Source organism: Neomonachus schauinslandi, chromosome 4, assembly GCF_002201575.2.
Source record: "Neomonachus schauinslandi chromosome 4, ASM220157v2, whole genome shotgun sequence".
Lineage (NCBI taxonomy): Eukaryota > Metazoa > Chordata > Mammalia > Carnivora > Phocidae > Neomonachus > Neomonachus schauinslandi.
In genome coordinates, this window is record NC_058406.1 from 101,998,802 (window position 1) to 102,070,890 (window position 72,089).

Below are 72,089 nucleotides of genomic sequence, written 5' to 3' on the forward strand. Positions count from 1 at the left end.
CCATTCTCCATTTTCCCTCTCCCCACTACCCTTCATTCAAGAGCCTCATTCTATTCTTAATATTTTGAGGTATAGCAGCAGCAGAGGAATCCAAACTAGAGGAAAAAAAACATCAGGGGAATGGGGGGAGGTGAAAGGCAGAAAAAAGTGGGTGACTTGGCTGAGCACGAGAATGCAAAGGGGCAACAGCCAAGGGCTAAGTAAAAGGGTACCTCTCAGTACCCCCCACACCAGTGGAGGTTTTAGTGGATGAAAGGAAGGATGCAGAAGCAAGGGGCTGTATCAGATTTTTCCATTTTCAGAATCCTGGTCTGGTTGCAGGTTTGTGCCAAGAGTGAAGGCTGCTGGGAGGGGCAGCTGGAGGAGGGGGGTGGAGCTGAGTGACTCACAAGATGAGTCACAGATCCAGTTATAAGCAAAGAAAGAGGCCAACGTCCTCCCCACACCCCATTGCTCTCCGTTACCGTCAGCCAGCTTCCGTTCTTCTTTCCTAACCCCCCTAACCCACGTGGCCAGTGAAGGGCGGTGGCATGGATAAAGTCTACATGAGGACGTCATAATATTTTGTTAAGCTACTTAAAGTACAGGGGCAAAACAACCTGCTATCTGCAGGCTGGGTATCGACAAAGTGAAAGAGACAGGAGTGCCTGTCTGACTCACTGAATCTGCAGTTGAAGGGCCTGGAGGGAAAAAGAATTAGAAAAATCTGAGATGCAGGTGATTCCAGGCGGGGAAGGGGCTTCCAAGTCTGTCTTCTCATCTGTGCCTGGGGCACTGACTGCTTGGAGAAAGAAGACGACTGGTGTCTGAGGGGACAGTCATCACTGAAGCGCCTTAATGGGAAAGACAAATGTGACTGGAACCTTGGATGTGTGTGGCTTACAGTTTAGAAAGGAGACCATTCGGAACCAGTTCCATTTTTTCTGCCTCTGTATCACTTCCCAAATACACGATATGAAGTCATTGCTAACTTTTGTTTTATTGGTCTGTAAGCTTTAGTTGAGCTTGAGAAGAAACCGAGCCAAGAAGAGAGGGAGAGTACTTCCCTCCAGGCCCTGTGTAGCACCAAGTTTCACATCATCCCCACTCCATAAAGAGACTGAATCTTTAAAAAAAAAAAAAAGTTTTGATATAATCTTTTTATTTTGTTGACAGGATCCAGTATGAGGGAAAAACTTTTGATTAAATCTTGTAACTCCCAATAAAACGACACAGATTAAGGTAGGAATTTGGAGACCTATCCTATAGTATACTTGCTCCGTCAAGGCTGGGGTGGAGAATGTAGGGTGGAGGGGTAGCACTGTCTTAAGAGGGGAAAAATAAGAACCCCAAATATTTCCCCTCTCCAATAAAAACCTCAGTAGGTACCCCAATGCCCTGGATTAAAGGAACTAAGTGCACTTATTTAAGCCTGAGAGATCCCATCCCTCAGCCAGGGTGACAGGATCTGCCTCCCCCTTCAGCCACATACCCCTCCTTAACCAAGGAATTTTTGCTCATTTTGGGTGCACGTCATGTCCCCCTCTCCTCCCCTCTCCCAGCACAGTAACTGCATGGGCTTGCCTCTTCCACCCCCTCATCTTCCCAAAATACCACAAACCAACCAGAGTCTGTTTTCATTTCCCAGGCATTATTCCTTCACCCTCCATCCCACAAAACCCCCTCAAAGAATAAAGCAAAACAGTCTTTACTCATCCCTACTGAAAAACATCCATTGACTCAGGGCTCGTCATCCTTAGAATGGAGAATTTTTTTTTTTAATGCCTCAATATATAGTTACCTTCCCAAATTAAACAAAAATAATTTATTGCTGAATAAAAAGCTACAGGGCCTAAATAAAGCCCTATTTTATCATATTCACTCCTAAGCAACCCCCCAGAATTTCTACCTTTTTTATTTGAAAAGAGGTCAAATAAATTGGGATTGGTTAGTTTATAAATCAAAACAAAAACAAACGTGACACAAGGTTTCTGTTTTTGTTCATTTGTCCTCAGTTTTTAAAAACAAAAGTATTAGCTAGAATCTAATAACAAATCAAATCCAAACACAGCAGTCCAATGGAGAATTAAAACTTTCCTGGCTTTACTCTCTGGGAAAACCCCTGGTCTGTTCCCATTCCTATCGGTCCAGGCCAGAATCCTATGCGCCTCCGGGAAAGCTAGGTGAGCTGTGCGGGTGTGAGCTGGAGCCACCTGTTGCTTGGGCACACTTAGGGGATGGAAGCTCACGAGGTGATGGTCTCACCAGTGCTGTTCTAGCCCCAGAGACAGGGTGAGGTGAGCAAGGCACTCACTTCAGGCACAAAATTTAAGGGGTGCCCCAAAACTCAATAACCAACATACTATCTTAATGCAGTATTTTTTGAACATCAAAACCAATGTAAAATATCCACAATGAACTAAGTATCAAAATTGTAAGGACCGGATTCAACCCCATACTTGCTCAATTCAGCTTATTTCCCTCACCTTAATCTCAGTCCTATTGGATCCTTCTTTAAGATTTTGATATTTTATTCATCATGGAGTTTTCCCGTATTGTATTTTAAATACTGCATTAACATGGTATTTATCTTAATCACTGAGTTTTTCAGTACCCCTTAAAGTTCTGTACCGAGGGGAGTACTCATCTTGTACTAGTCCCAGCCCTGGCCAAAAATATGTACATCCCCTCCTTTGGAATCTATCTCCTTTGACCCCAGTGCTTCCTGAAAATCATTCTATTTTCAAATAAAAGCCTAAGAATTAATAGCCATATGAAATGATTAAATCGACTATCAGATTTGAAAAATGAGTGACTTTCAAGTCTGCTGAAGAAAGAGGAATCTTTCTAAACTCTGAGCAGTTCCAATGAAGAGGACAGTCTTGGGGGACATGGGATGACAACTTTCCTGATTGGGCAGAAGCAACATATGGCAATTACAGGTCCCCAACACACACACACACACACCCCCAGCCCACATCCGGTTTAGAGCAAATGTGGGGATGCCATTCCATGAGATGGGTTAGGAGTACATACCTCAAAAGAGAAATCCACATACAGAAAAACAGCCCCGATTAACACTCTGGACACTTAAGTACACTTATTCCCCTTCTTCATATGCACCCAGGAGTGTATACAATTGCATAGTTGATTTTTTTTTTCCCCAGAAAAAAAAAGAAAGAAAGAAAGAAAGAAAGAAAGAAAGAAAGAAAGAAAGAAAGAAAGAAAGAAAGAAAGAAAGAAAGAAAGAAAGAAAGAAAAAGGAAAATTGGCCCAGGATAGGTCCTCCAGTTTAAAGCTCTTAGAAATGGTGCTGGCCAGAGTAAAGGCTGTCCAGACTTGTGCTTTGTGCAAAATGCAAAGGAGCTCCCCCTTCTGTGTCCATAGGCCCACTCCCACCCTCTGGGGAAAAGGGCTGAGTCAGGGAAAGGGGGAAACCCAAAAACAGATCAGCTCATTGGGAGTAATCTGTGATCTGTGGTTACAGTTCACTAAAATATATTTCTCTAACTACCTTTTTATAAATTGCCCCTAACCCCTACCCCCGTGTTTCAACATCAATCCTATTATCAAAAATATGTCTTCTTACAAAGTATTTTTTTTTCTTATTTTAATAAACTAACCACAGATTAAGGTCAGCTATGGCTTAACAAAAGAAGCCGGGATGTTAAGTTCATTCTCCAAAAGTAGAGAGGAAGGAGAAAGAATCACTTACATAGGAAGAAAAAAAAAATCATTTTTTAAAATGTTTTTGCTCACTGGGGTCGTTTTGTTTCTTTTCCTTAAAAAAAAAAATAGTCAAAATAAGTTGCTTTCTACAGAAACACAGCAGCAGAGGATGGTTTTGGTTTTGTTTGAAACAGTCTGGCCAAAGGTATGTCCTGCTCCTGCCCCCCCAGGGTGCACTCACACCCCAATGTGTGGTTATTGCTAAGTAGTTACAAAAGATCACCTGGAGAAGATTCAGCCCACACAGCTGCTCTTCTCCTCACTCTTCCCTTCCCCTGAGGGAACTTTTTCTTTTTTTTTTAAATAAAATTAAAGTCGTTAAAAAAAATCACAATCTTAACTTAGCTGAGCTCAGCCCTCAAAAAGGATGAGGAAAAGATACGGGGCAATCAGCAATCTCCTCTCAAACCAGAACAGATGACAGATGGCTGTTTAGAAGAAATAAAACTTGAGAGGAAAAGGATTCCCCTTTTAAGTTCTTCCCTTTCCCATCTCAGTAAACGGATTTAAACTAACCCCCTCCTAATAAGCACCCGTGAGGGCACATTACTGCCTTGTCTTTCCAGATCCTTCAGGAGGAATTTGGCCAACCCTAATTTCTACCTTAATTCAAATCAACAGCAAATCTAATTCCCCAGTTTCCCTCCACACTCCCAACTCCACCATCATATGCTTTTTTCCAACCTACAAGAACTTTGGTCTGGTTTTTCTTTTATTGACTGAGAACCTCCTTTGCCTGCTCCTGCCCCAGACTTCTGCCCACCTCCCCACCCTCACACACTAAACCTTCCCCTCATTTCCCCTAGGTCCTGGGGTGTACCCAAGCAGTTATGAGACAGAATCACCATCTTTCCCCCTTGTACCTCCTCAGTCCCAGCAAGATTGACAAAGGGCTCGCGCAGCCCTCCAGGCACCACCCAGCCCTGACCTGCTCTTGCCAGCCTGGCAGCTCTCCAGCGCGCACACACACTTCAGAAGTTCCTGGCCAGGCTCCCACTGACATTACTGCATTTGCCCCATCCGCATGGGGGCTGGGTCTTGATGAGCCAGTGAGTTGAGCTTAACTCTCTTTGTTTAGCCCCCTTGCCCTCCAAGGCTCCCCACCCCCCTCAGAACCTGTGCACCAGCAGCTCCCCACCCGGTTCCCGCTCCCTCCTCCTCAGTTCTTCCCTGTAACAGCAGGAGCAGAAGTTGTTTGTCTCAGGGTGTCCATAGAAGCTGCAGTTCGGCTGTTTGCATTTGGTCTGGGTTGGAGGAAGCCCCCGGGGCCCTCCAGCCCATCCATCTGGCTCAGGGGGCTCTCTGTAGCCGTTGCTGTAGGAATCAGCCACGCGGAACGGGGGTGGTAACAATGCACCCCTGTGAAGGCCATCCTTGGGGTGACTGCCTGGCTCCAGAGACGGGATGCAGTCCCGATGGGGGTAGGGCCGCCCTGGAGGGCACTGTCTGGGGAAGGTGGCATAGGGTGGTAGGCCCCCACCCCAAGGCCCCCCTGCCAGCTGCCTCCGGGGTTCCTGGCAGTGGGCTCCAGCCCCAGCAGGCCGCGGGACAGTAAAGCCCCCAGGGTAGCCAGCAGGGAATGCCACTGCCTTGGACTCTGCTGGGGGGGCAGTCAGCAACTCCTCCCCGCCATCTGGCTCTGGCTTTTTGGCTGGAGGAGGCCCACTCCCCACCCCTCCATTCAGGATCTTCCTCTCTGCCTCCTTCTGCTTCTGCTCGGCCAGGAATCTCTCCTCAGCATCAGAAAGGTACCGCTGGATCATCTCCTCCTGATACTGATGACGGTGACCCATCTTCAGGGTTCCAACAAAAATAAACTTCCCCTCCCCTTGCATTGCAATCCTCATAATGCTCAAGCTCTGCATCACTTCCTGGCTATACTTGCTCCCTCCATTACCAACAGACTCAGATGTGGGCTTCTCAGACATGGGCCCATCCCCCGCTGCCTCCTCCTTGCCACCCTTCCAGCTCTTCAGTGAGTTCTTCTTCTTCTTCTCCAGGGTCTCGGTGCCGCTGCTTACCCCCGACCCCGTTCCCACCCCTCCAGGCTTCGAGCCCTTGCTGGGCATCAGGCCTCCCATGTTCTTCTTGAGCTTGCTGCCCAAAGTTTTGCCAAAGCTGCCCAGTTTGTTGGCCACAGAATCTGCTCTCTTCTTGTCTTTCTCCCGACCTCGCTTTGACTTCTCTTTCCGCTTGCTGCCCTCATTGCTTGTAGAACTGCTGCCAACCGACTCCTTGTCTGATTCCCCAGACTCAGGAGTGGACCGGGGCTCATCTCCAGCTGAGGCTGTGGGGGACTCAGGTTGTGCCAGGGGAGCCTGGAGGATATAAGAACAGGATTACTCGTTGTCCCACTGGGCTGAGGCGAGGGAAGTCCCCTCTGGCCCCTCCACCTGGCTCACAGGGTTCGCTGCAGCATTGCTACAGGAATTAGCCCCATGGAAAAGGGCTGATAACACACCTGTGCACTCCATCCCTGGAGTGCCTGCCTAGTTCCAGCAAAGGGCCGTTGTCACGGTGGGGAAGGATCACCCGGGAGGGCACTGTCCTTCCCCAGCTCCAGTCAGCTCTCCCATGGACCAGGGAAAGATGTATCTAAATATCTAACTTTTATCTCACCCCCTGCAATTTGACTCCCTTCTGTAATAAGGAGGTAACAAAATGAAGCCTGACGTTCTTCTAGAGCAATGAGCAACTATACAATACATGGCGTCTGGGTAAGGAGGAAGAATATTCCATAGATACTAAAATATCCTTTATCATCAATTTCTCTCTCTTAAGATTTTATTTATTTGACAGAAAGAGAGAGAGAGAGCACAAGCAGGGGGAGCGGCAGGCAGAGGGAGAGGGAGAAGCAGACTCCCCACTGAGCAGGGAGCCTGATGTGCTCGATCCCAGGATCATGACCTGAGCCTAAGGCAGACAGTTAACCAACTGAGCCACCCAGGCGCCTCTATTACAGATTTCTCTATGCCTAGGGTGCCTGGGTGGCTCAGATGGTTGGGTCCTGGGATTGAGCCCCATGTCACACTCCAAGCTCAGTGGGGAGTCTGCATCTCCCTCTCCCTCTGCCTCTCCCCCTGCTTGTGCTCCCTCTGTCTCTCTCTCTCTCTCAAATGAATAACATCTTTAAAAAACAAACAAATTTGTCTATGCCAGATTTTGCCCAAAATTAATCTCAAGGAAGTCTTAACTAACCACAACCAACTCTAACCATTCTGCATCCCCTCAACTTTTAGATATTCAGCACTAGAGTCTGTCAGTCTGCCCTTGTTCCTGTATTCTTGTTCTATGGAGAACGATGATATCCTCAGAACCTATTAGATCAGTCTCTTAAGGAGACTTAAGCGATTCTGTCTCCTCTGGTACCCTCCACAGGAGTCTATATATATAAGGCTTAGGGACAAAGTAATGACGATCTCAAGTTCACCAAGAAGTCTAGAAAACTTTTCTTGAATGTGTTTAGTATCACAAAGCAGAGCTGGAGAGGAGCTGTGGAAAATGGAGGTCACTAACAGGTAAGAAGGCAGGAAAAAGTGTCTTTTGGAACTCATCTGATATTTTCCAGTTATTACTAACCTTGAATCATCAGCTACCACTCAGAAGCAATTCACAAGGAGACCACTGCCCAGTCTCCTTGTTCCCCCCCCGTCGCTGAAAACAGAGGACGTACAAGGGTGTGGTCGGAGAAGTCCTCACCTGTGCATCAGAGGACACTGGGATCCACTTCACATTCATGTAGCCATGCAGCAGATGCAATTTGACCTCCAGGGACAGGATTACACTGTGAAGAAGAGAAAGGAAGAATTAAAAACATCCTGTGACCTTTAAAAAGCAAAGCGTGTGATCCAGTTGGGAGGCAGAATGGAAGAGGGCTACATGGCTTGGGACTCAGACAAGGTGGGGTCTGAATTATAGCTCCACCAATTAGTACTAAGCTTTATGACCTTGAGGCAAGTCACTTCACCCTCCCTGGAACTCAGCTGGGGTTGATAATGGGCATAGATAATATCTACCCTGTAGGGTTGTTGTGAAGATTAAAATAGTACTGGAAAGGACCCAGCATAATGTCTGGAAAACAGGAAATACTTACTGAACAGTAGCCATTATTGTTGCTGGTGTAAATATTATTAAGAGGGAGCTTTTGATATTTAGGTGAGAACTTATTTTAAGAGCCATAAATTCTGAGTTTTTAAATGAAACCCTCTCAATTAGATCCCAGTGTCAGGAGCCCAAAGAAGGAAACACTGGGTAAGAGGTAAGGAAGGAGCTTTTACATCCATACCCTCTTCGTAGGAAGCTGTGGAGGGCACAGGCTGAGGACTAAACCTGCTTTGGGAGGTGGCAGGGAGGGGGGCTGGCAGAAAGAACATTTTTCTTGCTATTTAAATTCAGAAAGGCAACAATCCAAAGCAAACTAACTACTTCGGTCAATTATTTAAAAACCCCTCTCATGGAGTGCCTGGTTGGCTTAGTTGGTAAAGCGTGCAACTCTTGATCTTCGGGTTGTGAGTTCGAGCCCCATGTTGGGTGTAGAGGTTACTTAAAAAATGAAATCTTAAAAAAAATTTTTAAATAAATAAAATAAAACACCTCTCACTTGGACTGGGAGAAAAAGTGTGACTTGATTATCCTGATTTTCTGATCACTGTTTTGGAGATTCTGGGATGTATCCCAGGAGAAGAACACTCCTCATCTCATAAGGAAAGAACAAGTTGTGATCCCAGGATTTCCCTCTCTTTCATGGGGAGAAAAAGCAGGTGCATGCTGTAAGAATCCTGGTGCCCAACCTATCCCCCACGTCTCCATCTTCCCCAAAACACTGGAGCTAGGATGTGACTGTCTTGCCTCTGAGCTGAGGAAGAGTCCCCGGGGAAATGGATGCTGTATGTGGAAGAGACACTTAGCAGGTGGGAAGGCTACACCTGCCTCACCTGGCCAATCGGACGTTGTCATTGTCATCTTTGCCCCACTCCCAGCCTTTTCCAGGGTCCACAGCAAAGTGCAAGGGCAGCAGCTTATGCTCTGAATCTGTAAGTGGGATCACAGCTGGGGAGGAAGAAACATGTCATCAAGGAGTCTCCTTAAGGAGACAGGAAGGCAACTGAACACAAACTGACTTCACTAAAGAGGAGGCTGGATCATATCAAAGGTCTTGAACTGAGCTCACTCAGTTTTCACATGTGAATTACACTGGCATCAAAAACAGACAGACTGGTTTTCCCTTACTAGCCAACACACAATTTAGGCCACTAATCTCCATGACTCCCCCCAGTCAGTCAACAAACACTCATGATGTTCTTGCCAGTTAATGTGGATTCAAAACATTCAAAGTCATTATTAAGACAAATACAGCAGGGGCGCCTGGGTGGCTCAGTCGCAAAGCATCACTTGGAAGGTTCTATGACCTTAATACACACACTCTACTCCAGAAGAGGGAGCAGCAAATACAGGCAGGCTACTGTGTTTTTCCCCAAAGCTCTTTGTCAAAATGTATTTATTTTTAATTTAAACACCCTGGCGTATCTTTAGCTTAGTAAAACAGTATCAGTGTGCACTGTCTGGGCTTGCATGTCACTTAGTTCTTCCCTCCTATACTCTCTCCTATTTAAGTTTTTCCAAGTGAAAATAAAGCAGACCAAAAGACACCAAAGACACCAACATCGCATTCAGCACCTTGTTCCTTGGCATTCTCCTTCTGCTCCATGGACACAAGTGCAGAAAAGTGGGCTTGATCGTAGGCGAGCACCAGAGGGGAGCGGTGACACTGGCTGGCTGGGACCTCCAAGGGCAGATAGATTCCCCCAAAGGGAATAGGGGCGAATGCTGCAGCAACCACAAAGACTGTTATTCAGGATGTGTTCTTGCCTAGACGGCAATCCCCACACCCCACTCTTCCAAGGGAGTTCCCCCTTTTACTCACTCTAACCCCTAATCATTCTATCTATCTATTTATTTATTTTAAAGATTTTATTTATTTATTTGACATAGAGAGACACAGCAAGAGAGGGAACACAGGCAGGGGGAGTGGGACAGGGAGAAGCAGGCTTTCTTAAGAAGCCTCATCAATTAACCCCAACTGCTTTGCTCTTGATCTCTTGAGAATTTTGCATTGTCCTAATGTATACCTTGTTTCTCCCCTTCCTTCCCTCCATATAGCCCCTTCCTTCCCTCCTCCCAGTGCTTAGCCCAAGGTTCTGCAAATAGAAGGTGCTCAGGACAGCGAGGACTGACTCACCTTCCCCACCAGAGTCCCTCAGCATGGTGTCGGCCACGACGACTATGGGCCTCCTAAGCACATGGGCAAGGACAAAGACGTGGAATTCTTCTAGGCTCTCATATACAGGCTCCTCTGAACTCTCCACCCTAGAGGTGCAGGAGGGGAGAGAGTGGAAGGGGTGCCGCAAAGGGGAGAGGGAAGAAACCCAAACAAGACACCCCTGAAGACCAGTTCCGCAAAGAGGAAAAAGAGGAATGCCCTTTCCTGGTTTTCTTTCTTTCTTTTTTTAAGATTTTATTTATTTATTTGACAGAGAGAGACACAGTGAGAGAGAGAACACAGCAGGGGGAGTGGGAGAGGGAGAAGCAGGCTTCCCGAGGAGCAGGGAGCCCGATGCGGGGCTCGATCCCAGGACCCTGGGATCATGACCTGAGCCGAAGGCAGATGCTCAATGACTGAGCCACCCAGGCACCCCCTTTTCCTGGTTTTCTAATCTTAAAGCTGCCATGGACATAGCTGATTATTTTATGCTACAGTGGCTGTTTCTACTCCCGTTTCAGAGATGAGGAAATCCAAGAAAAGAGATTTGAAGGCCCTAAGGCTAAAACAGTGTTAGGAATCTGGAGGTAATCCCTCCGTTAAAACCAATCTTGTTCAATAGCCTTCCCCTATTTGCTTTATCATGTAGCTCAGGACACAACTGTGTAGCCTCACTTTACCCACAACCACCCACATATCACATGCATCATGTCCTACAAAAAAAAAAAAAAAGAAAAATTCCTCTTCTTATCTTCCCTTACGTGAAGAACAGCATCTCACCCTCACCATATCTACCTAGTAGCCTAATCAGAAATCTGTGAAATAGTTACTCTTCTTTATCTTTCATCTTAATTAATCACCTGGCTTGACTGATTCCATCTCTTACGTGTCTCTCGTATCTATCTCCTCCAGCCTGTCTGCAACCCACCACTCTTGTTCACACCCATGGCCTCTCTCCCGGATTACTACAACTGCACCCAGTCTCAATGCCCTCCACCTCATCACCCGCTCTGCTAGCGGTGTGTTCAAATACACGAATTTGCTCCTGTCACCAGCATACACACAATTCAGTGGCTTCCTGACCCCAACAACAATGTTATTCAACACTGGGTACTTGGTACAAATGCAGATTTCTGCGCCATAGCTCAGTCCAACCCAACTGAACTTCCTTAGGGTGGAGGTCCCCAAATCTGCACTTTAACAAGCCTCCCAGATTATTCTTATGCACAATAAAATCTGGATAAGTTATAATTTTTAACTTTATGTTACAGAAAATTTCAAAATTTTAAACATTCAAAACTGGAATGAATATTATACCTAAACTCTCACGTATCCATCACCCTGCCTCAACAATTATAAAACACATGGTCAATGTTGTTTCACCTAGACCTTGATCTAGTTCCCTATTAGCCCCCACCCTCACCCCACCCCACCAGATTATTTTGAATCAAATCCTAGTATCATTTCATCCATAAATTTTTCAGTTTCTATCTCTAAAAGAATAAAAGACTCCTTTTAAAAACAACCACACAACCATTAATATCACACTTTTAAAAAAATTAACAATAATTAAACATGTAGACATTGTTCACGTTTCCCCAGCTGTCTTATAAATGTCCATACATTCCCACTGGTTGATTTGTCTAAGTGTCTTTAAACTTAGGTTCCCTCTCCCTTTTTATTTTCCTTGCAATATATTTATTGAGAAAACTGAGTCATGTCCTATAATTTCTCAAAGTCTGATTGGATATGATTTTAATTCTTCAGCATGGTACAACAGAAACCTCAGCATGGCACACAAAACTCTGGTTATCCAGCCTCATCTAGCACTCTATACCACGTACTCTGTATTCTGGCAATGCCCAGCTACTTGTAGTTCCTAGAACATAGCATGCTGTTACACCCTTCTGTGCCCTTGCACAGCCCCTCTCTTCCCTTCTAACGTCCTCTGAGCAAGAAGTTCTTTGGACACTGAGGACTCAGTAAAGATTCCTTCCTACCCCCAACCATGTTAGCCATACTTACCCACCACAGTTGGCTCCATTGGAACCTAGATGCATGCGGGGTTCACTCGAGGCAAGCTTGATCAGCTCATTCCATTCCTTCTGCCATTCATCCTCTGTGTACAGCAGGCCTGACTGTGTGAAAGACAGGCAGGGGAGACCAAGCAGTTAGGGGCTAGGTGCACGAGGCAGCAGCTATTCAACTCACTCACAGTGCCCCACTCCCTATTCTCTTAGCACTTGGCTTACACCGTGTACTACAAAGTCAAATCTCTTCTCCCTTTCCTAGTCAAGGTCCACAACAGAAGAGTCTATGATCTCTCTTACACTTATTTTTCTTCCATTCTTTTCCGGCCCATTTCAGTCCAGCCTACACCCCTTGCCCCATTTACACCACTTCACCTAACTGACTCTGGCAAAGGACAATGACCTTCTCTTTGGTTCTCATCTTTCTTAGTCTTCAGGTAGCATTTCAACTCATTAAACTTCCTTCTCCTTCAGCTTCTACAACACTATTTTCTCCTCTCTCTCTCAACTCTGTCTACCCTAGCAGTATGGGTGTTGTGTCAATAATATTAACAGCCTTGGTTCCTTCTGGGTGATCTCTTCTACTGCCATAATCTCATCTACTGCCATCTATATGCTCAAGATGCTAAAATCTCCCTCTCCATCCCAGACCTCCTCTTAATTTCTATATTCACATCCAGCTGCCTACTGAAGATTGCCACCTGCCCATGACTGCCTCAAACTCTATACAGTCAAAACCTGAACTCCTACCTCTTCCAAAACCCACTCTTCTTCCTATATTCCTGCCTTAGTGAACTGCACTGAATATCACCCAAACACCCAAGCTAGAAACGAGGGACTTACTGAAGACTCCTCTCCTTTTACCCACCCCACACCTGGATTCCTTAGTCAACAATTATTAAGCATGAACTACTGTAACGGACCCTTAACTGGTTTTACTACTTCCAGTCAAGCATTCCTCTGATCCATTTTCTACAATGTTACCAGAAAGATTTCTCTAAAATTAAAATCTGATCTTTGCTTCCTACTACAAATTATCTTAAGAACTATCATGACCTGGGGCACCTGTGTGGCTCAGTCAGTTAAGCGTCTGCCTTCAGCTCAGGTCATAATTTCAGGGTCCTGGGATCGAGCCCTGCACTGGGCTCTCTGCTCAGGGAGTCTGCTTCTCCCTCTGCCCACCCTGCCCCCGCCCTGCTCATGCTCGCCTGCTCTCTCAAATAAATAAAATCTATTAAAAAAAAAAAAAAAAAAGAAGAACCATCATGACCTTTTAGATATAGTTCAAAATCCTTAAGTGTAGCATACAAAGTCCACTTCCTGGCCCCTACCCACCTCTCTAACACATCATTTAATTAGCTGTAGTTCCTTGAATGCACTGCGTTGCTTTGTACTTCAGCTTTTGTCTAGCTTGTTCCTTCTGCTTGGAGCAGCCCACTCCCTATCCACCTGGTGAATAATTTCTCAACTGTCAGGAGAGAACTCAAGTATCTTCTTTATGAAGCCTTTCCTAAATCTTCCTGGAAGACCCACTCCTTCCTTTTTGCCCTCCCTCCTCAACTGCTGTACAGACTTTATCACAGTTGGTACAATTATGTATTTACATGTCCATCTCCGACTACTACTCTTAAGGGCTAGGACCATGTTTCAGGCAATATGCTAGTGCCTATGATATGATCAGTAATTAATAAATACATGCTGAGTGAAACTATAACTTTTATCAAGGGGATTGGAGAAGTGGTAAACAATTTAAAAATACCATTTGCCTTTAGGATGTATATGATAGTTTGGCAGACAAGTCTATGTTGTTAATTGTATTTGGCTTACATTAGTATTTAAATGAGTTTATACTGCTTAAACACACACTGACAGTAGAAGAATCACACTGAAAATATGAGGGGCATGAGGAGCAAATTTAAGAAGAATTAAAGAGCTGTTTTAGCACATTTTACTTTATTTTTTTTTAAGATTTTATTTATTTATTTGAGAGAGAGCGAGAGACAGCATGAGCAGGGGGGAGGAGCAGAGGGAGAGGGAGATCCCAGGACCCTGGGATCATGACCTGAGCTGAAGGCAGATGCTTTACCAACTGAGCCACCCAGGTGCCCACATTTTACTTTAATAATAACAAAATGACAAAGTTATGTTCTCTTTGTAAAATGCTGTAACGAAGCTTCTCAATTAAAAATAAAAAGAACAATGCACAGGCAGTAATGTACTGACTGGGTGCTCTGGTCACTCTTGTCTTCCTCTCACCTATTTCAGCTTCCTGTTTTCATACATGCAGCCACTAGGTGGCGTATCCTGCCAGCCTGAAAATGTCCTTACTGGTTTTGACTTTGTTGTTGTTGTTGTTTATTCATTTAAACAATCTCTATACCCAAGGTGGAACTCAAATTCATGACCCCCAGGTCAAGAGCCGCATGCTCTACCTACTGAGCCCCCAGGCGCCCCAACCTTATTGGGCTTGACCACTAATTTCAACAGAAAACAAGAAGGCCTGGGAAATCAAAACCAATTTAGTTCCTATGGAGTTTGGTCCTGATTTAAAGAAGCGTCCCAGTCCCTCATGCCTCCCTCCATTCCTATGCCTAAGGTGCAGCATAATGCTATAAATAGTCTCAACTAAAACAATTCTCTAGGCCACATTTCCAATATGGAACTTTTAATGTGCTGGGCAAAAGGAGTAAAATATTGCTCCTTTAATAGCCACTACTCTCTATGCATGTATTTCCACTGGGGACTCTGACGGGGAACAGGTGGCTGACCAAGAACAGAACTTGGGTATTTCTGGGTCTCCTGGCTAAAGCCATAATAATCTAGCCCCACCTTTAAAATAACTACAATAGCTTAATAGCTGGAATTGGGCATACCTATTCTCTGACTGTTGTTGTCACTTCTACTTAATAGCTGAATGCTCTAGTTCAGCCTTTTCTTGACTCTGGAGTGTCAGATGTAAGGTTCAGGGATGGTGTGAATTCAATAGTGAGGAAGGCAAACTTTAGGCTGGCTCTAGCTTAAGCAAAAGAAGCTCTCCACGAGGTCCAGCTCAGCTCACCAAGGAGCCATGGGACTTGGCAGTAATAAAGAATGCCATTTACTTGGCCTTGCCCCTGTGCATTTATTTCCCTCAGGAATCCTCTGGGGCAGATTGGCTGATCAAAGACTCCATTCTGAGCTTAATACCATCCTAATTTTAACAATTGGGCTCTTTGTTTTTAAGAGAGAAACATGACACATTCTACCTTCATATTTTAATCTTCGGGATATAAAATTCTAATAACTAAAAAAACCCTCTTAGTTCTATATAATGGCCAGTTATGACAGAGCAATAAAAGGCAACAAGAAAGAAGATGGAAAGAAAAAGGAAAGTTTCTGAAGAGACAGTCCCATATTTATGCCAGAGGACCTAGTCATATACATGGCAAAAAAAACAGATATTCACAAAGAGCACAAGATAAACACAGAAGACAGAGAACCAGGGGAAAAGGGAAGAGGGAGACCTGTTATCTTTATGTAAGTGTACAGTGTCATTATTAAAGTGAGGGGTCGGCAAACTCTTTTATTGCTCCATCGTAATTGCAGAGAGTAAATCTTTTAGGCTTTGTGGGCCATATGCAACTACTCTATTCTACACAAGGAAAGCACTTAACATAAACAAACATACGTAAATGAATGGGGAGGGCTGTGTTCCAATAACACTTTTTTTTTTTTTTTTACAAAACTGTTGGTGGGATTTGTCCCACAGGCCAGTTAGCTCAACCCCTGTTACGGGGATGGAAAGTACAAACAGTCCATTGTTACTTTCTTATACAAAAACAGTCTCAATATCTGCTGAACTCCTGAGAAGTACCATTCAAACTCAATTTAACAGGCATGTTTTTAAAATTTTTAAAAAACAAACCAAGTATATGAAAAGCAAATAGTACATACAGCCGACGAAATTTTTAAGCATTTACATTTCTGTAAGAATTGAAAACATAAGTCCTTAAAAACTGGTCTAAGCCTTATTATAAGCAAAAAACCCCAAAACAATACAAAAATCCTGTGGACTTATCATATCTTATTTTGCAAAGGATTTCTACTGAAGACTTGGCATCTATCAGGTAAGAAGCACAATGTTAGCTACCTCCTCTGTGGGTCTCAGCTTCCCCATACTAGTTCTCATGACTGTATCAGACAGGCATGGGCCCTGTGGTATCTTCTGCATTTTCTACAATTTCCAGGATTACAAGGGGAGTACCACCAATTAAGCACCAGGAGACACTGCCTACTGGTACACACTGAGCATTTCCTGTAGCTAACTCTGGGGGACAAGGTGCTCCCACCCAAACTCCCTCACCTCTTTATTCTGCTGTGTTTGCTGCCACCTCCAGCGCCGTTTTAATGCTTCCTTCTCGGCTCCTTTCTCCATCAGCGCATACAAAGCTTTCCGCAGCATCAAGTCCCGATCATGGAAACCCCACATGCCTGTGGCAAGAAAACATACCAGTAGGACACCTTACATTTATTAATTATGATGCACATACCCTAGCATCAAGGCAATCAGGCTGAAGGCCAGGTTCAAAGAAAACCCTGTGACTTAGGGGAGAGGTACTTAACAATGAGAGAAAAGATGTTCCTACTCTGGAGGTTCAGAAACTTCAAGAACTTAAAAGTGGGGGATCCACCACATCCTACAAACTCCTGACAGAAAGCCCCTTACTCATATGCAAGTCTAACAAACTAAAATATAGAGTAGCAGCAGAAAAGATGGGTCTGGCAAATGGCAATCAGCATTAAAGCTGGAGGGATGGTTGGAACATGAGGACTTTTTTAAAATCTAAGGCAACTACTGGGTATTTACCCCAAAGATACAAATGTCGTGATCCAAAGGGGCCCGTGCACCCCAATGTTTATAGCAGCAATGTCTATAATAGCCAAACTATGGAAAGAGCCTAGATGTCCATTGGCAGATGAATGGATAAAGAAGATGTGGTGTATATATATACAATGGAATATTATGCAGCCATCAAAAAAAAAAAGAAATCTTGCCATTTGCAACGACGTGGATGGAACTAGAGGGCATTATGCTAAGCGAAATAAGTCAATCAGAGAAACACAAGTATCATATGATCTCACTGATATGAGGAATTTGAGAAACAAGACAGAGGATCATAGCGGAAGGGAGGGAAAAATGAAACATTTTTCATTTTAGTCCTGAGTCTCTTAATCTAAGAGTCCTGAGACTCTTAATCTCAGGAAACAAACTGAGGGTTCTGGAGTGGTGGGGGGTGGGAGGGATGGGGTGGCTGGGTGGTAGACACTGGGGAGGGTATGTGCTATGGTGAGCGCTGTGAATTGTGTAAGACTGTTGAATCACAGACCTGTACCCCTGAAACAAATAATACATTATATGTTAATAAAAATAAAAAAATAAATAAAATCTAAGGCAAAAAACATACTGAATTATAAATAAGTTTTATAATTAAACAAATCTCATAAAAACTGATGAAAACATCTTTTCTACATACCAAAAGAGTAAATATTAAGTAGAATGATATACACACATAGCTTTATCTTGCTTACATACCTGCTGCTCAATACTTCTGGGGGATAGCTCTCAGAGTGGGACCCATGCTAAATCCTGTGTTCTCCATATTCTCTCTGAACAAGACTGAAAAGCCAGGGCAGGGCTCTCTTCCATCCCCTCTTGCATGCCCATGCCCCTGCACGCACGCGCACACACACACACACACACACACACACACACTGTACGATCACTTCTGCCTAAGATCAAGGTTAGTGGATTAAGTCCTGCACATGAGATCTAATTCTATTGCTTCCTTTCTGAGGGTGCAGAACACCATTTTCAAGACTTACCCAGAGAGGCTGCATGCAGGAGGCAGTTTCCATCCCCAGTAGTTGCCAAAGGAAGCAGCCTCTGGCAGGTAGGGTCCACACTCACCCACCAGTTCAAACGCCCTACGGAAACAGAAGGAAAAGGAGAGGAGCAGATTATCCATAAAGCCCTTCCCACTTCCCTAGCTCTAAAACAGACTCCAAACTTGCCTCCTCTAGGAAGCCTACCCAAAATACTGTTATTCCTTATACCTTCTTCACTTATACCTAGTCGATCAGAACCTGGAGAGCATGATTGGTGAGATCAGCAGTTCTTACATGGGGACCACTGATCTAACCAATATCCAAGGGGACATTTGGCAATATCTAGACCTATGTTTGGTTGTCTAGTGGGGGGATGCCACTGGCATCTAGTGGGTAGAGGCCAGAGAGACTGATAAACATAATATAATGTACCAGGCAGCTCACACAACAAAGGATTATCTGGTCCTAAATGTCACCTGTGCTGAGATTGAGCAACTCTGGGTTAGATGATGGGGTCAAGGTCATAGGCTGAAATCTGTGTTGGCTACTTGGTCTGGCTCTGATTCCTTCACTTTGCTCAGGAGACCAGTAAACATCGTAACAATGAAGCTCAGCACAAATCCATCATCAGTAAAAGAAAAACAACCCAAAGCATGTATTCATGTCACGTAAGTATCATCTGCCTATATGACAGCATGTCAGCTTGTATGTGGTATGACTTTAAAGACATGAGCAACAAGACAAAGCACATGAAACACCTTAGGAATTGAGCCTCAATTCTGTACAGTCATCCCACAATTGCTGATCCATTATTCACACGAGGAAAATATTTCATGAATCATGCTTAAAAGTTTTCTTGAATTACTGAAATTCGACAGAAAGAAAACTGGCCTATAATCTCACTAGCCAGATAACTTGTTAACTTTTTAAAAAACTATAAATAGGTGCACACAGTTACTATAGAAGGGTACAAATGAAAAATGAAAGCTTCTTTCCCATGCCCCCACCTCCCAGCCCCCAGTCTTTCTTCTAAGTAAGTTTAATACCTGACTAGATTTCCCAGAATTCCCAGCAGACTCGCATACCATATTAACTAATTTTAACAGTAATTTAAGACAAACACAACTTTAAAGGTAAATAAATCTTCGGGGAAAGGCTCATATAAACAAATGGGACTTTTAAATTAATCACCATTGTACATCATCTATACTATTGGTTCTTTCTGGTCACAAGGGTGTTCCAGAGCCAATTATAACTCATTTGTATTTTTTTTGCCCCATGTATGGATTTTTAGGTATTGATTCCTGGGCCTTTCATGTGTATATCTGGTTTCCCTTCCATCAAACAGGAAATTTCCAGGGGAAAGTGTCTAATTTGTGTCCCGAAAAGAAGCACCTAGCTCAGTACATGTTGATCTGACTGACTCTTGACTTTGCAGTTAGCTCCCACATTTAGAGAGGAAGCTACTGGTCAAGGCCAGCCCCTCCACGTGGCTGCCTGCAGGTGAAGAGCAGACGGAAGAGCCCAGGAAAAGAAGCACTCACTGACCTGCCTGTTCCAAGGCAACCAGCATGGACTGTTCAATAAGGTCTCTCTCTATGAAGCTGCGGAAGTCTTCGTTGTACACAGTGAGATCTGGAAGCTGGAAGGCACAGATGGGCATTTCCAGGGGGTGCTCACTGCTCCCCCCACCCCCACCATTGGAGGAGACATGGGACCGGGCCAGGGAAACAATGCTGGAGCTGGCGTGGGAGATGCCCCTAGACAGGCGTTTTTCTGCAATGAGAAACGGAGTTACCTTAGAACATACACAGCCCAGAGAACGTTCCGTTCCACTCATGTGGTGATGGTTACCTCTTGACATGGGTTACCTCTTCCAGGCAGGGAAAAACTGTGAGTCTCACTAGCTACCAAATTTCCCAACCTTCTTTCTCAATCCAAATACAGGTGGAGAAATATAGAAAGTAGTATTTTTTTTTTCTTTTTTTCCCCTTCTCTTTAAAGATCTCATTTATTTATCTGACAGAGAGAGACACAGCGAGAGCAGGAGCACAAGCAGGGGGAGTGGGAGAGGGAGAAGCAGGCTTCCTGCCGAGCAGGGAGCCCGATGTGGGACTCGATCCCAGGACCCTGGGATCATGACCTGAGCCGAAGGCAGACGCTTAACGACTGAGCCACCCAGGCGCCCAGAAAGTAGTATTTTTGCAGGCACTTACATTAGCACCAAATATACATTCCTCTTTCTACCCTTTTTAAAAGAATTTGCCTGAACTTCTCCCCATGACTCTGTCTTCTTTCACTTCCCATTTCCCAACATAAAAGGGACTCATTCATTTGGCAACTTGGTCACTGTTTGGTAGGAAAAAGAGGGAATAAGGGAAATGGGGTTTCATTTGGCTCGGCTGAATCAAATAATCACTCTGATAATTTTCAGTTTTGGAGAATAAAGGAAAGAATTTCCATTATAGAAAATTAATAATAATAGGGGCGCCTGGGTGGCTCAGTCGTTAAGCGTCTGCCTTCAGCTCAGGTCATGATCCCAGGGTCCTGGGATCGAGCCCTGCATCAGGCTCCCTGCTCAGCGGGGAGTCTGCTTCTCCCTCTGCCTCTGCCTCTGCCTCTGCCTTTCTCTCTCTCTCACGAATAAACAGATAAAATCTTAAAAAAATTAATGATAAATCTTACACATCTGGAAACTTTCTTATCTACCATCGATAACATTCATTTACATAATTTACTACAACTTTTCTGGATTCATATTTATCAGAAAGCATAGGTACAGTCATTCTCACTTAACATGCCAGAGAAAGACCGTAATGTAGACAGTACCTCAAATTATTTTTTTTTTAAGATTTTATTTATTTATTTGTCAGAGAGAGAGGGAACACAAGCAGGGGAAATGGCAGGGAGAGGGAGAAGCAGGCTTCCCACTGAGCAAGGAGCCCAATGCAGGACTTGATCCCAGGACCCTGGGATCATGACCTGAGCCGAAGGCAGACGCTTAACCGACTGAGTGACCCAGGTGTCCCTATTTCATTTGTTTTGGTTACATGGTACTTAAAATTCCCCAGCAGATAGTCTGTGATCATAATCTGCTCAGTGTCATATTACAATTCATTTGCATGACTTCAGTTTATATATAAAGATTATCAAAAGCTAAAAATTGTATTGGGAAGTAGTTCTTAATCCAATACTTGTCAGAGATGACATACAAAGTAAGTCAAGATTTGTCTAAAGTTATTTTATAGTGATATTATTTCTTAAACTGTTTTTTTTTAGGTATTTAAAAAGTATTATAAGCCCATGGTAAAAAATCAAAATACTATAGAAAGATGTACAGTATTACAAATAAATCTCCCCCTTATTCAAAATTTCTGATTCCTTCTCCAGAGGCAACCTTTTGGATCCTTCTAGAATTTTTTATGCACATAGAAACACATATAGCTTTGGGCGCCTGGGTGACTCAGTCAGTTAAGCAACTGATTCTTGGTTTCAACTCAGGTTGTGATCTCAGGGTCATGAGATAGAGCCCTGCATGGGGCTCTGCGCTTAGAGTGAAGTCTGCTTGAGACTCTCTCTTCCTCTCCCTCTGCCCCTCCCCCTGCTCTCTCTCTAAAATAAATAAATAAATAAATAAACTAAAAAAAAAAAAGAAGCACATGTAGCTTTTGAAATCATTTTTAAAAACATAAACAAGAACATACTATATAAACTGTACTGCATCTTACCTTTCTCAATAGATTTTAGAGACTTTAAAAACAGCACATCAAGTTCTACCTAATTCTTTCCAATGGCTGCAGAGTATTCCACAACATAAATGATTTTAATTCATTTAACTGCTCCTCTACTAATGGACCTTAAATGTTATTTTCAAGCTTTAACTTTCAAGCTTTATGCTGCATATGTGTATGTGTCCACTTACGTCTATTTATTTAAAGGACATATATATATATACACACACCCACGTGCACATACACATATATGATAAATTCCTAGAAATCAAATTGCTAACTCAGAGTATACAGGCATTTTAAAATTTTGATACATACTGACAAATATTAACCGAAGAGGTGGATGGCAGTGATCCTTTGAATTCTACCTTTATGTACTTTATCTTGACAACTAGATTGTTCTCCTTCATCCATTTCTCTCCCAGTATCTGAAAAAGGCCTTCGTACAGGGGAATTCTCAAGATGCAGTGGGACGGTGTGGGGCTCCCGCACCAAGACAGACTGAGGCCACCTCTGATCAGTCTGTCAGGGGAGCAGGGGGAGGGATAGGATCATCTCCAAAGGATGACTCCATTTAGCAGTCCCCTCACTTCCTTCCTAGTCCACCTACAGAAACACCCCTCAGTTACCCCAGTACCTTGAACGATGTCATCCTGCCGCTGCAGGGTGGGTCGGGGAGGGCGGGCAGACTCTCTATCCGAAAACCCCTTTTCAGGGGTCCTGGAGCCACCACTCCCTTCACTAAAGGGTGGGGGCAGGTTCCCAGCATGGACTTGACGTAGCTGTTCAAAATCACTGAGGGCGGCACTCACGTCCCAATTCTTTCCTGGCAGGAGACAAAGCAAAGAGTGAAATGGGTACTCAGAGTACAGGGAAACTGAGGAAAGACACAGAACAATCACTCGAACCATCCTCTCAAAACTAGCAAGGAGGGGCGCCTGGGTGGCTCAGATGGTTAAGCATCTGCCTTCGGCTCAGGTCATGATCCCAGGGTCCTGGGATCGAGTCCCGCATCGGGCTCTCTGCTCCTTGGGAGCCTGCTTCTCCCTCTGCCTCTCTCTCTCTCTCTCATGAATAAATAAATAAAATCTTTAAAATAAATAAATAAAAGAAAAAAAGAAAAACTAGCAAGGAAAATTCATGCATACTTCCACCATTCTCCTGTTCCTTATTGCGCTTAATTTTCTTCCATAACACTTCAGTCTGCAATACCACAATTTCTTTATTTACTTGTCCATTTCCTAAGTTGGCTCTGTGAGCATTGAACCTTTGTGTCTCTGAAATGGAAGGGCCCACAGAGACCACAGATAAAACAAAGGAAGCCTAAAGAAGTAGAGTGACTTGCCCAAAGGCACAGCTAGTTTGCACCAAGGAAAAGTGTGACTAAAGCCCAGGTCTCTCAATTCTGATATCCAGAGAGTTCTTAGCCTAGACATGCTCTGCAATGTCCTAAACCATCCGAAATTGTATACAAAGGTATAAGTATGTGCATTTTTCTAAAGAAAAAGAGCTGATAGCTGTCCTCAGATTACCAAAAGGAACGGTTAACTGCCGCCAAATTTAAGAATCACTACTCTACTGAAGAAAAGACTCTAAATGGTAGATTTGTCATAATGGATTTTTCTGTTGCTTTCTCCAGTTATATTATTCAATAAATATTTCTTTCTATTCTATTCCACCTGCTACCCCTTTAATTCAATTCCTATCACCCACTGTCCCACCTCCAATCCACTCTAAAGTATCCCATGAGATTAATCTTTCCAAAGCACAGTTCTGATCATTTCAGTTCCAGAATCAAAACCGCTAACTGCTTGCCACTGCCTACAGAATAAATCCTAGGCTCCTGTGTCTGACATTCAAGGCTTTCTATGACCTGGCCTACTTTTCCAGCCTTTTTTCTGTGTTTTAATCTCCCTGGCTATCAAAGTGGAGATGACTCCATGTAGGACTGTTATGAAGAGCAAATGAATTAAAAGCACTGGGACACAGCAAGTTTTATATATGTATTTATTGCTGTTGCTGTGATATCTGTTATTACTCTAATTTTCCAGTTAAGCTGTATGAATCATTAATACCCGATGAATTTACTTCTGAGCCATTACATCTGCCATTTGTTCCAGCTCCCTTTGCTCACACTGCTTCAGTCAGTCTGGCCTCTTTACTGTCCCTACAAACATGCTAAGACTGCTCCCACCTATGGCCTTTCCAACAACTCTCCCCGCTGCCTGGAAGGCTCTCTCCCCAATTTATCTACACTCCTTCAGGTGTTTGTTCAAAATGTCACATTCTTTTTTTTTTTTAAAGATTTTATTTATTTATTTGACAGAGAGAGGCAGTGAGAGAGGGAACACAAGCAGGGGGAGTGGGAGAGGGAGAAGCAGGCTTCCCGTGGAGCAGGGAGCCCGATGCGGGGCTCGATCCCAGGACCCTGAGATCATGACCTGAGCCGACGGCAGACGCTTAACGACTGAGCCACCCAGGCGCCCCATATGTCACATTCTTAATAAGGCCTGCCTTAACTACCCAAGTAAAAATCACAACCTACCCATCATTTCCCATAATACTTCACACCTTAACATATACTTTACAATGATTTGGTTATCATGGTTATTATTTATTGACTGTTTTTCCTGCTAGAACATAAGGGCACGGATTTTTGTTTGTTTTGTTTTGTTCGAGCACCTAGAACTTGGCACATAGTAGGTACTCAATAAATATTTGTTGAAGAATGAAGGACTTTTGTCCTGACTCAACAAATGAATGAATGCATGTTTACCACACAGTTGGAAATACAGAACACTGTACTGAATACTGGCTCTGTATTTGCAACTTGTGATAAACTCCTTAAAATCAGGTCCTAACAGCCAACTTGTCCAAAACTGAATGTCCATCATCCTCCTTCCTGAGACTTGCTACGTCTCCTCCTTCTATATTCCTCAAACTGATAATGGTATCATAAGCCCTCTAGGCCAGAAAATTCCGTCACCTTCAGCTCCTTGCTACTCAGATCCAACTCCTCCGCCCTCACTATCTAGTCAATGTTTGCACTCATGAAACATCTCTCAAATCTGTTCTTTCTTGTCCATTTTTATTGTCACTGTGCCCATGCAGATCCTCATGATTGTCCCCTGGTCTCTGGGAGAGGCTCGGCTAGTCTCTCCTCCCCTAACATGTCCCCATGTCCCCTCTCGAATTTGTTCTTTACACTATGAACCAAAGTTAACTTTTAAAGGAAAAAGCGAGAAAGAAGCAGGGAGAAAATGAAGATCAGGCCCTTTGATTTCCCTTCTAAATTCTATCTTAAATCTGTCCACTTTTCTCTCTTCTGCCACCACAGCAGTTCAAGCCATCATCATCTCTCACCTCAACCGTGGCAACAGTCTTAACTGGGTTGATCACTTCTCTGGCCACCTTCCAATCTGTTCCACAGCCTTCAACCAAAATTCAAATCCAATCACGTCACTCCCTGATTACAACCCTTCACCAGCTTCCCACTGAACACAGAATGACATTTAAACTCCTTACCACAGTCTACAAAGGGCCCCATATTCTGCTTCCTGCCTTTCTATTTCCTACCACTCTGACCCCACTCTTCCTACCCAGTGCCAAACTCTCTTTCATCTTAGGTCCTTGTATAAGCTTCTGTATCAACACTCTCTTCTCTATCCCTTTTGTCTTGTTACTCCCACTCACCCTTCTGGGTTCAGTTCAAAGGTCACTTCCTTAGAAAGGCCTTTCTGCACCCTGTATCTAAATTGGGTTTCTCTCTTACACTTCCATAGTACCCTCAACCTTTCCTTCATAGCAGAGAAGTGTGTGCACGTCTGTGTGTGAGAGAAAGAGATTACACAAATATTAATTGTAACGTAATTGTTAAGAGCCAGCCTCTGAAACCAGATTGCCTGAGTTCAAATCCCATTTAACTTCTCTGAACCTCAGTTTTTAAAACTGTAAAGTGGGATAATAAAACTTATATTTAGAGTGCTTGTAAGAATAAAATAATGTATCCCAAGTACTTCACACATACAGCATTCAACACATGTTACAAGAGGAAGAGGAAGCATTTGAGCTGAATCCTGAAGGATGAGGAGAATTTCAGGAGAATAATGGAGGAAGGGACACTGCAGACTTAGAAAACAACTTAACGTGACCAGGGAAAGGTGACAAGTTGGGCCAGGCTGAAACATAAGAGGGAGAAGGTACTAGGAAATAAAACCAAAAATGCCAGTCAAGGGCAGAGTCATACTGAATTAGCAAACTGGAGTCCAAACCCAGATCTTTCATTTCCTAAGTAAGAGGCAGAAGCAAATGTCAAGTTGTCACACCCTGCTAAGGGCTGACAATCTAAAACATCAGAATGTACACTAAGAACCTGCCCCTTTCTCCTCAGGCTTACCCATTTGTGTCATTATATATTTCCATCAACAAAAAAACATCTGTTAATTATGACTCCAAACAAAGCATCCTACTGACATGATTCTAAGCCTTAAGGACCTTAAAATATAGAATGTTCACAATTATGTGTACATACAGACATAAGTAAACAAAGGCAGCAAAATAAAAACATTAACTTAATTCACTCTACATAGAATCACCCATACAAATTAGGGAAGGAAAGAAACAAAATGATGAATGATCCCAAAGTCATTTATATATAAAGAAGACGACTTACAGATCTAGAGTTGTGCTTTCAGTGGATTAATATAAAATTTCACTTGCATTACCTGAGCATAAATTCACAGTGGAGAAGGCTACACCAAAAATTCAAAGTGAAAACGGGATTTTTCATTTTAAAATTATGGTGAGTCATACACAGGTGGATTATTAGAAGCGAGGTAAATGTAAGGTCTGCCATACACAAAGTATCTTTGTATGTTCCAAGTCATCCTAACAATAAACATCGCATTTTACTTTTTCTCTTATTTTCCCCCTTGTGACTCCTTACCTTCCAGGAGATCTCGGGCCAGCCCAGGCTCTGCGCCTGTGGAACGGACAAAATCTGACAGGACAGCATCCATGTCCAGGGTCATGTGATCATTAAGTACTTTCAGGCAGCTGAGGTAGGGTGGACATATATCAAAATTCAGGCCTCCACCTGAGGAGGAAATAAACACATAAGGCTCAAATTACACTGAAATAGGATGATCACAGCCCAATTTCAGCAGCTTCCTAACCAAAAGGGGAAACTATCCCGGCTCATTCATTTCAGCTGAATTTATTATGAAGAGCAACATTAGTTTCCTAATTCCTCATTAATTTCTTTTTTTTAAAGATTTTATTTATTTATTTGACAGAGAGAGGCAGTGAGAGAGGGAACACAAGCAGGGGGAGTGGGAGAGGGAGAAGCAGGTTTCCCGCCAAGCACGGAGCCCCATGTGGGGCTCAATCCCAGGACCCCGGGATCATGACCTGAGCTGAAGGCAGACGCTTAACGACTGAGCCACCCAGGCGCCCCTCCTCATTAATTTCCTAACTACTAAATTAATCATAAAGTCTAATGTCACTCTGAATAATGCTTTTCTTCTACCTTTCTAGAGTATTCCATTTCTATCATCAGTTTGCTTACCCAAGCTAATGGAAGAAAGCAGCAGACTACCACCCTGAAGAATTTCCCACCTTGTTTCTTTCCTTCCCAGCACTTGATATAACCTGAAATTATTTTAAAAGGTTGCTGTCTAGCCTCCTCCTCTAATATGTAAGTTTCTTGAAAGCCAAGTGCTTGTGTCTCTTGTTCACTAATGTGTCCTCAGCATGTATCACTTGGCACTGTGCGTGTCATACAGGCCCTCAGGAAATATTTGCGGAATGAATGGGTAAATGAACAAATGAGCACTATACATTGAATAACTTTAGAGTTGACTAGTGTTCTGAGGCTAGCTGAGGACATGGAAGGAGCAAGCTGATAGTGAAAACTACTCAAAATAAAACAATAAGCTATTATGCAAAGCAGAGTGAAGATCTCAAAGGTACACAAAAGTCAATTTTTGTCCACTAATTTCATGAACCCAGGAAACAAGCCTTTCTCTACCGCGGACAAATGAGCCAAATAAGTTTACCTGAAAAAGATCTCTTCTTTCAGACTTGACTTTGGCAGAAACTCTGTCCCTGATCTGATAGCCTGGCACCAATCCACATTCCTCTAAAGTTAGCAGTCCCAGCCGAGGAAGCAATAACAGAGTGAAGAACAATCTCTAACCAAATTCTACACACTAGACAGGTCTACAGTTCTCTGGAGAAGAGGGCTTGTTCCTAAAGTAACCATAACACACCTGCCCTACCACACCCACCAATCCCTTGCCTTTTCGGGAAGGCCAAAAGTAGAATTCTCAGAGGTAAAAGGTGACTCAGGTGACTCTGCAGAAACATCTCCTCCTAAACAACCTAAAGTCTAAGGGTGACTCAGATACCTTTTCTTCAAACCTCCCCCAATGCCAGGACACAGCCTGTTTAGTGGTATGATCAGATCCTGATTTTCTGCATTCCTTAGAAATATTAAGGCAAATAAACAGCAACGATTTGTGGGTCATAAAACCAGGAAGTCACTAACTTGACTGCAGGGACATGTTTTATTCATATTTGTAGCCCAACACCTACCACCTAGCACAGCACCTACAATATTGTAGGCAGTCAATCAATGCCCGATGGAGTAAATAATTAAATGACTAAGTGAACCTCCACACCAGCCACCACCAAACCAATCCATTTTCGGCTTAACTTAACAAATGAGAAATTCCAGGGTCCTTCGTACTTCCTATCACCCCTCTATTTCTAAGAGTCTGCCCTGGTCCCAATCCATCTCTCCAAGTTTCAGAAACTCTCTTTTCTGAAGAGACATCATCCATACTGTCACTAGTTCTGCCACCCTCGTACCATATGATTTTACCTACACCTATATATGTTAGCTGGGTGGCTTTGGTCAAATTACTTACAGGGTTTCAGTTGCCTCTTGTTCATCCTGGACTTGGATTCGATGACCTCTAAGATCCTTTCCAGGTTTAAAAACTGAACTTCTCCAGTTCACTATAGCCTCATAAACCATGATCCTGACATTCTCTTTTAGTCTATGTACTACCAATGTCTAATTTCCTTCCATTTCAATATCCCAATTGTCAGAAAAGGCTGCCAATACATAAGTCACTTTTGGCCTAACATACCTCAAGTTCAAAATGTCAAGTTATCAAATAAATTAGTTTCTTACATTTTATACTTAAGAATTAAATTCCTTCAGAATTCATAATGAATGAGTGGTTTCTCCCTCCCCTAATAAAGACAAGAATTTCTTCTCCAAGCCCATTTTAGTCACTGTCTTAGAGGTCACAGGAGATGGCTGCAGCCCAAATAACTTGAAAGCATGACTAATCCAAAACCAAGAGCATAGCTGCAAAATGAATTTCAATCTTCTCTCTTAAAAAAAAAAAAAAAATTCGAAGGAACTTAGTAAAGCCACTTTAATAAATTTCTGAAAGACTGTGGGAGGTATACAGTAAGCACACACATAGCAATCAGCAAAAAGATGCTCAGCAGAAGAGAGAAGAGCTGATTATGCCACAGGCATGTAGGCCATCTCCCAGCCAGACATAGGCTCCTGTGGCTGAGAAGCCAATAAAAACCATCAATGTCATGGCATCACAGATCTCATTTGCCAACACAGTAGGTCATTCTTTTCAACAAAGTATTTTTGAGAAGTAATTTAGAGATCCAACATTATCTATAACAACTTGCCAAAAAATTCAAAGCACTAAACCAAGCGTCTTGGCAGCACATTCTTATATCTGATGCCTCCAGGTGCAGGCCACAGACTCCACCCTAACCCCACCCAACAGGAGAGGACAGTAGCTTTTGTTACATCACCACCAACACCTGGTTTGAGCTTCTCAAATTCCAAATGGGAAATATCCACAACATGGACTAAAACACACAGTCCTTGGCTCTGTCTCAGCACACAGGAAGAAAAAAAAAGAAAATACTGGCTTTCAAACTTTCAAACAAAACAGAGGAGGCACTCAAACATCTGTTGATTGAATGGTGTTTAGACAAATCTCAATTGGGGTCAAAACCCTCCAGTCCTCCAACCGGACGAGACATTAGTGATTACTTAGTCCAGTGTCTGCCCCGCCCCCTGCAGAAATCCTTCTATTACATCTCTGACAGGGAAATCACCCAGTCTCTGCATGGATGGATACAAGTTTTGATGGAAAACTCATTCCTTTGCCACGATGTCCGTCTTATTGTTGGACAGATCTAATCATTAGAAAACACTTTTCTAAATTAAATCACCAGCCCACCTCCCTCTATGACTTCCACATAATGGCCTGTGTTCTCTTCTCCAGAACAATAAAATCCACACCCAAGAATGATGGTATTTTCACAAAGATTAGAGAAAGCATTTCTTCATACAAAAATGTGTTTACAAACAAAGAAACAAATAAGGCTTGAAAAGTCGGGTAGGGGGCCCAAAGTCTGAACCCAGATATTTTGGACACATACCCCACCGCACCATACTGCCTCCCAAGGCACTAGGGCATTACTGAACCCCAAAACAGCACTGATTCTTACCTCCTGAACGCTTTCACACAGGAAAGGGCTATGCCTATCTATTTATTAAAGACTTAGACACCTGCCTTGTATCGCCCTCACTTTAAATCCTACCATTTTCCTCAGCAATTTCAACATCCACCTACACAACCCATCCAATGTTTCTGCCGTAAGAGCTTCATAATCTCATCAAATGCTCCAGCATCTCAGTCCTGAACACTGCCATCTCCTAAAACTACTCCACCTCTCTATTTTCAACATCCAAAATCTTACTTTGGCTACAATCTCATCTTCCTTCCAGCTTTCCCTCTCTACTACTAAACCTGCTCTCTTACCTCAAGATATCCTCACCTCAGATTAAGTCATTCAATTCCTTAACCACCTTATTCACTAATGCAACAAAAATCATGGAGTGCCTACTACGTGTTAGGTGCACTATGTTCAGGATTAGAAACACAACAGACAGACACAATTTTTATCCTCAGGAAGATTCCAGTCTGGAGAAAAAACCCACAAAATTTCACAGAAAATTGTAATAAAGAAATGCTGGAGAGATGGGTGTTATCTCCTACAGGGTGTCAGAAAAAGCTTTCCCAAGGAAGTGATATTACATCTAAGGACCAAAGAATGAGTAGGAATTGGAGGGACAAACTGGGAAAGAAAGAATGCTCCGAGCAGAGGAAACATATATCAACACAGGAAGAAACATGGAGGTGAGAATAGTACAAAATGAGGATTAAGAGGCGGCCTGAAAGACCCTGCTAAACATTGAGATTTTATCCTAAAAGCAATGAAAAGCCATTGATGGGTTGTAAGTAGGGGCAGGACATGATCAGATCTGAAATAGTAAAAGATCCCCCTGGTTGTAGTGAGACGGGTGTGGAAGGAGCACAAGTGGAAATTATTGCAAAGACATGCTGGTGAGCTGGACTAGGATGACAGCAGTAACGACTGAGAAAAAAAAAAAGTGGATAGATGTCACTTTGTCCCTTCTTGCCTAACTGAATGTGAACCCAATGACTGATCACCTATTTTCCAGCAAAAACCTAGTTCTGCTATTCTATTTCATTTGCCCAACCTGGATGGCTCCCACATTCAACTTCTGGCTACTACCTGGGGCCAGTGAGCAAGATAAGATCACATAACCATGCAGAGAAATCCAACTACAAGTAAATGACATTCAGTCTCATTACATTCAATGAAACACGGCTGTTTTCTGCTTGACCTTGGTACAAGTCAACCAATCTTCTCAGCTACTATCCCACACCTCCACCATTCTCCTACCCAATCCTTATCACTCCCCTTACTCCTGACCCATGACCTTGCCTCCAACTTCACAGAAAAAATTACGACACAAAGCAAGAGGAGTTCCTTCAGGTCTCCTCCCCTGTCCCTACCTACCAGCTGCTCTTCCCCTCGACCCTGCAAAACTCCCTAAAATCGACATTCGCTGATGCTACTTTCTCACCTTAGATGCAGTGCTCATCCTATCCAAATGTGCTTCTACTGAAGGAGAATGGCACTGACTTAAAATAGGATCACAATTCTCCTTACCTGCTTATCTAAAGTGATCTCTTTGTAGTATGTGATACTTACTGATCACTCTTCCTGCCTCTTCTGGCTCCGTGTCTTGGTCACCTTTGTGGACTCCTCTTCCTAACCAAGGGTTAGTGCACCCAACATTCTACCTCAGGCTTTCCATCTTGTCAAGTTATATTATGCATGAGAATTTCATTCATGTCCCTGAGCACTCAAATGCTGATAACTTCAAATGTATCCACAGCCCCAAACTCTCCAGCTCACCTGGGAATCCCACATGCACTTCAAACTCAGCACATTAAAAGCAAGAGCTCATTGTCTCATCTCTGTCCTTCCCCCTTTCAAGCTACTCCTCTTCCAGTATTGCCTATTCTAGCAAATGGTACCATCATCCGCCCTATTAGCCAAGTCACAAAAGCCTGGGAGCCACCCTGGACTTCTCTTTTACCTTATCCTCATTCACAAATAGTCCTTTATGAAGTTCTACTCATTTTACCTTTAAAATTTCTCAAATCCATCCCACACTTTTCATAAACTACAACTCTTTTATTCTCTCTCAGGTTTTCATAACCTGGACTCTAGGAAATAGCTTCCTAATTTCTCCCTCTTCCTCTCTCCAGCCATTGGTTGCTTGTGGAGGCTGATCACCCTTAAAATGAAAATAGGTATTACAAATCACTGCTCTAAATTCTTCAATGACTAAAGCTTAAGATCCCTTCACGATCTGGCTCTGCCTCACTCTCCGGCCTCATTCACCTCCCACCATTCCCCCTCCCGTCCTGGTAGTTCCCCAAGTACACCATGCGCTCACATTTCAGTTCCTTTGCCCATGTTGTTCCTGCTGCCTGGAATGACTTGTGGTCTAGCAGGTGAATTCTTATCTCTTCTATGAGACTAACTTGAGTACTACCTCGTTGGCAAAACTTTCTCTGGCTTCCCAACTTAAATTGCCCACTTCCTCCTTGCTGCTGCACATGGTATTCCACCTCTGTAATATTATTTATCACACCACAGAGTACCTGTGCTTATTTATACGTTTGTCTCCCCCACTAAACCATGAGCAATTTGAGGGCAGGAATCTTATCTTGTTCATCCTGTATCCCTAATACCCAAGCGCTCAGTAGATACTCAATTTCTGTTCAGATTAACTGAACTGTATTTGTACAGTACCCCCACTGTGTGCGTGCGCGCGCGGGCGCGCACACACGCGCACACACACCACTATTGCTGATAATCAGATAATCAGTGTTGTAAATAGGCAGGTCTAAAACAGTGGCTCATCTCAAAAACATTTGCTTAAGATTGTTACATGATCTTATTTGCAACAAATTTCTCTTCCTAAACATTGTTTAACTCAGACTAACATTACAATCAGTCTGCATGCTCTGCATGCCCAACTACTTAGTAACAGAGAAAAATGACCCAAAATGAAATACTGATTATAGATAACAGTTAGGTTAAAATGCCTGAGAAACTACTGACCCTACATTTTCTCATCTCCTACATCCCCCAAAGCGTCCACATTCTCACACTATACCCTCTCCCAGTTCCAGTGATGCACTACAGCTGTGTCTGAGTCCCCTCCAACCCCTCCCAAAACTCTCTGGAAAACCACAACATTTAAGACTGTCAAGAATTTTCAAAGGTCAGAGACTCCTCCATGTCTATGATGTCAGTCCCAAGGAATCCAGACAGGGAGAAAGAGGAGGGACAAAAACCCTTAGAAATTTCACACAATTCTTGATTAGGTAGGAGGGAAAAATGACTCCCTTGGCAGATCGTTTTTAATCAATATGGGTCCTTACAAGTGAAAGAAACAAAATATAACCTTCTTTAAAAAAGAGAGAGAGAACATGACCAAATTCCACACCAAAGAGACCTATGCAGACCTATGCTACAACCCAGAGATAAAAAGATGGGTCTAAAAGGAAAAAAAGAAGTGACAGGAAGTAATATGCATTAAAGCTTCAGACATTATTTCATTTTAACTTCCAAGTAACTCTAAGAGGTTTGTTTGTATCATTAACCCTACCTTACAGATGAGGTTGCTAAAGCTCACAAAGGTTAGGTAATCCACTCAAGGTTACAAAGGTAAAAAGTGGACTCCAGAGACCAAACCCTTGCACCACAGCACCCCTAGTCCAGGGAGGAAAATTGAGAAAGCACATGCCATCCACCCATGTGCCAGTCTACCCTCCCTGTTTCAACTGCTTTCAACACCACACTGAGATAGAGAGAACTGGCTCTGGATTCAGACAGATTTAGGTTCAAATACCAGTATACCTTCTGACGGCTGTCCTATGGGTAAATAATATAACCATTTTGTGCCTCCATTTCTCCATGTATAAAATGGGGGAAATACCTGCATTTCAGACCTCTTGTTAGGATTAACTAACTGAAGATACATTAGGGCAGTGCCTGGCACAAAGTAAGTCCTCAAAAAAGGTCAGTTGCCTTTCTTCCGCCTAACTCCCCCCACATAGTCCGCCTCACTCCACTAGTGCCCAATACAGCCCCTGTACCTTTCCTCCAAAAGCTCCCTCTACTCATCTCCAACAAACCCTCCAGTCCCACAGCCATTTCCAAGGCACCATCAACACATGCACACAGGACCCAGTCTATCATTCCCATTCCAGTGTCTTTCAACTCCTTGAGCCTCCAAGAAAATGTTGCAAGGACCCCTTGGGCTGTACCTTCTACCAGATGGTCCCTCAAAAATCACAGCAAAAGAGAAATGTCTGTCCTCTCCTAGACGTACAGACACAGCTAAGTAGCCCATTCATTCCCCAATTTCCAGGAATAGCAAATTCACACATATTTACTGAAATTCTAATGTCTTAATCTACCAATCCTACCTCCCCATGTTTATCCCTTACTACTCTACTCATTCCAGATTCAAAGATTTTATAATATTCTCTTAATCTCATACATGTTGTCTATTTTTTGGAAAAAAAATGTTTACATCTCCTACTCACCCTGCACAATTCTGAGTTGTTTTCTACCTCCATGACCGTGTATATTCAAGGAATAGCCACTTTCTCTCCCTAAATCAAACTTAAGAGAAAAAACTCAACCCAAAAAACTCAATCATATAATTTACCATTCCCAAACAATTTATTAGCTTATTATATGCTATTGTGGATACATACCAGTAAAGACTCAAGAACTGGCTTCATGGCTTTATTACTACCACTAGTATGTGTATGTGTCAGAACAAGATTTAACTATATTTTTCAAGAATTTCTAGCTTTTTTTTTTTTTTTTTTAAAGATTTATTTATTTGACAGAGAGAGACACAGCGAGAGAGGGAACACAAGCAGGGGGAGTGGGAGAGGGAGAAGCAGGCTCCTGGCCGAGCAGGGAGCCCGATGTGGGGCTCGATCCCAGGACCCTGGGATCATGACCTGGGCCGAAGGCAGACGCTTAACGACTGAGCCACCCAGGCGCCCAAGAATTTCTAGCTTTTTTTAATCAGGCCTACAAATAGCAAAATGAATCTCTAAGAGACAAACCCATTAACAGCCAAATGCTGATATAAAGATCAGGGAGAAGTTCAGAGAACTCCCTATAAACTGGAATTTGTCTTTTCAGGGCTACTAAGATTACAGTTACTTGGGAAATTTAATAATTCGGAAGACGTGTACAATGGAAGTGACCTTTAGAAAAATAAGAGCAGAGAGAGTCATAGAGAAAGTCTGTTATTATAAAATTGGCACAACAACAGTAACTTGAATAGAAACAAAACTCATGTTAATGTTTATCTTTTTAGATCCAGACCAGAATTTCTATTTGCCACACACAACGAATTTTTTCTCTTTCCTTTCAGGGAGGGTCAAAGATAGTTCAAGGTTTGATTCTCAATACATTCAATTTTTAAAAGAATAGTCTGTAAAAATAAAAGTTCTACTTAAGCCCTTAAAAATTCTGATTACTAAACTTTTGACATGAGAGAAAAAAATAGATACTACAAATCAACAGAGGCTAGTCATTCTTTCTCTGAATTAACCCACATTCAGTAGCTGAAGACAATCTTCTCTCCCCTTCTTGATTCCTAACTACTGGTCATTTCACTGTCAGAGAACTTCTATTCAAGGAGAGAAATAGCAGGCGCGCCTGGGTGGCTCAGTCGTTAAGCATCTGCCTTCGGCTAGGGTCATGATCCCGGGGTCCTGGGATCGAAACTCGCATCAGGCTCCCCGCTCAGTGGGAAGCCTGCTTCTCCCTCTCCCACTCCCCCTGCTTGTGTTCCCTCTCTCGCTGTCCCTCTCTCTGTCAAATAAACAAATAAAATCTTAAAAAAAAAAAAGGAAATAGAAAAATTCTAATTATGAACTATCTACAATTAGCTATCCATAGGAAATTAATTCATTTTGTAAACTTCTGGTAAATTAACTTCCTTCAGCACACAACTACTAATTTTTTAAAAGCCTCAAACAATTAGAAAAAGATATTTGTCTTTTGTAAAATTACATAACTCAGTTCAAAGAAAGATACTTTTTATTACTATTATTATGTTTAAAATTCTCCATCTGCAAGTTCCATAGTTCCATATGTCCTGGCCATATCTAGACCTCATTTTAACTCCTCCAGGCCCAGTATGTGCAACATTCACTGGCACTTGCTGTTATCATATATTGCCTTGTAATATTAGTTGGCCTTCCTGATACTTGCATCTTATCTCTCCAATTTGACTACCAGTCATTCGATCAAAATTTACCCAGCTGGGTCCACCATGTACCAGGCACTGCCCTAGGGCCTTTGGAGATACCAATGAAGAAGAGAAGCCACAGTCCTACCTTCAGGGCATTTCAGTCTGTTGGGAGAAATCTAAACATGTTATTCATGCCCAGTGGGATAGGAGGAGGTATAAGAACTAGTTTACCTGGATGGGTTAGGGAAGTTTCTCAACCTGGATCTTTAAGGATGTGTAAGAAATCATCAGGCTGGAAAACAAGATACATTCTAGATAGAATTAAGATCCTTGAGGTTGGCACCTTTCTTTTATACTTTAAAAAAATTCTAAACAGGCCTAAAAATTTGCTTGGCACATAGTAAATGCCTAACAAATATTTGTAGTTCTAAATTATTCATGCTAGTCCATGTGTATGGATGACTGAGAGCTAGTCTATATCTAAAATAGGCTTGTGAATTATTTACTGGTTTCAAATGTCATTATTCACCCCATAGATACATATAATCAAGGTCTATGCGACTCTATGTGTAAAGCTGTCTGTTCACACTAAAAATAGCTTCTCTTTTGCTGTAATTTCTGTTTTTAAAGCACTTTCACAAAGAAGGCCTCATTTAATAAGAATTATAAAAATTAGGGCACCTGGGTGGCTCAGTTGGTTAAGCGACTGCCTTCAGCTCAGGTCATGATCCTGGAGTCCCTGGATCGAGTCCCGCATCGGGCTCCCTGCTCGGCGGGGAGTCTGCTTCTCCCTCTGACCCTCCCCCGTCTCATGTGTTCTCTCTCATTCTCTCTCTCTCAAATAAATAAATAAAATCTTAAAAAAAAAAAATTATAAAAATTAAATACTCGAGATTTTTAATCCCCTCTTTTCTGATGGAAAATACATACACACAGAGAAGCTTACAAAGCTTAAATGATACCCAGGTAGCAAGGAGTTTGGACCCAGGTATTCTGAATTTGAATACAGGGTTTATATCAGTTCTACAGGGACTTATGACAAAATCAAATTGGTCTAGCCATGTAAACTCCACAGACTAAGGAATTCTTTATTATTTTGCTTTTTAAAATACTATCCATATTCAGGCGCCTGGGTGGCTCAGTCGGTTAAGCGACTGCCTTCGGCTCGGGTCATGATCCTGGAGTCCCGGGATCGAGTCCCGCATCGGGCTCCCTGCTCAGCGGGGAGTCTGCTTCTCCCTCTGACCCTCCTCCCTCCCGTGCTCTCTGTCTCTCATTCTCTCTCGCAAATAAATAAATAAAATCTTTAAAAAAAAAAAATACTATCCATATTCACCCACACTACTAGCCCCATTGTCCCCACTCCCCACCAACTCCACCAATACACACATATTTCTATTTCTAGGTTGGAGTTAGGAAACAGAAACTCCAACCCAGGATATCCTGAGACCCAAATAATTTTGGGTCTCTATTTGGGTCTCTTTCATCTGTATAGGTTGTGCCATTTGTGGTAATAATCTTTATTTATTTTTTTTTTTAAGATTTTATTTATTTATTTGTCAGAGAGAGAAAGAGCACAAGCAGGGGGAGAAGCAGGCAGAGGGAGAAGCAGGCTCCCCTCTGAGCAAGGAGTCCAATGTGAGGCTCGATCTCAGGACTCTGGGATCATGACCTGAGCTGAAGCAGATGCTTAAGCGACAGAGCCACCCAGGCATCCCAATAATTTTTCTTTTAAAAGCAACAGAGCCTCGGGTACCTGGGTGGCTCAGTTGGTTAAGCATCCAACTCTTGATTTCTTTAGCTCAGGTCATGATCTCAGGGTTGAAACACCCAGCGCAAGCCTGCTTAAGATTCTCTCTCTCTTTCTCTCTCTGCACCACCCTCCCCGCTACCATGCACTCTCTCATTCTAAAAAAAAAACCTTTTAAACCGCTCTCAGCATAGAGTCTACTTGTCCCTCTCCCTCCCCCTCTGCTCCTCTCCCTGTGTCTCTCTCTCAAATAAATAAAATTTAAAATAAATAAAAGCAACCATGCCTCTTATATTTAAGCACATAAAATTAGTTATAAGCATATAATATAATCTAACTTCTAACTTCTAGTCTACCTAGAAACACAGACTACACACTTCTATTTTTACATAATTAACCCTTCACATTTGGGTCTAATGTGGAACAAGCCTCGTGGTGAGGTGCAGAAAGTCAGTCTACTTTCCTTGTTTGGCACTTTGGAATTATGGACTTTAGAACCAGGACGTCAGAGATCACTTCATTCCATACCCTCAAATTACAGATGAGAACACTGGTGAGTGAGATTAAGTGACTTGCCCAGAGTCACAGAGCTAACTAGTGCTAAAACTGTGTATAGAACATAAATCTGTTGACTACTACTCTTTTTTTTCCTCTCCAAAGATTTATTTATTTTAGAGAGCACGAGAGAGCTTGTGCATGCACATGAGTGGGGCGGGGGGCAGAGGGGGAGAGAATCTTTAAGCAGACCTTCCTCTTCTCCCCACTGAGCGTGAAGCCCAAAGTGGGGCTCAATCCCTTGACCCATGAGACCATGACCTGAGCTAAAACCAAGAGTCAGATACTTAACGGACTGAACCACCCAACCACGCCTGTTGACTCCTATTCTAGCAATCTTTACCTGACTTGACATACACCGATGACTTTCAATTCTCCATGTGATCTACTTTGTGGATTTATCTATGAAAAGTTCCTTTCCTTCTGCCACCCAGATAAATCTCTTACTTCTACAGATGTGTATCAAAGAAAAAGATGCATAATTTGGAAATATAATCACTTAAGCAACCATATTAAGGGAAATCATCTATATATATAGTCATGAGGGCATGCTAAAATCAAATCCCCATTTTTGTTTTGTTCATCACCACTAAAGATATAAGCTGGATTTGGAAATATTCTTCTAGCACTATATCCCTGAGGTCTGAAGTTTTGTAGCAAGAGGTTAGGATAAAATTAAGTGTGACAAAGGGATAGATTTTTCTTTTTTTCTATTGATAGTCTGAAGCTATGCTAAAGTTCTCATATGCTGTTATGAAATCGCAGCAATAACTAAATTTTGAACAGAATAAGACATGAAATAAAAAACAAGAGAGACATAAAGCATCGACTTTTAACACATTACTTCTCCCCATCCAAAAGAGTAAATAAAATGCCTGGCAGCATCAAAGCAATCACTTTCCTCACATTCACTCTGATTCATGGTGATTTGTGGGAACGCGACATCTCTTCTTCCTCTTAGGAAGGGCCACCATCAGCACCATAGCACCAGGTCACTGCAATTCTTCCTTAATGAAAACCTTAACTTCCTGACTCAATCATTCAGTAAGAACTTAGTAAGGACCCACTCCATGCCAGGCAGTCTACTAAGTGAAGGGATACATAAACCAATAAGTCATCATCCCTGCTTTCTAGAAGTTAATCTAACAGGTTGATTCCAGAGAAAACCCCAAGATAGGTATCAGTTAACTTCCTTTATTCAACACAGATTTACTGAGTTCCAGGCATCAGGAGACAGAAAATAATGAAGAGTAAACTTTTAAAAGTAAGAGTCTTTTCAGGGCGCCTGGGTGGCTCAGTTGGTTAAGCAACTGCCTTCGGCTCAGGTCACGATCCTGGAGTCCCGGGATCGAGTCCCGCGTCGGGCTCCCTGCTCGGCGGGGAGCCTGCTTCTCCCTCTGATCCTCCCCCCTCTCATGTACTCTCTCTCATTCTCGCTCTCTCAAATGAATAAATCTTAAAAAAAAAGAATAATATTTTTAAAAAAAAGAGTCTTTTCAAAATTTACTAAACAACTTGCTCTTCTGAATTATTAAAATCACATGTTCTTCTCTAAGAATGCCAATCATCGAAGTTGACTATAAAGGATTCTGATGGTAACACCTAGCTAAATATTTTGGTCAAAGGCACTGTTTCCTTAATCTTACCACTCTATGAGGCCATAATGTCCTAGACTGATACATTTTATCAGTATAGGATCCATAGTAACGGAATGTAGTTGATCTTACCAATGAACTGGAAGGAGCTGTTTCCTATATAGACAGACAGATGCTTCCAGTAGAATGTACTATGTCAAATATGTGACAAATCCTGTTTAACTTTCTTGCCACAATAGTGTATATCTAAGTACTATAGGCAACCCTTCATGATGACATAGCCCCCGGCCAAGTTTTCAGGGTGACAAGTCTCTGCTTTTCCTTTTCCCTTCCACAAAAAGTACAAAAGGTATAAATTAGTACACAAGTCATTTGGCAAATATCCCATTGTCCTCTGAGTTTTTCTTCTTGAAATTACTCCAGGAAACCAACCTTCATTAGAATGAGTCCTATCCCATTAATATTTTTAACATTATTATTGGTAGTGATGGTGGTAATAGCAAATGCTAGCTTTACAGTTCACAAAATACTTGCAAATATATTATTTTATTCACTGAAAAAAATGCAGAGAATAAAAGGAAACACCATAGGGCGCCTGGGTGGCTCAGTCGTTAAGCGTCTGCCTTCGGCTCAGGTCATGGTCCCAGGGTCCTGGGATCGAGCCCCACATCGGGCTCCCTGCACCGTGGGAAGCCTGCTTCTCCCTCTCCCACTCCCCCCGCTTGTGTTCCCTCTCTCGCTGTGTCTCTCTCTGTCAAATAAAATCTTTAAAAAAAAAAAAAAAAGGAAACACCATAGACAACTATCTCAAATATCAATAATCAAACCGAGCTTAACTGGAATTGAAAAGCAAGCATTTTCAACTCTACAACAGGGTCAAGAAGCTATTCCTATCAAAAAAGCATACGATTGACCCTAACAAAGCAAAACCACAAATTTCCTTTAAATTAGGCCTAATTGATTCAATTTGTACATGGTAAGACCACAGTTTCAGCAAGACTCTGATAGAAATCTTAGATACCCCAGGACGCCTGGGTGGCTCAGTCGGTTAAGCAGCTGCCTTCGGCCCAGGTCATGATCCCAGGGTCCTGGGATCGAGTCCCACATCAGGCTCCTTGCTCAGCAGGGAACCTGCTTCTCCCTTTCTCTCCGTCTGCTTGTGCTCTCTCTGTCAAATAAATAAAATCTTAAAAAAAAAAAAAAAAAGAAAGAAATCTTCAATACCCCAATCCTTTTTCCAAATGCTTTACCCACAGTTAAATGATCAATAAATATTCTTCTAAAGATAAATATTCTTCTAATTATGAGAAAGCTGCCCTAGAAAGACAAACTGACAACACTCCCCATTCAAGTACCTTTAAAGATTTAACTAATATTTACTGTGTACCAATCAAGTACCAAGCACTGGGTTAGACACATCCACATAAATCATCTTATTAACCTTATGTGTCATGCACAGATATGACTAAATCCCAATCCTTAATTGACATGGGTCCCTAAAACCAACTAGTTCTAACACTACCTTGATTCCACCCCTAATTAATCCCTAGAACTCAACTGGAACTCAGCTTCTCAGTCTCACAGACCTAAACAGCATTACCTAGTGCTTCCTACTAGGTAATGCTTACCACAAAACCTGTGTGCCTATTTTTAAGCTGCTAACTCCAGAACAAACACCGTTCATCTGAAATATGGCACACGGTGATAACGGACATAACTGAAAACAAGTAACTCTCTTGGATCTCACTAGCTAAAGAATAAACTAGAATACTAACAAAAATGAATTTTTTTTTAAGATTTTATTTATTCGAGAGAGTGAAAGCGAGAGAGATCACAGAGGGAGAGAGAGAAGCAGACTCGCCGCTGAGCAAGAGCCCTGCATGGGGCTCGATCCCAGAACCGAGATCATAACCTGAGCCGAAGGCAGAACCACCCAGGCGCCCCACAAAACTGAATTTCAGGTGGGCAGAAGACATTGGATTTTATTTTATTTTTTAAGATTTTATTTATTTAAGAGAGAGAACGGGCGAGAGAGAACATGAGCAGGGGGAGGAGCAAAGGGAGAGGGAGCAGCAGACACCCACTGAGCAGGGAGCCCAACGCAGGGCTCGATCCTGGGACTCCAGGATCATGACCTGAGCCAAAGGCAGACACTTAACTAACTGAGCCACTCAGACACCCCAGACATTGGATTTTAAGTCTTCCCAACCTCAAGACTATTTTCTAGTCTTCCAAATATAGAAAGCCTTCTCTATTTGAATGAACTACAGAAGGCAAGTTTGACCCAAGAGTCCCCACTCACATACTCATCAGAGAGAACTGAGGGAAAAAGAAAAAATATTCCGACTGGTATGACCACATTACAATGTTAACAACACATTACTCACCATCACGCTACAAGAAAGCACTTTCAAGTGGGCAAGGAACGTTCAGGAAGCCAAGGAAACAAACAAAACTCTCCCAGTCCTCAAAACACAAACATATCCACATGCCAAAGCAGGTCACACTGTCCAGTTTATACTCAGGTATGAGTGAGCGGAGAGGGAATGGGGAGACGGGAGGGGAAGAGAGGAAAAGCATTATTGGGCAGGTGTGCTTGTCAGCACCAACAGATTTCTTTCTTAGATTCATGGAGAACCTTTTTTTTTTTTTAATTTTTTAAAATCCCCTTGTTTTTTTTTTTTTTTTTTTTAAGATTTTACAGAGGGAGAGAGAGCACACGAGCGGTGAAAAGGAGCAGAGGGAGAAGCAGACTCCAGGCTCCCTGCTGAGCAAGGAATCCCAGGACCCTGAGATCATGACCTGAGCCAAAGGCAGACGCTGACTTAACCAACTGAGCCACTTAGGCACCCCATGGAGAACCTTCTTAAACAAAGCAATACTGGGAGTAGCACCTAGCTTTATAACTTGATTTATTTAAGTAATCACAAAGAACATGCAATATATATCAATGGCAGTGTGTTACAGTGGTTGCATACATTCCCTTTGAAATCCACCAGATCTATATGTAAATCCTAGCTCTGTCACTTTCTTGCTGTGTGACCTTGGGCAAGTTATTTAACTTCTCTGTGCCTTATCAGGGACCTCATCTGATAGTCACTGTGGTATCCTCAGCACCTTCAACAGTACCTAAATATCTTGGCTGAATTGACAAATATTTTTATTAACAGTAATAAATATTTTAGATGAATTAATCTGTAAATAGGTATAAGAATACCTACCTATCTTATTGAACAGTTCTGAGTATTAAGTGAGGTGATATATAAAGTACTTAGTATAACTCATGGTAGGTCTCACCATTAAATAGTAAAGTTTTCTTCACTTCCCAGCCAGGTCAGAAGTTGTAACAGAAGAGTCATGGCAAAGATTAAAATTGGGTAAGAACTGTAGAAGCCAAGCACTGGAAAATGTTTACTACTAGGGCCCTAGTCATAAAATCTAGGAATATTTCATCTTGGCAGATGAAATTAAATAACAGACCCGTGTAGTAGGTACATAATAAATGCTAGTTGGTCCAGATAATGCTATTGTGAGTCTTCAGGTATCTGTCATTACCAGATAAAAGCTTGGCAGAATAGGAAACGGAAAAGAAAAGCAAAGGAAAGAAAAATAGAAGGGAAAAGAAGTGAGACCGAGTCACATCTTACATATACCAGACTACAAATCTAAAACCAAATACAAAGGATTTTTTAGAAGGCTATTTAATTCTCTAAAAACTTCCCATTAGCGAAAACACTCTATTGATTCACAGTATTTACTGACCTTTTTAGGTAATAAGATCTGTGTAAGTAAATTGTTCTTAACTGCTGACAAGGTAAATAAGCTTGAAAGATCTGGGTCCAAAACTCTCCTCCTCCCTTTACTCCAAAAAGACTGATGGGGCCTTTGAGGCTACCTCACCTACAGCCTGTAACCACAACAACCTATCTACATGCAGAGGGAAAGATACTGCATCTTCAAAATTGGGAGTCAGAGAGTATATGCAATTAAATCCAAAATCAGAAGGAATCTTTCTCCTTGACTATGAAAAACTGAAAGTCAGAAGATAGCTCTAGGGAACGCGGGTCACTGTTGCATTATGAGCCCAACAGTATACACATTTAGTGTCTGAAGATAAGGAAAACCTATGAGAACTGAAAGGGCTTGTGGGTAAACCTCATCATAATGTGGTCTGCAACTTCCCATTTCACTTCCCAGGCATCTCCTCTGTGTTTTTAACCACTTGACCCACCTCCTCTTAAGCAATAGGATATAATAGATCACTGGCCAACAGTCAAAAGAATGGGCTCTACACCAAGTTCTGCAAACTTAAACCAGTCACTTAAACTATGTATTCAGTATTAACTAAGAATGTTGGGCTAGACTCAGTGCTCTTCAAAGGCTTCCACCAAAGTATCCCTTTGGAGAGCAGATGCATTAGAAACCAGCCAAACCCAGCCCTGCTACTGCTACAATCCAGATGGAGAGCACGTGCACTATTATCTACCCTTCCTATAAACGCAGTTACCAAATTCTATTTACTTTTCTTCAAATCACTGGAATCTCTTTTCTCTATTACCATCACCCCTGTAGAGACTCCTTTCCCCAGGATTATTATAACTGGGGAAAGGAGTCTGGTCTCTCTTCTTCCACTTTACACTACATAGCTGAAATCCATTTTCCTAAAATACTCATTTACACATAAAATTCTGTGCTTGGGGATTTTTCACTGTAAGTATAAATTCCTCTGCCTGAGATTTAAGGCCCTCTCCAATTTACCTAACTCTCCAACTTTTATTAATCTTGTTGCTTGTCTACTTGCTCTACCCTCAAAACAAGGCAGGCTTCGTTCACTATTCTCATGCCTCAAATGCCTTCTGAATGCTCACTGTTCTCATGCCTTGCCCTCTAAACTTACCCAGTCTTCTCTCTCCTCTAAGGTCTAGATTAGCCTAAGTATAAAATTTTCCCCTACCCACTCTCTCTAAACTTCCATATAATTCCTGGGGCACCTGGCAGGCTCAGTTGGTAGACCATGCGACTCTTGATCTCAGGGTCATGAGTTCAAGCCCCACGTCGGGAATAGAGCTTACTTTCATTTAAAAAAAAAAAAAAATCTATGTAATTCTGTACAACTGTACTCCTCATTTGACACTTAGTACCCATGGCTTCGTATTATCTTTTTATGCAAATAATTCAGTCTTCACAATAATTAAGTTCTTCATGACTTTAACTCTTTATTTACTGAAGCCTAACTTTTCAGAGAGCAAATATTCAATAAAATGTTTGCTGTTGAGAGTAACTACTACCTTGGACAAGTCAAATTTTCTGGGCCTCATTTTCCTTACCTAGAAAATGATGACAATGTGTAAATTTCCCTTCAGTTCTAAAACGCTGTATGATGATATACATACTACTCTGTAGTTGTATTTCTTTCTCACATTTCTTTTTTTTCTATATATGTATTTATGTATATGAAACTATTTCCCATTTAACACAGAATGTAAATTCCCAAGGGGCCAATTCTCCTACTACTTGTTTAGTTTATTTGCTGGGTAACACTTCCTTAGCATCTCCTTAGAGCATGTTGTCCAAATTCTAGTACACAGCAGGTATTCAGTAGAAAGGAATTTATAGTCTCAAGCTGGCAGCAAACATCAAGAGAAATTTGTGTAGATGATTTTTTTATCCTAATTTCCATAATGAACTAGCATATTACAAAAAACGTCAAAGATGATGTGAGAGAGAAGGAATTTAATGTTGTTAAAATGAGAGGTCACCTTGTGCCAAATAGCTAGGAATTTATTTTAGGCAACCAAAGAAACCAGGATGCAGCAGATATTAAGTCTAACTTTCGAATTCTATTTTCAGAATTCTGAGGAGTTTGGGAAGTCTCTATCCCTAGTCATCAAAAATGGACCAAGCTTTCTTCATGTCAGATAATTTTGTCCTTAGTACTGATGGAAAATTTTAGAAAATGAACACTCGGCCAGGTGAGCTCTTGTTCAAAGAAGACGAAAGCAAATACTCACAAAGGAATTCATAAGAGCAGGTAAGTTTTTAAAATAGATAAGAACTTGCTGTCTAAAATATTTTTGTTAGCAGCATGATATTTTCCCATTGTCTTTCTCAGTTCTTCACATGAGACTTCCTTCACATAAAAACCAAGACTTACTAGTACTAAAGGCTCAGTTATTAATGATTCAAAAGACAATAGTAGACCAACTCATTTAAAATGACCCTGACTTTTCAAAGAACTATTTTAGAACACAAAACTGATATTTTCAAAGCTGAATTCTATATATGATGTTTTCCAAGCAGGTATGTGGCCTGGATACAAGTCGGATATAGTTAAGGTACCAGGGTTATAAAGACTTCTAAGCCAGGTTTTGAAGGATGAGAGGAAACAGAACCTCTTTAAATTTTTATACTTATCCCCATTCTTCCATTCCTGTTCCCCAATCCTATTCCACAATATCTGCTAACTCCCACTATCTCTTTGTTTTTTTGCTCTCCACTCCCGCCGCACCCCCCCCCCCCCCCGCCACTCATCACACCCAGGGCTCCCTTAACCTAAGAACTGTTGGAGAACCATGAAGTAAGAGTCTGGTGCCAGGAGCTAGGGCTCATATCCTCATTCCTGTTAAGTCTCCAAAGAAAATCAAAGGCCACAGGTAATTTTCTCTTCCATGGTTTTCCCTACCACCAGATCTCCCTTATCAAGACTTAGAGAGGAGATACGGGGGTGGCAGGAAGTGCAGGGTGGCAGGTCATTTACTCAAAGAAACTGTACGCTCCTTAAAGCCAACTCAATCAATTGTATGTAGCTAATGACAGCAGAAGTTTTCATCATAGGCTGATTTCCCACAGTGTACTCTGGCCTACAATCCTTATACATTCCCTGACAACCATCCCCAATATATACTAAATATGTGCTGAGAGATACAAACATTTTATTAAAAAACTTGAGCTTAAGATAACTACAAAAGAAAACTGGTTCCAAATTAAAGTTCAGAAATGCATTTTAGAATTATAAATGGATTTGGGATTATCCACTTCAAAAAGCTCATGATAATGTTCTACAGAATGCCAAGAGAAAATCAAGACTGGACGTATAAGGTTTAACCATACAAAACTGCCAATATTTGACTGCTTTTACCTACAAAATTGCAATTTCATATAGTTCCACTTAATATTTAATTTCTACTTGGCAGGAGAGGGAAGAGCTTCTGTGAGGCCAGAATGATGTTATATTGGGACTCTACCTTCTAGAATTAAAAGCTTCAAAATATTCTGCTGAGATACAATCTGGTTTCAATAAAAAAGGCAAGTGTTAAAAGTATATGTACATACATACATACAAATGTACAAATATGTATATTAGGCTTTCTTCTTTAGGGGCCAAAGAATTCCTGGTTCTCAGCAGTGTTTATGAAGTGAACAGAGAGGCTGCTTTTTCTCAATGCCGGTATCTCATCTCCAGTGAGGGTGTCAAGACCTTGATGACAACAGCAGAATCTGATAGCTAGTGAAATGAGTCTGGCCACAGGAGCACACTGTCTCACCAATGCCATCACGATCAATTCCCAGGAGTTTCCTCACTGGATGATATCACTGATCAATTCCCATTTCATTTCTCAGGGAATGTTTGCTCATCTCCTGCAGGAAGTTAGTCTTGACTACTCTTGCCAATTATGTGCATTTTATTTAATTTTCATTGCTGAGGTTTCTTTATAAGCTCTATTTTCATGGGGCCACTATCATGCTCATAATTAAACTAACAGGTCATCAATGCAAAGGATTTTTATTTTTTAATTCATTAATTAACCATTTAGTCACTATGCCTACCATGTATAAGTTACTGTGGCAAGCCCCAGGAGAGACACGAAGATAAAAGAAACTTCTCTGCTGTCAAGGAGCTCATAGTGTAGTAGAAATGGCATGCCAAGGGCACAAATAAACAAAAATACAAAAATACACAACTACGACCAGACAAGTATGAATAAAATGATAGGAGAATTCAGAAGTGGGAAAGATCATACCCTATTGGAGGTAAAAAAGAATCAGGAAAGTTTTTGTGGAAAATATGGCTTAAACCGGGACTTTAACAGGTAGGATATTTTTTAACAGGACAAGTGAAAAGGGCAATAGAGGTAAGAGGCTTAAAGATTAGATGATTAAGTGAATTAGATCTACATGTAGACACATCTGAAAAACAATGTTGAGGAAAAAATTGCAAAAGGATACATACAGTACAATTCTATTTATGTAAGATTTCCAAAACTATACGTTGTTTGTGTATATATAATATGTATAAAACATGAAACTGAATGATAGATAGCAAATCAGGCCAGTAGTCATTTCCCAAGAGGAAAGGGGAAAGGACGCAGGTAGGACTTTGCTGTATCTAACATTATATCTTAAACAGAATAAGAGATCTAAGACAAATATGACAAAATGTTAACATCCATTAAATTTGGGTTATGGACTTAAAAATGTCTTGGATTTTTTTGCCCTGGACTTTTCTAAATATTCAAAGTATCTCATTATTCAAAATTTTAAGATTAAGAAAGGGCCAGGTGACTGGAAAAACAGTGGAATCATTAACCCAAAAATAATAGTCAGGAGCTAGACAGTTTCCCTAAACTTTCAGGGAACACTTGATTAGTTCAGCTCTCAACTGAACAGGATTCTTCATATCCCTCAGAGAGTGCACAGAAGGCACTCAGGAATAGGGTGGGGTGAAGGCTGACAGATAAGGACAAGAAGCAAGTTTTTACTGCCATCTTAAATCAGATATCCGAGGGGAGTGACGACCACGATCCCACACAACATAAATGCCAGTGTAACCAAGTCATCTCCCCCTCAAAAAAGGCAAGGAAACTTCCAGTTACATAGGAATTCAGATAAAGACTCACTGTGAGTAGTTATGCTATGCCTCCTCTCTCCCCCACTCTCCCCCAAACACTCACAAACAAAAACAAAATGTACCCTTGCCCACTTGACAAAGAATTAAAAATTGGCAATTCTGCTAAAGTGGACAGTTTCCAAACCAAGGCCCGTCTCTGGAGAAGACGTGGACAGAACCCAGAGAAAAGAGTAAAGAAATCACAACTCAGTTAAGTTTTGAGGAAGACTTATCAATGGAAGGTACCCATCCTTCCACATCCCCTTGTGTCCCAACTTTCCCCAGGGGAGTCTAAGAACCTCTTAAGATATCCTCCTAACCTGTCCTGTTCTTCTCCAGCAAAATGACTAAAACACAAAACCCAAACTCTCAGTTAGCACTTTAAACCCAAACAATTTCCCTTCACAAAAACCCAATGAAGGGGCGCCTGCCTGGCTCAGTCAGTAGAGCATGCAACTCTTGATCTAGATGTCATGAGTTCAAGCCCCACGTTGGGCCTAGAGCTTGCTTTAAAAAAATTAAAAAAAAAAAAAATTATAAAAACCCAGTAAAATTAAAAACACAGGAAAGGAAGCTTTAGAATACAAGTGTAATGATAAATCTGGTCTTTTTAGATAAATATCCTTTTTGTGGGTAACCAATTTATCCAAGCCTATTTCTTCTACCAAAGTTTCATTGGCACAATTTAAAATTAAGTTTAAAAGAAAAGAACTTGAAGGGAATTTAGCAAGAGAGATAATTACATCTGCACACTCAGTAAAACAAATACCTTGACATTCTTCTACAACTGCATCATTACCTCAGATGAATAATCCTAACATCCTATTCACTCCACTCCAGGGCACCCAACTGCCTCAGGTCAGAAGTCCCTATTCCCTGAGGTACTCTCAGGGCAGATCTTCCTCAGTCAGACCTGGGAAAATGCCACTGTTCACTTCGGACTGGTAAAAAACGACAATGGGAGGCAATGTCTTCTAGCACAATGCAGTGTGGCAGAATGTAACAAACACTGGAATGGGACTTGAGAGAATCAGAGAGGTGAAATGACATTTATTAACCTCCAACCACATTATAGCCACTGGAGATTGAATTCCAGACGAAGCTATCACAAAACTACTTCTGTGATCCTGAGTAAATCTCAGGTATGCCCTTTGAAAATGAATGGGAGACTAAGAAACAGTCCCTGTAGTTCTCTGATTCCATGAGTCTACAAACACGATCACTTAATAAGAAATGCGTTACCGTTAAGCATAATAAAGGTATTTTAAAAAGCCTTTTGCTCTGTTCTTCTCCAATGTAACCCCCCTACACCACTGACAAAATAATCTTTCTACAACGTGAAATTTACACCCCCCCATGCTTAAAAACTCTGAAATGCTCATCATACTGCAGCACAAACTAAAGCTGTGCATGATCAGCCTTACCTACTTCTCCAGCCTCATCCCTGCCCTCCAACCCTGTCCTTCAGCCACAATCATTACTTAAAAGTTACCTGAAGAAGTCGGGCTGTTTCGTTCCTTTAAGCTTTTGTTCATGTTGTTTTCTCAGCCTGGAGTGTACTTCTCCCTATCTTCTGTAGGGTACACCCTTAACTCATCTTTCAAGACTCATCTCAAATGTCATCTCCTCTGGGAGGCACTTTCCAACCTCTGCATGCCCAAGGCAGAACTGACCGTTAGGCCCCTACTATCCCCCCTACATTCTTCTATGGCAACAATTACCACACTTCATGACATCTATATATTTATGCATCTGTCTCCTCCCCCTGGACCCGTAACTCCTTGCAGGTAGAAACCTTGTCTGACTCATCTGTTTCCTCAGTGCCTAAAACAGTGCTTACAAGGTAAGAGACATTCAAGGGATGTTTGCTGGCATTGGGAGGAAAGGAACAGAAAACAAGAAAGGATAAGGAAGAAGTCAATTAAGATGGCCTGAAGAGTACAGAATAGTGTTTATCACTACCACTATCTCCAGCCTTTTGCTCTTTCCCTAAACGCTAATCTTCAGAGAGCTTATTCATTCCCTTGGCTACAGCGACCACATCCATGCTGATGAACCACAAAACCACACTTCCAAAAGTATTAACCTCTGCCTCTACTCTCTACCAGCTTCAGGTTCATCTCTGACAAATGGATCAGTTTCTCTTGGGCATTTCATTCCCACTTCATTCTCTTGGGCGTTTCATTCCCACTTCATATCCAATACCTCTCAAACTGAACTCATCAAATTCCTCTAAAAAATGAGGAAACCTTCCTAACTTCCTTATCTCAGTGTCTCAGAAACCCAAGCTTACAATGTCATAGTCATACTTGATGGATCACTCTCCTTCATCTGCTACATCCAGTCTTCACTGACTTTCATTTTTCCTTCAAAATCTTTTTTTCCCCCTCTTTCTCTCCTTATCCCACCCACCCCCCAACAACTCTAGCTCAGGTCTCATCACCTCATACACCCCAGGAGCCAATCCCCCTTCCCTCCCGGCCCACCTGTTTCCTACTATCATATATTACTATCCTCCTCAAAAATTCACAGTGGTTCACTATTTTCTATCATTTAAAATCTCAACTTATAAGCCTGCCTCTTAAGACCCCTCTAAAACAGCTCCAAACCAACCAAACCACCTCTTCCGCTACTATTCACTGCTACTCAGGTCAGTCTCATCACTGCCCCAAGAACACCCAAGCCTGGTCCAGGCTTTTGCTTGATCGCTCTCAGCTCCAAAATGAAATGATTTTGTTGTTGTTGCTATTTGCTTCATCTTCACCCCTTGTACCTGATACAATTTTATTTTTTTCAGATCTGGAATAAGTTACAATTCCTTTGTGATAGCATTCATAACTACCTGAGTGCTTTTCTCCCCAAATACATATGGTATGAAGTCTATACTATGCAATCAATAATATAATTTCTCATTTTCTTTGTTTTATTTGTCTGGCATAATAGAGGTTCAATGGGTATTCACTCCTTCCCATACTCCTTACTCCCAACTAGACAGTAAACTCTTCAAGGGCACAAAATCATCATTTTTCCTAGTCCTCACAGTACCTAGCATAAAACTGAACTCAAAGCAGGTCACCAAAAATAATATAGTAATTTTTCCTATCCAAAACTATTTCTTAGAGAAATAAAAAGATAAGACATAATCCTAAAAAACACAGTTGAAAATTACCCTGAACTAAACTGTATAAATTAAGATTCCTGACTTCCACCTCTGATTTCCACTCAAAAATACTACAATCTCCTGACTCAAGAGGTAAATAATAATCCTGTGCTCATGACATCATAAGCACATAGTTTGGTAATGACTGTGAGAAGGTAGGGGGTAGGCAGGGATGAAGGAAAACAAGTCAACTGAAAGAACAAGGTTGGAAGAACAAGCATGTGATCCTTTGTTTATTAAATGTGAACACTGCTCCCCATTCCTTTTTTTTTTTTTTTTTAACTGGCCATATTTTCAAACAACTTTAGTTCAGGAGGAAAAAAACCTGACAGTTTTTTAGCAGAGCTACTATCTGGAAGAGCCTCTACAAAGCCCAAGTCCTCTGAAAAAGCCACCTTCATCTTCAACAATGCAACATAACACAATAGGATTCCTCCAGATACTGTGAGTAAAGACTCATTCTAACTACAACATAGGCATCATCTATAAATCACTTAGGCATAAGGCAAACAGCCCAAGTGGCCACATTGGACCTGTACAGATTTTGAAAAGAAACTGGTCTTCATTAACATCCTCATATAATCCAGCCTTAATTATCCATAAATGGATTATCCAATTTACAGGATTTCTGAGGCATAATCTTTAAACCAAGTTTGACTGTTCTTCGCCAACAGTATACCCTCCTCACCACCAGGTAATATAGGCTTAGAAATGCAAATTCATTTCAACATCAGTACGATCCTCAAAACATTAAAATAAATCTGGCTTAAAAAAATGATGCATTTTCAAACCAAGAAATTTTAATACTAAATTCTGAGGGCGCCTGGGTGGCTCAGTTGGTTAAGCGACTGCCTTCGGCTCAGGTCATGATCCTGGAGTCCCTGGATCGAGTCCCGCATCGGGCTCCCTGCTCAGCAGGGAGTCTGCTTCTCCCTCTGACCCTCCTCCCTCTCATGCTCTCTGTATCTCATTCTCTCTGTCTCAAATAAATAAATAAAATCTTTAAAAAAAAAAAAAATACTAAATTCTGAATTACTTATACTACTATACCCTACAATACCAGAGATAACTGAAAGGTAAATGCACTTAAAACATGATACTGTCCTTACCATTAAGTTCTTGAGGATAATCCAGCCACAGCCCACAGGCTATGTGAGACAGACACAAACAGAGCTCAGCATAGTGAGTAAGGTGAGTAAGGTGTGTGAATACAAAAACTTCTACAAGGAATCCTATGTCTCCTGGGTGATCCCTTTAGGCCAAGATGGTCCAGAAGAGAAACCAAAGAGTTACAGTATACCGGTGCCTGCCTGACTCCTTGCCCCTGAGTTCCTGGACCAGCAGGCTCAATACTTCTCATTAAATCCATCCTTTGTTCAAGGATCTACAATGACTCTATTGACCCTTCCATCAACACCCAACAGAGTCTGGCCTCTGAGTCCCCTCCACCCTCTTGCCTGTTCTACCCATGACTTGACCACCCACATTCTCTCCAGTCCCTCTCATTTATTCCCCCAACAAACACAACTTAGTCATTCATACCATCACTGCACACTGTACATTCCATACTTTCTGCCTGAAGATGTTATATTTTCTTTTACTCTTAACACAGAATAGCTATTTCATTTACTTGAATGCTCACACATATTTCATAGATAAGGATGGACAAGTAAATTGTCCAAATCACATAGTCGAGACTTAACCAAGTTCTACCTAACTCCATTGGCCATGCCTCTTTATGACTCTAATCCACAGCCTCCAAGTCCATTTCAAATTGTGCTGATTCAGAAGTCTTCCCTAATTAATTTCACAGACTCCGTTACTTCCCAAGTTTCCTAGCCTTTACATATTCCATTTGTAGCCCACTGAACCTGGTTTTGTTTATATGCTGTGTCCTAATGTTAAAGCTTATAACAGTGTGCCTTCCCATTTATATACACCACCTTCCACAACCCTACCCCTGTCCCAAGAGCAAGGACACTTGTTTTTATATCTTTTCTATCTTTCCAAAGCCTGTCACTGGAGCTTGGAGACAGCTTCATCGGCAAGAGTGTTCAATCATTATTCAGCAAGGATTCCTTACTTTAAAAAAAACAAAAACAGGGGCGCCTGGGTAGCTCAGTCAGTTGACCATCTGACTCTTGGTTTCAGCTCGGGTCATGATATCAGGGTTGTGAGATCGAGCCCCGCATCAGGCTCTGTGCTCAGCGTGGAGTCAGCTTGAGATTCTCTCTCCCTCTCCCCCTGCCACTCCCACTCATGCTCGCACTCTCTCTCTCAAATAAATACGTGCGTGAATCTTAAAAAAAAAAAAAAGACAAGAAAACTTGATTCTATCATATTAAAAAATCAACTGAATTTAGGCATTCATAAAACTGCCCTGCATCCATATTCCAGTTATACAGATTTTAATTATCTGAATTTATCAGGGGCTGTTGAGAAGATTTCACAGCTCCTAAGTTTCCACAGGGAAGACACTGCTGAAGCCACACTTCAAAGCACTGTCTCAGGATCTTCCCTTAATGGGATGAATGTCTGGGGTCAAAGAGGAGGTACTCCTTACAAGGAGCCTCACAAGGATCTGCCAGGATCCTAGCATGCTTAAGCATCCTTGAGAAGCTCGAAAACTTTACAACTGGCCCTCAGTGCCCCCATAACAATCTGAAATTTTATTTTTAATACTGTTACTCCATCATGATTTACTTGGTCACATATATTGAATCTCAAACCCCAAACAACCCCTTCTGAGAAATAGGAATAGTGCTAGACTATTAGGCTGCTGTAGGCTTATTCTTACTTATTCAACTGCTTCAATTCCCACCCCACCAGGCACCAAATAATGAATGTAGGGGAAGGTGATATAAATAGAAATAAATACATTTTCTGCCTGGAAGCTCTTTTCTTTTCTTATACTCCTAACAAAGAATAACTACTTCATTTGCTTGGATGCTCATACATATTTTATAAATAAGGATGGAGAAGTAAATTGTCCAAGGTCACATAGTAAATGCCATAATCAAGATTTGAACCAAGTTCTATTTAACTCCATAGCTCATGCCTCTTTATGACTCTAATCCACAGCCTCCAATTTTGCTGATTCTGAAATCTTCCTTAATTTATCTCATTGATATAAATAGAATTTCCCAGACATCACTAATATTGGCATCAACCGACACACAAATTAAAACAATTATTAATAGTCAACAGACTCTGGGAAGGCGTTTCTGATTTTTAAAAATTTGGTTTTACCCTCCAAATTAAATCTTTTTTCAACAGGGGTCCCCAGAAGTAGGAGATTAAGGAAGTAAAGCTTCAGGAATATTTCCAAGTTGTTGGTGACCTAACTCCACCAAGTCCAACTAACAATTACCATTCATTACTGTTCAGCCTGCCTTATACAAGTCAGCAGACAGCCATTTCCCTGGCAAAGGTTTACATTTTTTTTCCACAAAGGAGTCTCTGGCATTAAATGAAAGGGATAAGTCAAGTCAGGCAAAAACAAAAAATTAGTAATAGTTTGGAAATTATCTTCCTTCCATCTTTCCTTCCTGTTTGGATGCTTAATGCCCAAAGTGGATTTCTGTTCAATTCTAAATTATTCATGTTAATGGATAATCATCAGCAGAAGGGTGCTGATAATCCAAAATGGAAAAAAATTGAAAAATAATCTATTTCAGTTTTGGAAGATCTTTTCAGCATATTTACCTTCTCAATTATTCCTAGCATGAGCTAACATTTGTATTCATTTGCGATCACTAAGTACATAGTAACTGGCCACTTACTCAGGGAGGTGCTCTGCGGCATGCGGGGTAGCTAGTGGAAATTAGAACAAGACTGGTATTCACACTCCAGATGAGCAACATCAATTTCATTTATTTTACAGTGCTGTTCAGCCTTCAAAATATCAATAGACTAGCACAGCAGGTTGGCTCCTAAACTTTAAAAGAACTGTTCAGAAGAACAATGAGGACAAAGAGTATAATTGTTTGCCTATAATGTATTCATTTGTAAATTATGCACAGCAAATGGTTAATTAGAAGTCTGAGTATCCCTAGTCACCCAGCATAAGTTCCTGCTGTCTTCTCCACCCCCAACAGGAATGCAGTCTCGTTCACTAGGAAAGAAATTTTCTAAATGTTTTTCAAAATTCTGGGATTTGCTATCTATCTTTTTGGACTAGCCTTACCACTACCTCTTCTTGTCCTTTTCTACCTTAGAAATAGATTCTGAAAGACAAAGGGATCCAACCTCCTCAAGGACCTCCTAAATATACAGTATGACAAGCCAAAGACTGAAAAATTACCAGCTTCTGGTTGTTCTCAAAAACATTTTACACGGTTATAAAAATATGAGGGAAAAAAAAGTCAAAGTCCTGCTAATTCTTGCTTTTGCATTTATGAAAAGGAACCCCCCTGAAAAGTGTGGGGGAGACTCTTTTACATAAAATTTCACCAGTCCACTTCTTTCAACTTAATTTCTGTATCTGTATTGTGCCCAGAGGAACCGCCTAGGTTAGACAGACTACCTAGACGAGAGGGAGGGAGTGGGGGAGGGAGACGGAAAAAGACTCAGGGAGACTCAGAGAGACTCAGAGCTCTGGTCCCTGTGAGCCGACAAGCTAAAAATACGCCGGCCCAGTAAACAAATCCCATTCCATCCCGACCGGAGCCACACCGTTAACCTAGTAATTATGAGAAGAGGAGTGAGATCACGCAGACCCCGGCTTACTCATCAGCAGCTTCTAAAGTTTCCATCGGCTCATGGCAACTTTTCTTTTTTCTAAAGTTCATAAGCCTGCCCTAGAATCAATCTCTCTCTCTCTCTCACACACACACACACACTTTTTCGCTCCCTTCCTCCATTACTGGGCGCACCTCAGTTTGGCTACCTATAGGGGAGAACAAACTTGTTTTCTTTTCGTTGTACTTTTATACTGAGACTTTACAATGAACTTTATCCTACTATGGGGGTAGGACGGGCGGGGGGTAGCCTGCACTCTGAACCACCTTAAAACTCCACCACCCCTCCCCGAAAGTCTCGCTGACAAGGGGGGGACCGTCCAAACTGCCCAGCACAGCTCAGGAAGGGAGGCGGGGAACGGGGGTGGGGGCTAGGAACGCGGGACGCAGGTGAAAGGGAGGAGTAACGGGGAAAAGGTCGGGACGAAGCAAGGCACAGTCGGGGCGTGGAGGGGGTGCCGGGAGGCAGCGGCTCTGGGAGAAATATAATCAGAAAGGAGAAGGGGGACAGTGGAGATCAGAGGGTCAGAGTTTGGGAGTCTGAAAAGGCGGGAGGGACGGGAGCAGACGGGGGGAGGGTGACAGGGCAGGGGGCTCCGTTACCCTCGCGGCTCCCGGGGCAAGGCCCTAGGCCGGGGCGGAGCGCGGGGCCCGGCCGCCTCTCCTCATTCCTCGGCTGTGACCCCGGGGTCCGGCTGGCCCCTCCCCCGACGACGATGGAGGCGGAGGCGGTGGCGGAGACTGCGACCGCGGCTGTTGCTCCGCACAGGATCAGGAGCTGGAGCCAGAAGGCACTGATCACGACTGGCCTCCCCCAGTGGCTTTTTGCCTGCTCCACACCCCGTCGCCACTCCGACTCAGGCGGCTGGTTCAGGATCGGTGGCTTTCGGCCGTCCGGCCGGAAACTAGCGCCAGTTTCCGGCCGGAGCGGGTTGGTGGTGACACCTAAGCCGCCCCCCCAGGCCTCCTCCTGCCGGCCCCGCCCCGCCCCGCCCCGTAGGAGCCCCGCCTTTAGCGCCGCTCCCCTGGCTGCGGCCGGTTTGGCGCCTGCCCCGCGCGTGACCCCGTGTTTTCCTGGCCAGTGTTCTTAAGGCCTCTGATCTGGAGAGTTCTTGAACCGAAGCTGGAGGGGTACAGAGGGGGCTCTTGAGACTTTGAGGTAGAGTCAGTTGGCTATAGCCCTTTGGGAAGAAGCAGAAAAAGGCGGGTAATTCTGGAAAAGTGAGGGGTGAAAATACTTTGGAATGAGAAGACTGAAATTCTAGTTACTCTTCGCGGTCATTCTAGACTGACCAAAGGAAAATTAACAATGCTTATCCCAGACCGAGTCTCCACCAGTTTTGCAGTCTTCTAACGTCACTCATGAAGTGAACATACCCTTCTCTGTTAACACTCAATATTTACTTGCATAATGATGACATGTCTGCCTTAGCCCAATCGAAAAAAGTTAAGTATCGCTGTTTTTATTAATGCCTTTTAACAGCATTACAGCATAATTCAATTCAAATATTTATTGAGTCCCTACTATGTGCAAGGTACTGTGCTCATTGATACTGGTGACACAGAAATAAATAAGACATAATTCCAGGCATCAGGGATCTTACACTTTAGTAAAATACATGAAACTATATTATATAAAACAGAACTCACATGTGTGCTATGTGAGTAACAGTGGGCTATGGCTATGAGAACATAAACTTCAGCATATAGCAGACCTTCTATATTTATTGAATGAACAAATAAAAATTAGGAGAATGTGGGCTAGTTCTAGTAAGAAGAGCCATTTAATCAAACACAAAATGGGGCCAGCCCCTGCTATAACCTGACCAAAGAAATCCTACATTTAATTTTTTTTTAAAGATTTTATTTATTTATTTTGACAGAGAGACAGCGAGAGAGGGAACACAAGCAGGGGGAGTGGGAGAGGGAGAAGCAGGCTTCCCAGTGAGCAGAGAGCCCGACATGGGGCTCGATCTCAGGACCCTGGATCATGACCTGAGCCGAAGGCAGACTCTTAATGACTGAGCCACCCAGGCGCCCCAAGAAAGCCTAAATTTTAATTCAGATTCCTAACATTGTGGCACCTGATCTGCATATTAAAAATGTTTATTGTCTAAATTGTGCCCAACAAATACTGTACCACAGTCAACTTTTCCCCTCAGTACTTCCTGAGGTCCTCAGTTTCTTTTTTTGTTTGTTTGTTTTAAAGATTTTATTTATTTATTTATTTGACAGGGAGAGACACAGCGAGAGCAGGAACACAAGCAGGGGGAGTGGGAGAGGGAGAAGCAGGCTTCCTGAGGAGCAGGGAGCCCGATGCGGGGCTCGATCCCAGGACCCTGGGATCATGACCTGAGCCGAAGGCAGACGCTTAACGACTGAGCCACCCAGGTGCCCCAAGGTCCTCAGTTTCTAAATGGGAAGGGTGGAGCGTAGACATTTTGGAATTATCCAGGTCAGGACTAGAAAATGGACATCTGATACAGGAAACTGCCTAGACAGGCAGCTATATCTCCTGGGGACACCCAAGATTGAGAGTTGATTTAGGGCTAGGCCTAAGGCCATACCAAGGCCAAGCAGGTCAGAGTGCCTTGCAGGAGGCACACCCAGAACCAAAAGTACAAGTTGGAAAGCAGAGCCATTTGGCCTGGGCTTCAAGCATCGGGGGACTGCAACTTTGGGCTACTGTTCAGTGGCAAATTTGAGGAAGAGGGTAAAATGAGACTTGGTCATCTAAGTTGATTCTAACTGAACTCCATTGATCACAACCACCCCTTGCTAGCTAAATCTGAGGTAGGAGAACAGATCCACAGATGAGGAGCCTAAAAAATCTAAAGTTATCTTGTTTCACCAAAGCCCTCCCAGGACAAGATTTTGCTAATCTGTTGACTGTGTCTTTCCAGTCTTAACTCCACTACCACCACCTTATTAGAACCAGGTACGGAGTTCAAAGACACTCTCCACCCTCATTACAAGGCAGACTTTTACTTTTGGCAGTGACCACAAAAAGTTTCCAAATTTGAAAGCTGGGCCAAACTCAATTAAGTAACCACAAATTTACAGGCTTGCCTGGAAATTTAGGGGCCAGGAAGGGATGGGGTTGCAGTTGTTTTGTGCCTGTTTCTTGCTCTGACCATCCATCACTCATTGTTGTTTGTGCAATTGCTCAATGGGCTGCTTGTTTTGGGTCAGCCCAGGCTATGTGGGTAGCAGTGTGGTCAGCCAGGCTGGGAGCCAAGCCACCTGGATTCTGGTCCCAGCTCAGCCAGCCCCTAAGCCATTAAGTGACTCCCTTCCTATTCCTATGTGTCAGTTTCTCTGCCTAGAAACTGGGGACCTCTTCTGTAGTGATCTGCAACCATTTGGGCTGTAACTATGCTGAATGTTCAGAAGCAGCTGTCTGATGTCGTTGTCAGTTGCCAGAACACAGCTGATTATTTTTTGCTGCCAGGTAAAAGAATAGTAAAAAAAGGAGAAAGAAAGAAGAAAGAAAGAAAGAAAGAAAGAAAGAAAGAAAGAAAGAAAGAAAGAGCAGCACAGAAAATTCTACCAGTGTACCAGCAACACACCCTCATCTGTCATTCAGTACTATGTTCTCTTCCATCCTAAGGCCTGTTTTTGTTTACTCATTTTAGCAATCTGAAGGGATGCTCCAAGGACTTCCCTGAACTTTCATTTCACTTTAAGCTAGAGCAGAAAAAAAAAAACGAAACTTTGCATTTCACCAGAAAAACTAAAAGAGCGACTATTTCAACACCAGCTAATGGATAGAGTGGGGGGAAATGTTCAGAGAAAGCTATTTTGCAGCTAACCAGGAAAAAAGAAAAAAAAAAAAAACAGTAATTGTTTGCATTTATATGCTTTTGTGGTGGAACAGAAAACCAAACCAAAATAACTTCCTTTTCACTACCACCACTGTAATTTAAACCATGGGTTCTGTGGAGTTTCAAAACAGCGTACTATATGTGCCTAGGAACCTCAGACTGAGAATTTGGGGGATTGAAAACCAAGAGTCTAAATTTTTTTTTAAGATTTTATTTATTTATTTGACAGAGACACAGAGAGAGAGCACAGACAGGCAGAGCGGCAGGCAGAGGGAGAGGGAGAAGCAGGCTCCACAATGAGCAGGGAGCACAATGCGGGGCTCAATCCCAGAACCCTGAGATCATGACCTGAGCTGAAAGCAGCTGCTTAACCGACTGAGCCACCCAGGTGCCCCTAAATATTTTTTAAATATACACAGTTTGGGGCACCTGGGTGGCTCAACTGGTTGAGCATCGGCTCTGAATTTTGTCTCAGGTCATGATCTCGGGGTTGTGGGATCGAGCCCCACATCCGGCGCTGCTCAGCAGGGAGTCTGCTTGAGATTCTCTTCCTCTTCCTCTGTTTCTGCCCTTCTCCCTGCTGATGCTCTCTCTCTCTCTCTCTCTCAAATAAACAAATCTTTAATAATAAATAAATAAATAAATATCCACAGTTCTTTTTCTTTTTTAGGTATAAAATTGTCATACAACATTATATCAGCTTCAGTTGTACAGCATGATGATTCAATATTTGTGTATGTTGTGAAATGATCACCACAATAAGTCTAGTAGACATCCATTACCATAGTTGCAATCTTTTTCTTGTGATGAGAACTTTTAAGACTTACTCTCTTAGCAACTTTCAAATATGCAATACAGTGTTGTTAACTGTAGTCGCTATGCTTTGCATTATATCCCCAGGACTGACTTATTTTATAACTGCAAGTTTGTATCTTTTGACCCCCTTCACCTGTTGTGTCCCCCCACACACTCCTTTCCTCTGGCAACCAGCAATCTGTTCTCTGTGTCTATGAGTTCAGCTTTTTTGTTTCTTTGTTTTGTTTTGTTTGTTTGGGCTTGTTTTGTTTTTAGATTTCACATATAAGTGAAATCATACAGTATTTGTCTTTGAGCTATTTCACTTAGCATAACGCCCTCAAATTCCATCTATGTTGTCACAAATGGCAAGATTGCATGTTTTTATGGCTGAATAATGTTCCAATATATATATGTTATATATAAAACATGTTTGTGTGTGTGTACATGCACACACACACACACATATATATGTATACTGCAATTTCTTTATCCGTTCATCTAACGATGGACACTTAGATTGTTACCATGTGCTTGGCTATGGTAAATAATGTTGCAGTTAACATGGGGTGCATATATCTTTTTGAATTAGTGTTTTCATTTTCTTCAGGTAAATACTCAAAACTAGGGCGCCTGGGTGGCTGAGTTGGTTAAGCGACTGCCTTCGGCTCGGGTCATGATCCTGGAGTCCCGGGATCGAGTCCCGCATCGGGCTCCCTGCTCGGCGGGGAGTCTGCTTCTCCCTCTGACCCTCCTCCCTCTCATGCTCTCTGTCTCTCATTCTCTCTCTCTCAAATAAATAAATAAATAAATAAATCTTTAATACTCAAAACTAGAATTGCTGGATCATCCTATATAGAAATAGATAAATATATAGAAATATATAATTCTTTAAGGAACCTGTAACCTGTTTTCCATACTGGCTCCACTAATTCAAATTCCCACCAACAGTGCACAAGGGTTCCCTTTTCTCCACATTCTCGCCAACACTTGTTATTTCTTCTTTTTGATGATAACCATTCTAACATGTGTGAGGGGATAGCTCACTGTGGTTTTGATTTGTATTTCCCTCATGATTACTGACGTTGAGCAATTATTCATGTGTCTGTTGGTCATCTGCATGTCTTCTTTGGAAAAAATGTCTGTTCAAATCCTCTGTCCACTTATCAATCAGATTGGTTTTTTGCTATTGAATTGTATAAGTTCTTTATGTATTTCCTTATGTATTTTGGACACTAACCCCTTATTGGAGAGATGATTCCTTTGCTTTGCAGAAGTTTTTAGTTTGATGTAGTTCCACTTGTTTATTTTTGCTTTTGATGCCTTTACTTTTGGAGTCAGAGCCAAAAAATCATTAAGACTGATGTCAAGGAGCTTATCACCTATGTTTTCTTGTAGGAGTTTTATGGTTTCAGGTCTTAAATTCAAGTCCTCAATCCATTTTGAGTTTATTTTTGTGTATGGTGTAAGATATTTTGTGTATTGTGGTCTAGTTTCATCCTTTTTCATGTGGCTGTCCAGGTTTCCCAACATTTATTGAAGAGATTGTCCTTGCCCCCACTGCATATTCTTGCCTCCTTTGTCATTTTAATTGGTCATATTAATATGGTCATATTAATTGACCATAAATGTGTGGGCGTCTTTCTGGGCTCACTATTCTGTTCCACTGATCTATGTGTCTCTTTTTATGCCAATATCTTACTGTTTTGATTACAATAGTTTTGTAATACAGTCTGAAGTCAGGGCGCATGATTCCTCCAGCATTGTTCTTCTTTCTCAAGATTGCTTTAACTCCTCAGGGTCTTTTGTGGTTCCATACAAATTTTAGGATTGTTTGTTCTATTTCTGTGAAAAGTGCCATCAGAGTTTTGATAGGGATTGCATTGAATCTATAGATTGCTGGGGATAGTATAGATATTTTAATAATATTAATTCTGCTCCATGAGCATGGAATAGCTTTCTGTGTCTTCTTCAATTTCCTTCATCGATGTCTTATAGTTTTCAGTGTACAGGTCTTTCACCTCCTTGATTAAATTTATTCCTAGCATTTTATTCTTTTTGATGCAATTGTAAATGGGATTTTCTTAATTTCTCTTTCTGATAGTTCACAGTGTATAGAAATACAACAGATTTTTGTATATTTATTTTGTATCTTACAACTTTACTGAATTCCTTTATTAGTTCTAACATACCTGGTTCTTTTAAAGCTAAACACATTTCTACCCTATTACCCAGCAATTCCACTCCTGGGTATTTACCCAAGGGAAATGAAAACATATGTCCACAAAAAGCTTATGCATGAATATTCAAAAACTGCTTTATTCACAATAGACCCAAACTGAAAACATCCCAAAAGTACCAGCAGAAAAATAGACAAATAAATTGATCAAACAATGGGTCACAAGTTTTAAAAATGAACTCCCTTTAAACACAACATGGATAAATCTCAAAATCATTCATTGAGCAAAAGAAGCCACTGATATGAAATTTGAGAAGAGGCAAAAGTAATCTTGAAAATAGAAATTAAACCATGGTTGCCTATGGCGGGGGGTGGGGGGAAGTGGGGATTGAACTGAAAGAGGGCATGAAGAAACTTTCTAGGGTGATGGAAATGTTCTATATCTTGATGGGGTGGCTGTTACACATGTACCTCAAATTGTAGACTTAAGATCTATGCATTTCACTCTGTGAATTTCACCTCAATTTTAAAAAGAGAAAGTAAATATCCTGGGTTCCTTTGTAACACTTAACCAAGTTATAAATTTACATTTACTTGTGGATTATTTTATTGATATTTGCTTCATCCATTAGATTGTGAAGCTTCATAAGATAAGTTCACCATTTTATCTCTAATACCTAACACAGTGCTTGACCCGTGGTAGCCATTCGTTAAATACTGAATGAATGGGTGAATTGACAGTTGAGAACTGTTTGGTAGCACATATCAGACTCTCAGTAGAGTCACATCCAAGGGTGCCTGGGTGGCTCAGTTGGTTGAGCATCCAACTCTTTATCTAAGCTCAGGTTTATATCTTCAAGCCCCAGGTTGGCTCCATGCTGGGTGTGGAGTCTAGTTTTAAAAAAGAGAGTCACATCCAGACTCATAATAGTATAACTGGGTCTCTGTATTCATAGGCCCTCTATCTGTCTGTGTACCATTGCAAGATTATGCTTCTTAAAATATTTCATTGATATTTTCTCTCTTTTCAAGAGCTGCAAAATCATGTTGTTTACTTAACCAATGTCCATCCCCCTTTTTCCTCCTTGCTTATAGAACCCTGATTATGTTCAAGTAGACACCCTTCTGTACGTGACTATGGGCTACAAAAGAGATTGGCTCCAGTGGAGGGGTAGAGACTGAGTGGGAAGGAGATGGGTGAAACACTGACAGATCCAAGCCAATTATGAGGTTACATTCCCCTTGTCAGTGCTTGGTTTAGGCATGTGATACAGTTCTGACCAATGTGAGATCCAAGAAAATGTGCTTGACTTCCTTGCTCTTACAAAGAGACACAGAGAAATAAGAAAAGACTCTCTGCTGCTGCTGACTGTTGTTGGATCTGGAACTGCTGTGCTGGTCAAGGGACAAGCTGACATACTAAGGATGGCCGAGCAAAAAGATGAAAAGAATCCGGGTCTTGGGTGAACTGCTGAATTAGCCAACCCTGAGGAGTCCTCCTTGGAATTCTTATTATATGACATAACACGTCTTCCTTATTGCTTAAGCCATTTTGAATTTAGTTTTTCTATTATCTGTAACCAAAAGCATCTCAACTAATAAAAACCCATCAACAGCTCCTCAATATCTATAGGATAAAGTCCAAATTCCTTAGTCTGCCCTGTAAGATCCTATACAATCTGACCCCAGCCTAGTCCTAACTCCAGAATATGGCTTGCCCATTTCCATCTCTACATTTGTGTTCTACATCCTTTACCATCAGTGGTGTGCTGGTAAATACTAACAAATTTTTTCCAGGAGGAAAAAATCCCAAGTTTTAGCATTTACCAATTTCCATGGTGTAAATATGCCTATCCCTGACAATTTCATGCTACTAATGTGATGTCAGTGAACATGGAGTTGGAAAGGAGATGTGCAATCAGCACTAGCCAGCCGGTAATAGCACACCACCATGCTACCACCAGCTTTCTCTCCTCTGGCCATTAATTTTCTCCCTAGAGTTCAAGGCCCAACCTGTATCATCTCCTTTTGACTGCCTATGAAATCCCAAACTATGAATGTCTTTACCAGTTGGAATCTGACAGTTGCCTTGAATTGTTTTTCACAGGTACTTTCTAATAAGTCAACTCTTTAATCAACTAATGAAAAAAACCTAGGAATAATAAAACAGCAAGAGAGAAGAGTTCAGTGGACACCGGTTTTGTTCCTGCAGCTTCTCAAGGGTTCCTAGTATTAGAGATTAGGGGAACTCTGGTAGAAAGTCCCTGCTGCCAGGCCCTATGAGCACTAAAGATCACGGGAGGTACTTTGTTGTAAATAGGACTTATCAGCTCTCAATTATTGCAAGTGCTAGTTCCCGGGAGAGCTGTGTTAGGACATTATCTAAAGGGCTCCTGGCAAGATTGGGCGTGTTCCTATTCTGGTCCTGACAAATCCCCTGAGGATGTAAAAATGGGCTTCTTTGGCCATCAGAGGCCTAGCAACAGGTAGGTAAGGAAGAGAAGCCCGTTCCTGAGGCTTTGAAGACAGTAAGTGCAACCTTACCTGATTGCAATGCCAGCCAGGTGGGTCAGCTTCATCTCTACCTCACAGGTGACACACCCTCAGCTTTGGAGGAAAAGCAAATAGACTGCCAAAACATTGGCTGAGGCAGTGAGGAGAGGCTGGGCAATGGAGTGACTAAGTCACTGTGTCCCCTGACTAGGTCAGCACTGGGAGGCAGGCCAAATTCAGGCTACTGGAAACTGACAGAACATTCAGGCGATAGAAGATGTGAAACTGCACCAAACTGCCCCTTTTTATGTGACTAATGGTGCACATTGAGCTCTATAGGTACTGCACACTAAGAATGTTTTCTAAATTATAAATATATGCTTTTTTCCCCTGCATTAGAGAGCTCTGGGATCGAGTGACTATGTCTAACTGGCATCTACCAGAATCTTTCTCAGTGATGTGCCCTCTGTCTATCCAGGTTACTGAAATGATCAGCATTAATTCCCACATTACTTATGGTCTTGGACAAGCCTGCTCATCATAGCAACTCCTCAGAGAGAAGTAAACAGATGATAGTTTTTTCAGCTGGAAAATAATCTGGAATTGAAAAATGTCACCATGACTTAGGTTATCTTACCCTAGTGTGTTAGGGAACCTTCCCAATTGAAGAAGAGATGAGACCATAAGGTCAGAAGAAATTGGTAGAACAAGACGAAGAACTAGGGAGGGATCTATGGGTGAGTAAAGTACTATAGGAGCACCTAAGAGAAAAGTATAAGACCTGAGGGACATTTAAAAAGAAAGCATTGACTAGGGGAAGAGAAAGGAAAGCAAACTGAAGGGCTGAATAATGAGACCCAGTTAGACGAAGGTCACAAGCGCTAATCAGGGATGCTGGCCCTGCCACAATTTTTAAGTGGGCTAGCTCCCCGCAGGTGGTGCCCTTCTACCCCTCCCCCCCGGCCGGAGATCACACACAATTGGCAGCTCTGCTCTTAGTTGCCAGTAAATGATACTGAATATAGCACCAGACCACTTGCCTTCTTGTCTAGATCCTCTACAGGAGCAACAAAAGCTCAACAAAAAGGGAATTAATACAATACAGTGAATTCTGTCGATATTTTTAAGTGCTCACCATGCATAAGGCATACAAAGATACAATCACCACCCTTAGGGAGCTTTCATGAGCAAGAATAAGCCTCAGTAATCCAAATCCTTCTCTGCTTGACACATGTCCTTCACCTTATCCAGGAAGGAAGATGGAAGGTGATGTAGACTATAAAAAGACAATGTGGTCTTTGACTACAGACATTCATTCCTGAAAGAAGCTGAAAGGGCCAATTATTGCTACCCACACAGTACACTTTGTCATTGATTTCCTACTTCCTACAAGACTTTCCTTTTGATCTTTAGTTTCCTCCTCCCCTCCTTCTCTAGATGAATAGTATTTACCGGCCTTTATGCAGCAAACAGCTTCTAACATTCAGAAAGAGCCGATGACCGTTACTTACCACGGAAGCACAACCCAGTGAGTTGGTGTTGCTCTGGCCTATTGCAGGGGGTATCCTTACCACTGGACAAACACAAAACTACAGTTAGATTACACTGCAGATTTGGCTTATTACTAGTGTCCCTGCTTAAACCTAGGCTAGTTGTTCGGTTTTTTTGTTTTTTTTTTTTAATGTCTGAATCCATTGTCAATACCTCTATGTTGAGTTGTTACATCTTTTCTCCACAACCACAATCTTAGCTCATTACCTCTGACCTAAACTACTGTAAAATAACTCCACAACTGTTCTCTTGCCTTTAATCTCTCTCTTCTCTTACAACCCTTCATGCCTTGCCTAAACTAAGGTCTAATTGGGGCACCTGGGCAGCTCAGTTGGTTAAGCTCAAGTCTTGATTTCAGGGTCGTGAGTTGGGCTCCACGTTGGGTGTGGAACCTACTTTAAAAAACAAAATAAGGGGCGCCTGGGTGGCTCAGTTGGTTGGGCGTCTGCCTTCGGCTCAGGTCGTGATCCCAGGGTCCTAGGATCGAACCCCGCATCGGGATCCCTGCTAAGCGGGGAGCCTGCTTCTCCCTCTCCTTCTGCCATTCCCCCTGCTTGTGTTCTCTCTCTCAAATAAATAAATAAAAATCTTAAAAAATAAAAAATAAATAAAACTAAGGTCTGGTCAATCATTCACCTGCTCGAAAGCCTTCAATTGTCCTTGAAGAGAAATTTATCTACTGCCAATAATAATAATTATTGTAATAATTATTACTGTTATAAATACCTGATCATATGAAAGAAAATATTATAACTATAATTACATTTATTATAATATACTTATAATAATAAGTATTACTATTATTTTAAATGTGGTTGGTACTAAACATCCCTGAGGGACTAAAAGAATTTAGAGAGATTATAGATTTCTTTGGGACCACTGTGTAAACTGAGAGAGAAAATATTGTCATTTAAAACCAAAACTGACTATTAATGCTGCCTTTTAAAGGAGATGATATAATTCATAGAACGAAGAAAACATTCCTCTCCCTTTCTCCTTTCCCTCTCAGAACTGGAAGAAGGGAGTGGTGGCCATTGCAAGCATCTGTCAGTTCTTCTGAGTCTCAGGATGGGAATTGAAACAGATAATCCATAATTCAGAAGGACACATTAATGTGTCCTTGGCTATAATGAAATAAGGAAAATCAAATTATAAAAGGGAAGCCCCATGGTCAGGAAAATGAGGAGTCTTTAACGGGAAAGAAAGGACCAAGCAATACGACAATATAAAACTTCCCCATTGCCTCCAAGCCTTCAGCAAAGCCTAACACATACGCTAATATCCTACGTGAAGAGTATTTTCTGGGGAAAATGAAAGAAGTTGTTTTACATCTTGGGGCAATGTGATGCAAGAGAGCAATTGCACAGTAGGGACCATGAAATGATACACCCATTGAACCAATCAGTAACAAGGAAAAGCACAAGGCCCATGTCCCCCCACCCCCAGAATCCCTGAAGTGGAGGAGGGGGCTCTTAACCCTGCAGGAGAATGGGCTTCAGGCAGTTTCCTTTGAATCTCACCAGAACCTTCACACCATCCTGGGTACAATTTGATGAGCGGTATGTATTCCCTTTTTACTCTCTCTCCCTGTGAGTTTGACAGGGGCCCTGTGTGGTGCTCTGTGCCCACCAAATAAATACTTATGTGATGATGGTGTTGACATTCATTTTTCATTTTCCTTTCATTTAAAATGGTCTGCTCAGAGGCCTGGTCCATCATGCAGTTTCTGGTCCCCAGCTGTGGGCAGCAAGCAGTGTTCTCCCTTCAAGTGGGAATGCTGCTGGGGCACTGCCCCCCCAACCCAAGGGGTGGAATCTGCCACAAACCCCGAGAACAGTTCCAAAGGCCTTCTCCTCGGTAAAAAGAAAACACCGTGTCTCTTCCCAAGACTTACTGCCACCCACGCTCTTTCTTCCGTGACCGGCCTCCCATGGGTAAACTTTGCTAATAAGAAAGGTCCCAGATAATTAGGAGAGGGAATTGGAATCAAAGAGAGAAATAATGGAAGACACCCTCCTTGTGTCCTATTTAGTAAAACTAGTATCTGAGCGGAACAATAGGCGGCTTCTGTGTGTTCGGAGTGGAGACAATAGACCAGAAAAGAGGCAAAAGACAAGGACAGGGGATTAGTAGTAAAGTAGAAATTATAAAGGGTGATTCCCAGGTGACAGATCATACCACCTTCAGGCTCATACAAGGGGCCTCTCTACTCTGAGCCATGAACTTGAAAAGGCACCATTCTGACCTTCTTCTGGCCTTCTCTCTCCCCATAGGATGAAAAGTCTATAGAATCTGAAGACAGGCACATCCGGAGGCCAGGAACCCTTTCTAGAGCACCCTCTGGATACCTGGGAGTCTGGAATTCCCGGTCCAAATATTCTGAGCCAGCTTCCAGGGCCTCTTCCCCGGGTCTGGATTCCTGAGGGTGCACATTATCAGCAATGGGCCGGCTCACCCCACACTGCCATATTCCAGGCTGCAACCCCAGGAGTCCAATAATTCTAAATTTGAACCTGGCCTTCCAAGTTATTATGAAAATATATTTGTCAAGGCAGGATAAAACATATTTTATCTAACAACTTGTTAGCTTTTAAATATTTAGACATACGGTATATGGGGTCTCTATTTATACTCTTGCCCCAAGCCCCACAAATGTCAGAGGTGGGCCTATTTAAAATAAAAAGGGCTTGGAATTAGAGAACTATATATTTAAGGAAAAATATGTAGGAGCTCCCCTCTACTTGCGAGATGGGATGCTGCCCGATTCATGAATCACTTAATAAAATCAATTGGACCATCAAATTAAAAAAAAAAGAAAAATATTCTTCTCTGCTATTGATTAAAAGCCTTGACTACAGGGCGCCTGGGTGGCTCAGTCGTTAAACGTCTGCCTTCGGCTCAAGTCATGATCCCAGGGTCCTGGGATCGAGCCCTGCATCAGGCTCCCTACTCAGCGGAAGCCTGCTTCTCCTTCTCCCGCTCCCCCTGCTTGTGTTCCTGCTCTCGCTTATCTCTCTCTCTGTCAAATAAATAAAATCTTTAAAAAAAATAAAAAAATAAAAAATAAAAGCCTTGACTACAAACCTAGATTTTTATTTACAGCTACTGATTTACCTGGAAAATTTTCTCTAAAACCAAGTAGACCCCTATCAAATAATTATCTGTATCTAAAGATCACACTTTTCCTAAAAATGCTTGGTGTAACAAAATAATTATTGGCACTTGATTTCCTGGATTCCAACAAGGGTGTGGCTCCTGGCCTCTAGCTGCCTTATCTGGCGGAGCTCTGGTGTCCGCTGGGGCTGCTCCTTCCACCTCTTCTCCCCAGCGTGGCCTCAATCTCCCTCCTCCCACTTCCATTAGCAGGTCTCCTAATAAATAAAAATTAATATAGTTTTTAGGTACATAGTTCATATTTTTTAAGATTTATTTATTGCTTGGAGAGAGAGCACACGTGCGCGCACAGTGGGAGGAGCAGAGGTAGAGAGAGAATCCTCGGGCCGACTCCCGGCTGAGTGCCGAGCCCGTCAGGGGCTCAATCCCAGGACCCTGAGATCATGACCAGAGCTGAAATCAAGAGTGGGATGCTTAACCGACTGAGCTACCCAGGCGCCCCAAGTACATAGTTTAAAAGATTTTTTTATTCAATAGCAAATGAATTGACTCTTTTATATTCCTTTCTCTCAAAAGGAAAAAAAAAAAAACCCTAACAATTTTTTTTAAGTAATTCAGATTCTTTTTCCCCCTTTGGGTCATATACTTTAATAGGAAACATGTTCCATTTTGCTATATCAAGTAGTGTATTGTGAAGGCTTTCAGTGTCTGGTTTTTTTCCAAGGGGGGTGAGGAGGAAGGCAGGCCAGGCTCAGGCAGGGTCCTAGGGGCAGGGAGGACCCGAGTAAGGTATTTACTCACGGCAGTGGGCAGGGAATGGAGCCAGAGGGTGAGCGTAAAACTCTATTTGGAGAGGTATGGCAGGGGTTAAGTATTAATCTAGAGAAGCAAACTCTTGTCATTAAGTCCGAGGGTCAAATTCAGAGCCAAAAATAGAAGATGACATCAGAGGTCAGGAGCCCAGTCTATTTCATTCTGTAGCACTGGACCCTTTCACCTCATACCTGCCTTACTCATTGTACTGAGTTTACTGAATCCCAGAGCTCCCTTTTATGGGATAAGCAAACATGGACTAAGCCCAGGTCAGGTTTGGTGAAAAGAGCACATGATGGCACCAGCCTGGTGGAAT

The 72,089-nt window shown here is 42.1% G+C and overlaps 1 protein-coding gene across 1 annotated transcript; it reads right to left on the reverse strand.

The window, feature by feature from the left end:
* Nucleotides 1-3,188: 3,188 nt before the first annotated feature.
* On the reverse strand, nt 3,189-57,844 carry OTUD7B (OTU deubiquitinase 7B). The gene is made up of 12 exons (XM_021688062.2): nt 57,608-57,844; nt 26,539-26,688; nt 22,231-22,419; nt 19,411-19,638; nt 17,860-17,961; nt 16,340-16,467; nt 11,993-12,105; nt 9,947-10,074; nt 9,385-9,534; nt 8,643-8,757; nt 7,408-7,492; nt 3,189-6,026 (listed from the first exon to the last, which is right to left on the reverse strand). Exons 2-12 carry the CDS (start codon nt 26,621-26,623, stop codon nt 4,818-4,820), a joined length of 2,532 nt encoding a protein of 843 aa, XP_021543737.1. The 5' UTR covers nt 26,624-26,688; nt 57,608-57,844; the 3' UTR covers nt 3,189-4,817.
* Between the last annotated feature and the right edge of the window lie 14,245 nt (nt 57,845-72,089).

What these genes read in the sequence shown, in the direction of transcription:
- OTUD7B (XM_021688062.2), bottom strand. Translation starts at nt 26,623, where the DNA reads ATGACCCTGGACATGGATGCTGTCCTGTCAGATTTTGTCCGTTCCACA. An exon ending in AAACACAGCAGAATAAAGAG is followed by an intron (nt 12,106 to 16,339) that starts GTGAGGGAGTTT and finishes TCTTTCACACAG; the next exon opens with TCAGGCCTGCTGTACACAGA. An exon ending in GACAACGTCCGATTGGCCAG is followed by an intron (nt 7,493 to 8,642) that starts GTGAGGCAGGTG and finishes TCTTCTTCACAG; the next exon opens with TGTAATCCTGTCCCTGGAGG.